This window comes from Cydia amplana, chromosome 25 (assembly GCF_948474715.1).
Source record: "Cydia amplana chromosome 25, ilCydAmpl1.1, whole genome shotgun sequence".
Lineage (NCBI taxonomy): Eukaryota > Metazoa > Arthropoda > Insecta > Lepidoptera > Tortricidae > Cydia > Cydia amplana.
In genome coordinates this window covers 8,749,155-8,806,737 of record NC_086093.1, presented here as the reverse complement: position 1 = coordinate 8,806,737, position 57,583 = coordinate 8,749,155, and the positions used below count along the sequence as shown (strand labels likewise).

General features: G+C 38.3%; 6 protein-coding genes across 6 annotated transcripts in view; 5 read left to right on the top strand and 1 right to left on the bottom strand.

The window, feature by feature from the left end:
• Positions 1–5,622: 5,622 nt before the first annotated feature.
• LOC134659482 (uncharacterized) lies at positions 5,623–15,587 on the top strand. The gene is made up of 7 exons (XM_063515126.1): positions 5,623–5,913; positions 6,755–6,862; positions 7,397–7,777; positions 7,980–8,262; positions 8,931–9,104; positions 9,632–10,222; positions 15,418–15,587. Exons 1-7 carry the CDS (start codon positions 5,632–5,634, stop codon positions 15,585–15,587), a joined length of 1,989 nt encoding a protein of 662 aa, XP_063371196.1. The 5' UTR covers positions 5,623–5,631.
• Positions 15,588–21,453: 5,866 nt separating this feature from the next.
• Positions 21,454–24,063, top strand: LOC134659481 (zinc finger and SCAN domain-containing protein 31-like). Its single transcript, XM_063515125.1, has 3 exons — positions 21,454–21,661; positions 23,074–23,727; positions 24,001–24,063. Exons 1-2 carry the CDS (start codon positions 21,454–21,456, stop codon positions 23,721–23,723), a joined length of 858 nt encoding a protein of 285 aa, XP_063371195.1. The 3' UTR covers positions 23,724–23,727; positions 24,001–24,063.
• Positions 24,064–27,308: 3,245 nt separating this feature from the next.
• Positions 27,309–31,974, top strand: LOC134659480 (zinc finger protein OZF-like). The gene is made up of 3 exons (XM_063515124.1): positions 27,309–27,408; positions 29,357–29,500; positions 31,034–31,974. Exons 1-3 carry the CDS (start codon positions 27,321–27,323, stop codon positions 31,972–31,974), a joined length of 1,173 nt encoding a protein of 390 aa, XP_063371194.1. The 5' UTR covers positions 27,309–27,320.
• Positions 31,975–41,406: 9,432 nt separating this feature from the next.
• On the top strand, positions 41,407–43,756 carry LOC134659810 (zinc finger protein 239-like). Its single transcript, XM_063515515.1, has 2 exons — positions 41,407–41,467; positions 42,705–43,756. The coding sequence occupies exons 1-2, from the start codon at positions 41,422–41,424 to the stop codon at positions 43,700–43,702; spliced, it is 1,044 nt and encodes a 347-aa protein (XP_063371585.1). The 5' UTR covers positions 41,407–41,421; the 3' UTR covers positions 43,703–43,756.
• A 5,755-nt stretch (positions 43,757–49,511) lies between these two features.
• LOC134659479 (zinc finger protein 226-like) lies at positions 49,512–50,755 on the top strand (the record flags this gene model as incomplete). Its single annotated transcript, XM_063515123.1, has 1 exon — positions 49,512–50,755. A coding segment is annotated over one exon (1,221 nt), but the record flags the coding sequence as incomplete, so codon positions are not given.
• A 6,577-nt stretch (positions 50,756–57,332) lies between these two features.
• The window catches only part of LOC134659478 (zinc finger protein 420-like), a 5,632-nt gene continuing 5,381 nt past the window's right edge, over positions 57,333–57,583 (bottom strand). Inside the window, exon 4 of the mRNA XM_063515122.1 lies at positions 57,333–57,583. This exon is cut by the window's right edge and continues 1,599 nt beyond it. Coding sequence (XP_063371192.1) covers positions 57,333–57,583 — 251 coding nt within the window.

Below are 57,583 nucleotides of genomic sequence, written 5' to 3'. Positions count from 1 at the left end.
CGATGTTTTCCTTCACCGAAAACCGACTGGTAAATATCAAATTATATTTCGTAGGTACAATTAAGTTCTGAAAAACTCATTGGTACGAGCCGGGGTTAGAATTAGAACCCGCGACCTCCAAATTGCAAGTCGCACGTTCTTACCGCTAGGCCACCAGCGCTTCTTAAAAAAATCTATTATATCGATACACAAAGAGGAAAATGGGTATTTCGCTTGAATGCATCAGCGGTCGTCCACTCTATCCTCTCGCGTTGCGTTTGGCAAGCGTTTGAAACGATGCCCCAGATCATAACCTACTTACATAATAAATAATAATTAACAATCATGCAGTAATAGACGGCGGCGATACATTACTAATACCAATAAAACATATCATAAAAACCATTGCAAGTTTCATAGTTAACCAAGCCTGACCGTACCGTTTAAGGCCAGTCCAGACGGGAACATATGTTCGCCAATTTGATTATAGTCTTTCGAAGGAGGCCCCGAAGGGCCATAAAGTGGAGTCCAGACGAGACAATTTCTCGCCAATCTGATTAAATTGTCCGATCAAATCAGGACGTGCGGACGCAAACGCCAATTTGGCTCGCCGATTATGACCGATATTACCGATAAAATGGGGTGCGGACGCAAGAATACCAATTTCTGGCGCTAGTATTTTCGTTTTGGAGCCTTTTTTTAACTTAGAAGGCTCAAATATCATATCACCATAAGTCTTAAATTGGAGATTGACGCCAATTTCATTTCTGATCAAATCGGCCGATTTGCCCAGCCCGTCTGGACATAGCTTTACTTTGCCTATTGTTTAGTAAAACCGCACGTGCTACTTACAATAAAAAAAGGTTGTGTCTCTATAACCGGTTATTGAATTACGACTCTATGGTAATTGGAATAAGAATCAAAATGAACCAATGGAAAAATATTTATATAAATAACATTTAAGTATGCGAGGTGAGGCTGTGTGGTCCTGAGGTGTCCTTCTACTGAGTGACGTCAAGTTGTGTCAACCCTGACAATTGCTTGGAGCAATGCTGAGCCGAACGGAGCCGAGAATATCCGAAAGGATCAGTTTCGCCCCCTGCTGACGTCTCTTGAATCACCCTGTATGATTTCCTCATAGGTTAAATGCCGTTTTGTTCACTGATTAAAACCGGAGCCTTTACAAATAGGTACAATGACGACCAGAAAAGGCGATTTAGTAACATCCCTTGTACACGCCACGCCAGCAGATATATCGGAGCGGCCGCGCTGCTCACAAATATCTGCACACGCCTCTATTGTCAAGGCGCTAGTGCGTGTTCAGATACATTTGCGCACCTCGGCCGCTCCGGTATATCTGATGGCGACTGTATAGTATTCTCCACGCTAGACTTATTTTGCTAGTTTATGTGTCTAATTCTGATGCATTATTGATAAAGGTGGTTTTAATGAAGATGTTGCATTAAGGCCTTAAGGGGTTGAACTACAAACAAATAGATGATAAGCTTAGAATAAAAATAAATGGAAAAACTTCGCAGACATTTCTGCTTATTTAAAATTAAATTAGTATGGGTAGCACATCGTAACTGGCAAAGGTAACTGGTGAAATTTCCAATATGACTTGGAACTCCGGTAGCCGTTCAAGAAGTGTAGGTAACGCTCTTACGTCGCTAGGGTCCCCTAGACCCATAATATGGTGGAAAGATTTGCTGGCTATGGGTGAGGTCTTGGTGGCTCAGATGGCAGAGCGCTAGAGTATCGATCCAGAGACCGTGAGTTCAAGTCTCACCCAAGACTGTAATTTTTCCACTTTTAAATTTATAGCGGGTATTTATTCGCCCCCCTCGCTCTTGAGACTTCGGGTTGCTGGTGCGCTGAGGGTAAGACCTTCCTCCATGAGCTGGGTCGTCGCCTGTTTGACAGGGGCCTTGACCCGCGCTCCGGGTTTTTCCTGGTGCAAATGCATCGCTTTCTGCTTGCTATAAATCCAACGCGGCAACGCAGCGAGTGTGATGGGCATTTTCATTTCAATTTATTTATTTAAAACAAAATGCTACTTTTCTACTTTACAGGATTAGCCTAATAAGTCACTACATTTCAGAATCAGAATCAGAATGCTTTAATTATTTGTAAAACATAGGTACATACATGGGTCTTAGGTTACATTTGAGCGCTATGATTGTTTTGCCGGTTGGCATACAAATGTCAAAGAGACAAGTGTTTCGGGGTCCCTTTGTTTCCCATAAAGTTAACTTAAAATTTTAAGTCATAATGTATTGTTTATCATATAGTCCTAAAACTGAAACCGTTAACTTTCAGGATTTTCTTAAGGTTATCCTATAGATAAGTTAAAGGTTAGCAGGTTTGTTTGTTTCATGGCAATCCTGAAAAGTGACGCGTTCTAAACCAAATAAATTATGACCAACGAAAATGCGGGCAAACGATACATTATGACTTTAAAAAAAAATTGGGAAACAATAAACCTTACATTTGTTATACCTAATAAAAATAAATAATAATAATAATAAACGGGTCCCAGCAGGCGTTCTACATGTTGGATCTAAGGGCTTCTACGTGTTGGATCTATATCCCCACGCAAGCCTATCAAAAGACCGGGATTTATAGGCCCGTGATCCCGAAAAAGGAGATACAAATAATAAATAAAAAACGCTGAAACGGACTATCAGTCCCTTAATAAAAATGCACTGTATTATAGAGGCCATCCGCTACAATTCATTACAATAATTAAATTATGTTGCCGGCGCCGTATCATTACCCACGCTCTAAACTTACACATCATCAACCTTAACACATAGATAATAAGGTCTATTGGTCAGATAAGGTTTTATTCTTAGTACAGTCGAGTTCACAAACTTTACAAGCCAAGCCAACGTTAATTCCAAAATAGTTATTTACGATACAAGTGCGGAAAAGAGGAATCGAAACGAGTGGCGATAACATATATAAAACACGACCGAACAGTCAGTTTACAGTACATATGGCACCTTAAACTTTCGACATACGCACGGAAAGTGCTCTTTCCCGCACTAGTTTGGGAACGTAGCACCATGGCCCGTTTCACATATTGTGTCATTTTATGACAGCTTTTGTTACAAAGGGATTTCCACTTGTATTACAAGTTACAAGCTTTTGAGAAACGGGCCCCATATGTACTGTAAATAACTATTTTGGAACGGCGGCGTATTAAATATATGTTTGTGAACTCGACCGTACCGTGCACACTATTAACGTACAACTTGTAAACCTTATCATAAAGGATTAAGGCCATTACTAGTCAATAAGTAACTACCAGCGTAGCGTTCCGTTAGAAATCGAAGCCAAGGTTCCAACGTTTCCCACACTGCTTGAGCGTGAGCACACATCGTACTAATACAATGAAAGTGACTAATAAGCACTTTCATTTTCATGATGAATCAATCGAGACTGATAAGACATATGAGATGATGAAAAACTTTAATGATATAAGTCTTATCATAGAGAAATAAAGTAAAGAAAGAGCGGTAACTCCATACATCAGTTTTCTTACCAAAACTCGAGTTATTTCGTAGTCGAAATCTAACGCCAAGAAGTGTATTACTGTAAATGTATTACTAAAACAATTTACGACTAATATTATAAGCAGGAGTTGAAAATAAGACTTCCGGTTAATCCTGTTATAATATTAGCTAAAAATTGTCGAGCAATAGAGTTTTTTTGCCGCTACATCTAATGTCAACTATCAGAACAGGATAATGTCCGCTACTTGACGTTAAATGTCGACTACGACTAAGAAAACTGATGTATGGAGTTACCACTCTTTCTTTACTTATATTTCTCTATGGTCTTATCCTCTAGCCGAGACGTCAAAACTTGCTAATAAAAATGCAATTCTGATTTCTCAGAACAAAGATTCAAATTAGAATGGAACAAGAGACCCTTTTATAGGGCTAGAGGATATAAAAAGTCGAACGAAACGTTTCCTCAAAAAACCGACCCCTTGCAATTGAAGTTACGCCACAGAATAAATAATAGTACTAGAGTATTATATGATCTGTGGTACTAGGAAGACTCACTCTAACAAAACGCGTCTGTTACGATCGGACAGATATGGCCGCTAGGTGGCGACAGCGCCACGCGCGGCTTATGGCTATTGGCTAGCCACCAAAATTGGTGTGGAACGGATGTACCTACTTGTAAGCGACGAAATCGCGGAGTGAGCCACGCCTGGTTACGCTCTCATTTATAAAACTACATATATCAAAACTACAACTACATCTATGAAAAGGGACCTTATTGTCGATGGCACTTACGCCGTACAGCGTCGCGCGGCATTTAATTTAAACTTACACAACTTAACTGACAACCAAATAAAATCGGCTCACCTGCCTATTGGTATGATAATACTATTACTTATTCTGTGCTATTGGTAGACTGTACGGTTACCATCAGTTTGTCACTGACATAAACGCCGTCGAGAACGTAATTTACTTTCTATACATCCCGTTTGCACTAATATGCGAGTGCGAGCGAGATGTATAGAAAGTAAATTACGTTCTCGACGGCGTTTATGTCAGTGATAAACTGATGGTAACCGTACTGAACTAAGAGTAGGTACTAGGTACTAAAGACTACTATTGTGTAGACTGCAAAAAGGACCGCGAGTGCTAGGTTCAAGACAAGTAGGTAAATAAACATGTAATACCTAATTATGTTTATCTTCGACCCAAGGGCGCCCACATAATATTTAGACAGCCGCGATAGCTCAAATATTGCGTGTGCGCGCGAGGAAACGCCGGCGGACGCCCATCCTCCGGTGTGTCGCCAGTTCAAAACTTTAAAACGCGTGTCAATAACAAAAAATAAAGCGTAAAAAATATATTGTGGTGAACTCGAAAGTTAAGGTGTATAAGTAGCTGGTCAAGCACGCTACGCTTTTTTCTTGAAGGTTTGAAGGTCGTATCGGTCTGGAATTCACTCTAATAGTGTTCACATGTCTCATACGCGTTGCCAATCCTGAGGGGCTACCGCGAAAACTGAAATTCGCAAATTGCGGGGATCTTTCTCTTTTACTCCAAAGAAGGCGTAATTAGAGAGACAGAGAGAGATGGCTGCAATTTGCGAGCTTCGATTTTCGCGGATATGGTTAAGTAAATACGCCGCGACAGTGTATGGCCGCGAGAGCCGCGTCATACGTGCCGGAGCATTCGGCGTGCTACGCCCTAGTATAGTCCGACAAGAAATTGTAGAAAATTATTGAGGGCGCCACTTTCTACGTAACTGTCACATTTTTGACATAAAATGCTTAAACATGGCAACAATTTAGTATCGATTTTTTTTACCTCCATTTTATTTAATTTCTACAATTTAATGTCACACTCCCTACCTAATTCTAGCAAATGACAGAAATACAGATATTTCACAAGGCAGGCAACACTAACGTCAAACAATGAGCGCGGGAAACGCGCAATTACGTAAAAATCGATCATTGTCGGCCAATTTCCCACCAGTTGTCTGCCTTCGTCTGCGAAAATTAACGCGTTTCAAGCTTAAAACACCATTCTTAAAACATAACCTAAATTTTTAAACCACGTTCTAATACTTTTTGAACGCCTTGGAGTGTGCATGAAATTAAAAAAGTTTTTCCCGCTCAAAATGTTGACAGCCGTGAAAGTCGCGTTCGGTTTTTGCACTTTTTTCCTCGCGTTCGAGGAGACTGTGTCATGGACCATAGATTTGCCGCAAGTGAGGAGGTATTTTTTTGAAAAAAATATGCAAGAGCGAGAGAGACAAGACATATGGAAAATGCAGCAGGCACAGCGGCCACAGCAAGTTGTATATGATAATATACATACAAAAAGCTTGCATTTTGATTACGAGAAGTATAAGAACCATTACGCTGATGATTACAAGTACAATGGATATATGGAACACAAGGTAAACATATTTTCACTAAACCTAAACCTAACCTAAATTCACATATAGGTTTTATTTTACCTGTCAATCCTACGAATAAATTCTTTTTTTTCTTTAGGGCCCGGATGGGTAGCCCTTTAAGCCAAATCCCAAGAACAAAACTAGAAACAGGAGATACCTAATTACCTATGCTGGCGCCATCTATAATAACTTTTGACAGTTGACCCCATTGGAAACTTATGCATTAACAATGCACATTTTTAGGGTTCCGTACCCAAGGGGTAAAAACGGGACCCTAATTACTAAGACTCCACTGTCCGTCTGTCTGTCACCACCTAAAGTGTTTAATTGAAAAATTACTTCCCGCTAAATAGCCTTCATTGCGTAATAATCCGCCCTTTAATAAGTAATTTATTTAATGTACCTTCCTATTTTAAGAACCTTTTAACACGCGATTTCATAATTAAGTTTCGGAAATTAGGTTATTTCGTAGTTAGTAATCTTTAAACCTAAACAAAAAACGCTTTAACCTTGTCATCTAATAAAACATTTAAATAACGGAGCCTGTCATAATCAAAACTGGTCAACGAAATAATAGTCATCTCTGTTACACTAATAGTACACAGCTAGGTGTAGATGAAATGCATATAATGTCAATAACTACCAATCAGCGACATTAATTTAATCCGCTAATGTCAACATTCAAAACATTCAACATCGGTCGTAGGGCTAAGATGGCCGGCTGTTTATCATTTGTCACCATAGCTGTCACGTTCTAACAAATATGTAAATGCGAAAGTGACGCATGGCATGACAGGTGTTAAAAATGCGACCATGATAGTTGGTGTGGCAACTTTTGCAGGTGCATGAGGCGGTACAAAACGGCAGCGCGTACCTGGACGGTCTGCGGCGCTCCATCGAGGCGTACCTGCAGCGCCTGGAGTCCTGCCGCGGGCAAAACATGACTGTTGTAAGTAGAATAGCTAAGAGGAAGAGACAGTGAAACACTTAATGTGTGAATGTCACGCCCTCGCCAGACAAAGAATGAAGGACTTTGGAGCAGGATATCTGGAACCAAAGGACTTTAAAACGCTACCCATGAGCTCCATCATCCGACACATGGATATGGTGGGAAAAGCTCTTGAGTAGTTGACGGATCTTAATTCTCTAGGGGGTAATTGCACAAAAGATCCCTATGGGTCGAAGACGAAGTGTATCCGCAAGGGCCCCCGAAAACAATAAGATAAGTAGAATAGCTCTGTCTGTTTGTGTTCCTGAAAAACTTAAAAACTATTGAACGGATTTTCATGCGGTTTTCACATATTCCCGATTCTTGGGGAAGATTTAGGTGTACTCGTATACCAACTATGAGTGATGTTGTACTATTTAACGAAATAAATGCTTTCTGATTTATTCTTTTTTTGACCCACTAGCGACTGGTAAATATACCTATACTTAAAACTTGATACCAGTAACAACTGCCAGCTTTTCACTCTATTTCCAGAACGTTGTCCAACTACGTCGGTACTCCAATCAAAACGAATCAAACAACGCCCTCTACTACTTCCTGACCAACCCCGCGAACCCTCTCACCAACCCAACCAAACCCAGTCTCATCCAAGCAGCTATCCTGAACATCCTCCTCCCGTTCTCCACGTACGGTCTCCCAATACCAACTAACTTAACCACAGTGACCCAAATGAACATGAACTTCACGAACTTCCTGGCAATGGCGCCGAATTACACGATGTTCAATATGAGCGAGGAGTTTAGGAGCTGCGTGAGAGCGGATTTGGCGAGCGAGCATGTGAGGCGGCTCGCTGAGCTCGCAGTGTGGGCCGCTAGCGAGCTACAGGATAAGTTGTACGCGGATAAATATAGCGAGGTAAGAAAACTTTTCAAGATAACAGAAAAAACACCCAACTACACTCATGGACAAAAGAAGAACGCAATAATAAGTTTTCACCACAATAGCTGGTAAAGGCTCTCTTGATTGAACACCTAAAAGAAAAGGATGAGTATAGTTTTCCGGGTTCTTACACCGGGTGACAAATTGGTTTGACCAACTATACTTTATATTATTTCAGCACCACCACGACCACAATCTCGATGCCCACGAAAGCGACGGCCACGAGAACGGTATCCTCGGCCCCGAGCCAAGCTACGGGCACGGGCACGAGAAGGCCCACGATAGTGACCATGGGCATAATATAGCCCACTATAGTGACCATGGGCATGATAAGGCCCACGATAGTGACCATGCGCATGATGATGACACGCTGGTGCTGAGGCTGGCTTGGTTCTTAGACAGGCTGGCGCATCTGACTGGTTATGATCCTACGGGACGGGATTTTGTGGAACCATCGACCGGTAGGTCCATATAAGTGTAAGGCCTGAGTAGACGCTCGAAACGGAGCGTTCGGCGGGGCGTGCAGCGTGGCGTCGGGCTCACGCGTGATGTGAGCAGCGTGCACTAAGGCCGCTATTATACGCTTGCATTTGTTTAACATGCACGCCGCACGCCCCGCCCCGCTGCACGCCCAACTCGAGCGTCCACTCAGGCCTTACACTAAAGATTATAAAGTTACGCTTTTTATTGGCGTTCTTGGGTAGGTATACTCTGGAGAGACAAATCTACCTTTAACGTTTCACCAAAGAGAATTAAGAAGACATAGAGTGCTCACTCCACACATTTGTTTTGTTACCAAAACGACTATTTCGTAGTCTACATCTATCGTCAATGTAGCGGAACTATCAGTACTGCCACTCGACACTAGATGTCACATGTGTCGCGACTGACGAAGAGTGTATTGCCCAACAATAGGGAATATTACGCGAACGTCTGCGTAGGGGGCGCCACTCCCAAAATAAGTCACAATCTAAGGGTCTACCGCAAACGAGAGAGTCGAAATTTGGCGATTTGTCCTCTTCGTTATGTTTTTAAGCCACATTTTTGTCAAGCTTGAGTTCTGGCGATAGTAGTTAGAGAAGTCGGTTATTTTTTTTTAAGATTATTTCTAAGCTTATATTTTCCGCAGCTCGGCCGCCATCGAGTCCGCGCATGATCCCCACGCTCATCTCCAACGCGGACCTGCAGTTCCTCACGACCTGTCTCCGAGGCACCAATGGAACAGCAACGGAGCGGTGTGCCTTCCCCAGCGGGTCTTCCCCGCCTAACCTGGAGACTCTGCGAGCTATGGGGATGACAACAGGTATGCATTTGATTGTGTTGATCATGGAACGCTCATTTTGAAATTAGAACACTATGGTCTGTCAGAAAATGCCCTAAACTTTATTGTCTTCTTATCTTAACAATAGAACACAAACAGTTGTTGTAAGTAAAACCCAGTCTAGCGGAGCTGTAGTCCAATTAGGAGTGCCACAAGGTTCTATTTTGGGTCCATTCCTGTTTATGGTTTATATAAGATGTTTTTTCAAACAAGCACAAACACTAGGGTTATTTAGACCGAACCTCATACTGGGCCGCTTTATTTAAAGTCGTAACACACTATCGCACCGCACCGCGGCCTTGGTGCGCCGCATATTTACTTTACTCTTTGTGCGCCGCACCCATAAGTGAGAGCGAGAAACAGTTATTTCTTTCTCGCTATCACTTATGGGTGCGGCGCACCGTGACCTGGAACGGTGCGGTAATGGGTTATGGCTATTAATGTTCAGTTACTAACCCCATTTGAGCTTTTAATAAAGCAATTTAAATTAAATAAACGTATTTTTACAGTCCAACAAATGCCGGATTTGAAGCCATCCGCATCAGAAACCGAAGAATACACATATTCGGAGCAAGTATTCACAGACGACGATATGCCTCTCTCGCTCCCGCAGCGACCAGCAAAAAAACACAAGAGATCAGTTCAAGGAGACCCTTTAGAAAACTTCATACAATACTTCGCTAAATACAAAGCGTGGACCGGCTCGAACCAAGAAGAAAAACACAGCTCAGAAACGTCACACGCAAATACAGAAAAAGACAACTCTGAAATGTCACATGTGAATACAAACAAAGAAAACGCGCCAAATTCAATAAGAAGGAAGAGGTTTGTTGTTAAAAAGAAAGCGAAACATGTCAAACCAGACCCATTTCCGATTGCCAGTTACGTGAAACATAAAATAGAAATGCACATTAAAAAAGACGAAAAAGAGGCTAAAGGTTTGAAAAAGTTTATAGAGAAATTGCATAAGCCGAAAACAGAGGTAAAACTGTTGAAGTTTAAGAAAACGAAGAGATCTATAAAGTATTCTAGAAAGGAGCAGCCGCGAGTGCCGAATGATCCGCAGATGGATATCAGCTATTACGTGAAGAACAAGGAAGGTAATTATAAATATAAATCATATAAATGGTCAAGCAAATCTTGTCAGTAGAAAAAGGCGCGAAATTCAAATTTTCTATGGGACGATATCCCTTCACGCCTACATTTTTCAAATTTGCCGCCTTTTTCTACTGACAAGATCTGCTTGAGCAGCTGTTAATAAAAATAAAAAAATATTATAGGAAATGTTTACACAAATTGACTAAGCCCCACGGTAAGCTCAAGACGACATGTGTTGTGGGTACTCAGACAACGACATACAGGGTGTCCCAAGAAGTAGTGATATACTGAAGCTGGGAGGTAGAGGACCTAATAGAGGGCTATCTGAATCACCCCCATGTATGTTCCACGATTTTTCGTATTTTCGGAGTTATGATTTTTTTTTTAATTTTTCACCTATCGCCGAGTACGATGAGATTTTTATTTACGGTGACGTGAATTATTGCGGTAGATGCTTGATTTTTTTTTGTGTGCTAAGCTGATAGATAGGCCAATTTAGTATGGTAACATTTACTATCGTTAGATCTTTGAATGGAATTTAAAAAAAATTTAATGCCAAGAAAGATAAAATTACCCAGTATGTTCACAACTTCAAGGGCGCTTAAAAAAATAAAATCGCATAAAAAAAATTACCGTTTGGCTTTTAAAAACTTGCTCTATCTATCAGGTAGCTACCCTGAAAATTTCATTTTATTATTCATAAGGCTTCAATCAAAAAATTTAAATCTAAATGTGGTATGTGGTGGTGCAAAATTTTAATTTACATGATGATTAATGCAAGCAAAGCAAAACCAATTACAAGGTGTTTAATCACAAGAAATTTTCAAAATGGCCCCCCTGTTGCTCAATGCAAGTGCGACATCGCCGGAAAAAATTGTCTTTTAAACGTCTGAATGCAATTCTATTATTTTAATGGTTTCTTCTGCTACTCTCAATTTCCGGGTTAACTCGTCCAAATTGCGGCATTCTCTCGAGTAGACGAGGTCTTTGTAGTATCCCCATACAAAAAAATCAATGGGGTTTAGGTCGGGGGACCGTGGAGGCCAGGCTATAAGGCAGGCGTCACCCCGGCCGCAACGACCAATCCATCTTTCAGGGTATCTTTGATTTAAATAGTTTCTCACGTCCAAGGCAAAATGGCATGGTGCACCATCACACTGCAGTACTATGCTTCTGCGTGTCTCAAAGTCCACATCTTCTAACAGCGGGGGTAGATCGACGCGTAGAAAATTTAAAAAGTGATTGCCGCCCAAGCGGTCTGGCAGCTGAAAGGGCCCGATTAGCTGACCGTTAAGTATGCCAGTCCAAAGGTTAACACTAAAGTGTTCTTGGAATGTCGATTCCCTTTTTGAATTCGGATTTTCAATTGCCCATGAGTGAGAATTGTGCATATTAAAAATCCCATTTCGTCTAAAGTGGGATTCATCCGTCCACAAGATTTGGTTAAAAAAAAATTCGTTTTCAGCTTGTCTCCTCAGCATTTCCTGACAGAATTCAATTCGCCGATTGTAATCTTCCGGTTTCAACTGTTGCACTTTTCTAATGTGAAACGGATGATATCCTACGCTCTGTAGTGTACGGTGTACCTGAGATTTAGAAAGTCCGGTACGACGTTCCATAACTCTCACACTGGTCGACGGGTCTCTTTCTACTTCTTCAACAACTGCATCTACTACATCAGGATCCGGCATAGTGACCATACGGCCTGATCTGGTACCCGGTATGTGACCTTCCAAATACGCATTATGTACTCTTAAGATCATGCGATAGTCAGGAAACGTTTCAGGTTGAGGCCCGCCTCTTCGTTCCACATGTTCCCGGTACAGCCTTGAAGCTTCCGCCGCATTCCCCCTAGCATAACCGTAATAGTAATGCATTTCTGCGTAGTCACGTGAAGTAAACATGATCACTTACACGCAAACTCAAGTCCAGTTAAATAATGCCAAGTCGTCGATTCCAGGTAATAACACTAATCCAAATCGTAATGCAAGTCAAAGTCCATATGAATAGCCAAAATGATTAGGGAAACGAACAATTAGCAGTATTAAAACACAATTTTTAAATTATTGAAAAATAACAACGATGACCAAACAACGTGAAATTCGTGAAAATTTTCTCATGCGTCAACCGTCTTTTGTTTTTTGTTCTTTTTCTATTGATGGCCAGTGCGTGATTTAGAACGAAATTTATTTAGAAAGGTTTTGCTTTGCTTGCATTAATCATCATGTAAATTAAAATTTTGCACTTACCACATTTAGATTTAAATTTTTTGATTGAAGCCTTATGAATAATAAAATGAAATTTTCAGGGTAGCTACCTGATAGATAGAGCAAGTTTTTAAAAGTCAAACGGTAATTTATTTTTATGTGATTTAATTTTTTTAAGCGCTCTTGAAGTTGTGAACATACTGGGTAATTTTATCTTTCTTGGCATTAAATTTTTTTTAAATTCCATTCAAAGATCTAACGATAGTAAATGTTACCATACTAAATTGGCCTATCTATCAGCTTAGCACACAAAAAAAATCAAGCATCTACCGCAATAATTCACGTCACCGTAAATAAAAATCTCATCGTACTCGGCGATAGGTGAAAAAAAAAAAAAAAAATCATAACTCCGAAAATACGAAAAATCGCGGAACATACATGGGGGTGATTCAGATAGCCCTCTAGGTCCTCTACCTCCCAGCTTCAGTATATCACTACTTCTTGGGACACCCTGTATATAATATATATAAATACTTAAAAAATACATAGAAAACAACCATGACTGAGAGACAAATATCGGTGACGTCACACAAATAAATGCCCTTACCGGGATTCGAACCCGGGACCGTCGGCTTCATAGGCAGGGTCACTTGTCAAAATCAAACATTATAGCGATTGGTTCCTTTAGTACAGTTATTTTTCATTTAAGGTCAATGTGGTTAATTCCGTCATAGGGACTATTCCGTCCACGGAGCGTATATTTTCAATCGTAGGAAAAAACCCATTGGCTTTTGATTGCTGAAACTAAAAGCAATCGCTACTTTGTCGATGAATTTATTCATTTTGTTCGTTAAATTCGAGAAAAACGCTAATGGCCGGAATAGTTCCTATGACGGAATTAGCCACATAGACCTTATTAGTGATTTAAGGTATTCATTTAAGTGACCAAGTCTCCCCTTTAAGAACAAGTTTTCCCAGTGTCCCTTAGGGCTGATTTAGACTGCGCGCGAACTCGCATGCTATTTTAGTTACATTGCGGACTGTTGGTTACGTCCATATTAAACCTACCGATCAAAACCCGCAATGTAATGAAACTCGCATGCGAGTTCTCGCATCGCATGTGCCAGACGGCAGACAACCACATTTCTGCAAGATGACCTTGGTAGAAGCGAGGTAGAAGCGCGGCTGTCTACATGGTTTACAACAAGCCCAAAACTTCATGGTTGTCCAGACTTCCAGAGCACGCCTGTCTACCAAGGGCGTTTAAAGGTCATGCAGAATTTGGTTTCAACCACTTGCTACACGGCTTAAAACCCAATGATTTATAACTCAAGATAGGTTATAGGCGTTCCAAAATTGAAGCGCTTACCTTGTGACAAATTGGACAAGTTGCCTTTAGACGCGGCTGGACAAGCGAGAAATGTGCACGTGCTAACGAGCTCCCGCACACCGAAAGAGAAAAAGACGACCTTATGTTTAACAACGAGTGTGACAAAGATGGGTGGAATGAAAAAAATAACAGATTTGTTCGTAGGCACAGAAATAAATATGGAAGTATTTTTTGTGCTCCTCAAGTATGAGTATAACCTATCTATGTTTATATAATATCATTGTTAAAACCACTGTTTTTCTACCAAGGTCATCTTGCAGAAACTGTGGTTGTCTGCCGTCTGGCACATGCTTAAATGAGCCCTATGCTATTTATTTGTAGGCGCGGATTACGATTACAATACAGCCCAGGCGCTCCTGGTGCGCGCGAGCCTCGAGCAAGTATTCCGCAACCCGCCCAGCCTGTTGGTTGTCCAGCGCTACGGCTCCAACTACAACCCGGGCAACCGGGAGGTGGTCCTTAACGGATTCGTCGCGGGCCTGGCTGACGTTTAACCTTTTGACCGCCACAGTCGGCTGTGGCCGTCATCGAAAAGTCTTGCCACGGACGCCACAGCTACAGCTACAGCGGACAACTACGCCAATGTAATAGGGATTTACGCGGGACTCCGTAAAGTTCAATTTCGCTTTAATAATTGCGATCGCCTGGCGTCGGAAGCACGGCATATTCCTTCGCCGTCTGGCGGTTAAAGTTAACCTTTTGGGCGCCAATGACCGATATATCCGCACCGTAGGTTCAACGCCAAAGATTAATCGGTCACAGACCACAGAGCAATATAGACCTACGTGCATATGCATAAAGTTCAATTTCAGTTTTGACACTTCGGTGACGTGGCGTCAGCGTGACAGCTTTTGTGTTTGACACGGCGTCGAAAAGGTTAATCTGGACGTCATATGACGTCCGACCTCAACGACCAGAGGCACACGTCTTACCATATATATATCGTTGTCTACGGTCCCACAACACAGGCCTTATTGAACTTACTGTGAGACTTAGTTTTGCGTAAAAATATTTATTTTCACCACACCAACTGGTAAAGGCTCTCTTGATTGTTCAAAACCGGATAGGAAATTTGCATTTTATTCACATGTGAGGCAAAGTAATCAAATGCGAATTTTGAGTTGTTTTCTTATGTTTGCTGGTAGAATCGACTTTTAAATGATGATTAGGAAAGATAAATATTTAAATTAATAACATAACATTCATTTGGAATTGATTTTGTTTGGTATCTTACAGTTAATATTTTCTTCGGGTTGGTGTGGTGAAAAATTGTGTATATCACTCGGGGGCAAATTTGGTTCAATTTTGTATTTTGTTTTATCCATTTTTCGAACCACTCGCTACGTTCGTGGTTCAATTTTGGAATCTTTCGCGTGCTCGGGTATCAATATTAGCAGGAGCGGTTAAACAACAACTTTGCCCCCTTGTAAAACAAATGTGACGTTATCTATGAAAAGGGACCCTATTGTCGATGGCGCTTACGCCATTATTAACGATGCTCCGATACAAATACAATGCCGCGCGACGCTGTGCGGCGTAAGCGCCAGCGACAATAAGGTCCCTTTTCATAGATAATGCCCCAAATAACTATTATTTCTAGGCCGGACTTATAATTACAATGCGGCGCAGGCGGCGATGGTAAGCGCGGGGCTCGAGCAGGTTTTCCAAACTGGCAACATATTGGTCGTGGAACGTTACGGTTCCAACTATAACCCGGCCAACCGGGAGGTCATACTGGACGGGTACATCGCGGGCTTGGCCGACTTTTAACCTTTTGGACGCCAATGACCGATATATCCGCACCGTAGGTTCAACGCCAAAGACCGATTAATCGGTCACAGACCACAGAGCAACATAGACCTAGGGGCTGTTCATAAATTACGTCATCTATTTTTGACGATTTTTGACCCCCCCCCCCCTAAAATCATCCAAAAATCATGTTTCGAATGACCCCGTTTCCTCCCACGTCATGCTACCATCATCCGATGTCCAGGCCCCCTCCCCCCCCTAATTTGAAATGACGTAATTTATGAATAGCCCCCAACGTGCATATGCATAAAGTTCAATTTCAGTTTTGACACTTCGGTGACGTGCCGTCAGCGTGACAGCTTTTGTGTTTGACACGGCGTCGAAAAGGTTAACCCCTCGAACGCCCTTGTCAAAATTTGCTACTGAATTAATTCAATTCAATTAATAACCTTTCAACTGTTCATTACAGTCCAAATTGTCTGGGACGGATACGGGACAAGGCAGTTGAGGGTTAAGGCCCCGTAGGTGGGTGTTCTTTTCTTGGGACCGCGGATTTAATGTTTTTGAATTTTCATTTGCTGTAAGTTATTACAACAAAAAAACCGGCCATGTGCGAGTCGAACTCGCGCACGAAGGGTTCCGTACCATTACGTAAAAAAATCACGTTTGTTGTATGGGAGTCCCACTTAAATATGTATTATATTCTGTTTTTAGTATTTGTTGTTAAAGCGCCAACAGAGGTACATCATCTGTGAAAATTTCAACTGCCTAGCTATCACGGTTCATGAGATACAGCCTGGTGACAGACAGACGGACGGACAGACGGACAGCGGAGTCTTTTTAATAAGCTCCCGTTTATACCCTAAAAAGTAACCGATGGATTCCCTTCAAAATAAAATAGCGCATTTTTGAAGCAATTTTCATATTTTTAGCTTTTAAAAAAGCGGTACCGATTTTTTATAATCTCCGCTCCGGGTTCGAATCCTAAGGGCATTTATTTGTGTGTTTGCCACAGATATTTGTTTCCGAGTTATGGATGTATATGTATCTATTTATGTGTGGACATCGTCGCCTACGAACCATTGTATAAAGTTTGCTTAATTATGGGCTAGGTCGATAAATGTAATAACAGTTTTGTTTAAAAAAAAAATGTTTCCTTTAAGTAAAATGAGCTAACATAAGGTTTTTAAGGCACTTTTCCTCCAGGGACCATTTTTTTTACCAATTTACAATTGTAATGCTTTATATTATTATGTTTGTCAATAAATAAATACCCCATTTTAATAGGTAAGCTTCACTTTCATCAATATAAATTTTAATTAATGACGATATATTTGTACTTAAGTTTGTGGGTGGCTTATAGTTACTATTTTATTGTATGGATATAAATAGTATTACAAAATAAATTATTTATAGAATTTGATGTTTTATTGAATCAAAATTAAACTTATTTTAGTAACAATAACTTTAATCATGTAACAAAATAAATATTTTTTTATCCACGTTTCCCAATACATACTGCACACTGTTAACCTTTTGGACGCCAATGACCGATATATCCGCACCGTAGGTTCAACGCCAAAGACCGATTAATCGGTCACATATCACAGAGCAACATAGACCTACGTGCATATACATAAAGTTCAACTTCAGTTTTGACACTTCGGTGACAGCTTTTGTGTTTGACACGGCGTCGAAAAGGTTAACTGTCCATTAGTAAACCTTATTACAAAAAGCATAAGGTCCACCGATAGACAGTTAAGAGTGTTGCTGTTGGTACAGCCGACGTCAAAACTATACACATTTGCACCCTACTCCTTTGTAATAAGGCGAAAACTGTAAACATATTTTTGACGTCAACAGTACTTTGGAAAAAGTTGGAGCGGCAAAAAAAATCCTACTGCTATTTAGCATTTAGCATCATAATATTTGAGCTTTTTTCCAAAAAAAATGTACATTTCATTAAAGTCTTCAAAATATTGACTTCTTGGGGTCATTTTACTCAGAATCATTTGTAGGTCACGCCTCATACATGAAAAAATGTGTCTCAACCTTTTGTATGGAAAAATATTTTTCCAGTGCGTCACGTTCATACAAATAAAAAACTATTCATACAAAAATGTGACGATCTGGAAAGGAAATCTTGGGACACATTTTTTCATGTATGAGGCGTGAATGTACAAATGATTCTGAGTAAAATGAGCCCAAGAGTCAATATTTTGAAGACATGAATGAAATGTAAAAATTTTTTGGATAACGCTCATTTATGATACTTCTTCTCATGCAACTTTAAAGTTCTTAATCGTGATAGTTGCCGATTACATATCGTGCAGCGATATTTCTTCCCCGAGTGAATGAGAATATGCTCATTCAAATTACTCAATCGCGTAAATTTCTTGTTACATATTTCGCAAGAGTACGGCATTACACTTGTGTGTGTTAGAACATGTCTTTGAATATTAGTCTTAGAAGTAAATTTTTTATTGCATATTTCACAAGTATATGGTTTTTCACCCGTGTGAATGCGTTTATGTATTTTTAAAACCATTTTTCTAGTGAAATGCTTGTTGCATATTTCGCAAGAATAAGGCTTTTGTCTGTTATGATCACAATTGTGATCCCTTAAATTGTTGTATCGTGTGTACTCTTTCTTACACACATTGCACGCGTATTTCTCTCCTTTGTGTGTTCGAATATGTCGAAACAGATGGCCTATTTGAGTAAACAATTTTCCACATACTTCACACATATGTTGCTTAATCGTTATGTATTTATCAATGCTTTTTTTTTCTTCATTCAGGTGTAACTGAATATGTTTGACTAAGTTACTTTTATGTTTAAACGTCTTACCGCAGGAATCACACATGAAAATAGTCATGTCGATCGCATGTCGGTTACCGGTCGCCCCACTGTCCCTTGTGTGTCGACCACGAGTCGCTCTGGCGTGGCTCGCTGCCCGTGTTTGTTGCGCGGTGGTGGACGTGTTGCTTAGCAACATCTTTTGGTGAGGGATGCGTTCGAGAGACACAAAGCAATCCCTCAGTGCAGGCAATAAGTACGGCTTCTTGGCTAGAGCTTGGTTTAAATCTGAAACGGACCAAATAAAAATTCAAATAGGTACTAAGTTAGAAATCGTCCTAATAATTCACAGGTCGAAATATATTTTACTTAACTTATTGCAATGTATGTCTATCTTTTAATTTTATCAATGAATGCATGTTAGAAATTAAGTAATATCAAAGAGAATTTAGCATAGAGGCGTATTGTCAAAGTAAATTTTGTAGTCACAGTAAATCTACTGCCATCTTTCGACACAAGATTAAACTTAGAACGCTATTTGACTTTGATCCTTGTTCTTTCACTGATATGTATTAAAATTGTTAAATATCAAACGGTGTCGCCATCTACACGAGTATAGGCCAAAGGTAAGGCGCTATCTTTTCGAGCATAATTTTTTTTTTTTTTCATTTTATGAGGCACGTTTTTTTCTTACACTTCATTTATTTTATAGGGAGTTATGTATATCTTTGGTAATATAATGCCAATGGGGTTGGCAACTGTCAAGGTTTGCATAGATGGCGCCATCATAGCTTGCCCTTTTTTCTATGAAATTTGGTTTGAAGGGCTGGCATCCATGGCATAAAAAAAAATTTGATACAATTCTAGGGATTGACAGGGCAAGCTATGACGGCGCCATCTGCTAATACTTTGTCCAACCCCATTAGCACGCAAGGTTTAGCAGTTAGTGCTGATTAAATGGAAAATAAATGAAAATGAAATAAAATACGAATGGATTACTTACTTACTGGTCTTTGACGCCCATCATCGTCGGAATGTACACATTCTGACACCAGCACAAGCTCATCCTTGACCAAGTGGTCGGTATACAGGCTGGACGGAGCTGCCTCGCTAGCTTCCTCCTTCACACGTATTGTGTCATGGCACTCTACTGCTTGTGAACTGCTTGCATCTGGAACAGACTATTCCAGTTTAACATAGTCTACATTAGTATAGTTATAAATTTTAATAGTAAAGGAAAAATGGCAAAAAACATGCGGACCAGTGTTCCAAAAGTTCATAAGTGCCCGTAAAATATGATGGACAAATATTTTTCTACAAATGTGATTTTTAGGGTTCCGTACCCAAAGGGTAAAAAACGGTATTACTAAAACTTCGCTGTCCGTCCGTCCGTCCGTCCGTCTGTCACCAGGCTGTATCTCATGAACCGCGATAGCTAGACAGTTGAAATTTTCACAAATGATGTATCTCTGTTGCCGCTATAACAACAAATACTAAAAATAAAATAAAATAAATATTTAAGGGGGGCTCCCATACAACAAACACAATTTTTTTGCTCTATTTTTTGTTGATGGTGCAGAACCCTCCGTGCGCGAGTCCGACTCGCACTTGGCCGGTTTTTTTTATGTTAAATTTATTTAATGTTTAATATCAACACATCATATCGTACATTTGAATTGTATTCAGTTACCATTTTGGAAAAAATTCAATGAAAAACCGATTCCTATTCATTCCCGGCTCTCAACAACCGACTGAACTAAAGGAACTAAAAGACCGAACTAAAGTCTATTTTTTTATTCCGTAGACTGAAATGACATTTCATAGTATGAACATCATGTGTCATCTCATACTATGAAATGTCATTTCAGTCTACGGAATAAAAAAATAGATTTTAGTTTGTTTGACAGAGAGCGGAGCGCTCTCTGTAGTGACCGAGCAGGCACAAGCCTACCGAGATACCGAAATTGAATTGAAAAATATACAGGTATACAGTCCCTGATTATAATGCATATTCTAATAACCAATACTAACTCACCACAGCGTGTGTGATTGTCCTTCCAAACGTCAGCTGGCGACACCCTCGGATCCTCCAAAGATTCCACTTTCACGCGCACTTCCAACGACATACTGCTCACTTCTAGTTACAATAGCGAGTTACGGCCTCAATGTGTTGTGATGCCTTCTGGCTGGAGAGAAATGCCGCTCTTTGGTCCCTTAGCTACTCGTAAAAATGTTCAACCTAGGAGGCCGCGAGGCCTGCGCGGGGCCAACTACGTGACGGCAGTAGCGTGGATAACACTCGATTGTTTCCTTTGCCCATAAGTTCAAGCTAGTTGATTAGGTCTGCGAGTGGGGTTTGAGTAAATGAAGAATTTGATGATGGCGCAATAATCAAGAAGTAAATAGACTATTTAATACGCTTAGAGAAAATAATTACAAGTATTACAACCACTTGCTAAGTAAAAGAAACGAACAGCTTCATTTCATAAACTTACTTGACATTGACAAGTTACCATAGATTAAGTAAGGGCCTCTAGACATGATGCAATACGTTGGCCGTCACGATTATAGCCATAATAGGCAGATTAGACTCTCGCGCGAGCCACGAGACGAGCCGCGAGCCGCGCCACGAGACGCGAGTGAAAGCGGTGGGCTCGCGGCTCGTCTCGTGGCTCGCAAGCTCGTCGAGCTAATATAATTTAAACACTAACGGCACGGCATAAGGATTATAACCGAATGACAAGCCGAACGCGAGTGTAAGTGGTAGACTCGCGTCTCGTCTCGTGGCTCACGCGAGTCTAAACAACTATTAGATAAAAGATGTTTGCCATGGCCGTACCAGAAATTTAAAAAAAATACAAATCCGATAGCTGTCACTTGTCAGTGTCAAGTTGTCGACGCTATCTTATCTATGGTGTTATGAAGCGAATTCTTGCTTGCATTTTAGATTTTAGAGAAATATCTGAATTTACATATTTCTCCATAATAATTACATTGTTTAACCTACTCAGCCTCATTTATAATAGAACACTAAGTTGTACCACGCGTAAATACTTACTAAATGTAGTTTATACTTGTATATTCCTCAATGGCTCTAATGAAGAAAGAGTTTGAGGCAATGCCTATGAAACCGGAAGCAGTGTTCATAAAAACAGAGCCAGAGTGGGACGAGGCACCGGATATCCGGACAGAGGGAGAAAGAATGGCGCTGGAGCCAGTGGTCCATATCAAAGTGGAGCCTCAGGAGGATGAAGTGAAGGTCGAGTTTTTGCACGATGATCAGGTAAACAGAACAGGTGAGTCAGTTCAATACTGTGTTATTTACTAACAGTCATTGTAGTGGTCCGGCAACGGTCCGTCTCAAATGAGCTACGAGTGGTCGGGTTGAGCTGGAGCGAGGCCAGTAGGGTAGCTGAAGATAGGAAGGCGTGGTGCGAGTTTGTGAAGGCCCTTTGCACCTCTGGGGTTCCATAGGACAACAACTACAACATTGTAGTGGCAGTGACCGACAGGAAACCAGTATTAGGTGCCAGCACACACTGCTCGCCCTTAGAATTGGTCAAAGGTGCCTAGCCTTTCAAAGATAGCATGCACCAGGGAATTTGTGACGGGTACCGCCGTGGTCTAGTGGTCACGACGTTAGCCGCGTAAGCTGAAGTCGCGGGTTCGATTCCCGCCTCGGCCACTGGTGGATTTGGTCACATTTTCTTTAGTGTATGCCATATACTGAGACTATGCACTGTATGGTACTTCAGTTTAGGGAACCGGTAACCCGACACTTCAATTTTTATCCAAGAAAATAATGGTAGGGAACCAATCTTCTAATACACCAACACTGTGGAGCTACTGGGCAGCAATCTTCACTGGCTTGCTGCCACAATATTTATTTATATTTTAAAAACCCCTTTTTGGCTCATTAGAATGTAATCTTACCTGAAAATTAGTTGCTTTTTATGGGAGGCAGTTTTCTGTCAAAAAGGCAAATACATCAAAGTTAAATAAATAGAATACTTATTTTAGCCATTTTAGTATAAGCACAGAATAAATAATAGTACTAAGTACAGAAGACTCACTCTCTAACAAAACGCGTCTGTTACGATCAGCACAGATATGGTAGGTGGCGACAGCGCCACGCGTGGCTTATGGCTTTCCCCAAAGTTGGGACAGAACGGATGTACTTTAGCTACCTGTAGCAAAGCAACGAAATCGCGGAGTGAGCCACGCCTGGTATGAGGTGGCCAGTAATAGATGACCCTAATTAGACCAGAAATCTGTTTTTTATTATGAAAAAACAATGTTGTAATAAATAAGGGTATGTGTAATTGTGTATTAAAAATATTTTTAATAGGAAAAGTTGGTAATGACTGTCAGAAGTAGGTTTTTAAAATATAGGTACAATGGAATACATAATGAGATAACTAACAGATCCTAACATTATATTATATGTTTGTATATTTGTCGACCTGTCTGGCCTAGTAGGTAATAATGACCAATGAAGCCAAGTTTCAGACTTTGCAAAAAGTTGGGAAAGTTCTCGGTAATCTTAGGAAAATTTGACAGCAAACAATAGAAACTTTTAAATATTAATGTTTTTTTTTATTCGTCTAAAAATATTGCCAAGTGGAATATTCGCTATTTCGGAAACTTTCTGACGTCACATCAGTAGCATTTAACTTATTTTGATTAAAAATTTATAATTTATCATCAGGTTGGTCGTCAAGTGTCACGGGCGACCGTGATGAGGCACCTGAACTCAAACGTGCCCTAGGCGAAGATCAGCATGTAATAAATGACCCTCTATCAGAAAACCACACGAAAAACCCAAAGAAACGTAAACCTAGACGCAAAATAATCTCGTGCGACGTTTGCAAAAAACGGTTTCCAAAAACGGCGCATTTGAAACGCCACCAAAGAATACACACTGGTGAGAAACCATACTCGTGTGAAGTATGCAAAAAACAGTTCGCCCATCTCTTCGCGTTTAACAGGCATAGCCGCAACCACACTGGTGAAAAACCACATACCTGTGAAATATGCCATAAACAGTTTACAGAGTTGCATAATTTGCTAACACATAAACGAATACACACCGGTGAGAGGCCGTATGTCTGTAACGTATGCCAAAAACCTTTCATAAAAAGCACCGATTTAAATAAGCATAAAAGAGTCCACACCGGTGAGAAGCCGTTCGCTTGCGAGATATGTAAGAAACAGTTCTCGTCAAGCGGTAATTTGACTAAGCACATAAGAACGCATACAGGAGAGAAGCGACATTGCTGCGTGAAATGCGATAAGCAATTTACGAAGAGAATATATCTGGAAAAGCATATGCTACTACACAATGAGGGAAAGCTATAGCCAGGTAACGACAATGTCTTTTAACATATGCTGAGGTCAAAAATCGATACCCTAGTTCGCACTCGTACTAATTACGGCGAAAATTTCGTAGCAATTAGTACCATAGTGCACGACTGTAATCTTTTTTTTTTTTCTAACATCTCTAATATCTTCATAACAACTCCTTCTGGGCGCGCTCGCTCCATCGTAGGCCGTTTTCGCCTCGGCTAGTCTGTGGCCATGAGTAAGCCCATATACATATAATAGATAAAAAAACAATGTTTCAATCTGATTTCAGGCGCATCTGTTAGAACCTCAGCTCTAGAGAGCTGCTGACTGGATGATTCGGCGTCCAAGTGCGGGCCCACGGTTGAAAACTGCGCTGCTAAGTTAGCCCAGGGAAGACAAAGTAACTAACAAAGGAAAAATATGTGAAGCAAATAAAAGTGCACCACAATGAAGCCAGTTCCTTGTGAATTATGCAGGAGGAAGTAATATATGTAACGTACTATCACCTGTTGCCTGTGATGACGAAATAAATAAAAATGAATTGAAAGTTAGACTTCAATGGGGTTGGCCGTCTAAGTATTTATCAGAGGAGCTATCATAGCTTGCCCGGTCAATCCCTAGAATTGTGTCAAATTTTTGTTTTTTTAATGTCTTGGATAACAGCCCTTTAGCTAAATCTCATAGAAAAAGGGGCAAGCTATGATGGCGCCATCTATAAAAACCTTTGACAGTTGCCAAACCCGTTACAGAGTTACAGTGGTGAGAAATCATACAGTTGTGATGTATGTGACGTGAGATTGAGTTCCATTGTAAAAGCAAGGAACTCAATATCACGCACATTAAAGGACTCATAATCATATGAGGCTCGGAGATAATGGGTGTCGAAATTAATTACCTTTACTATTATTGGGGTTCAAATAATTAACTTAATGCTAAAACTGAAGCCATAAAATCTGTTTTTACCATCACATTATTTGGCCCTAATTTGAACCCAGTCGAATTATCATTTAATATTACAATTTCTCTATATAGTTTATAGTAAATTTGTATTCCATTCCAAGGCACCTGTGTATTAAATACCAACATACCGATTAACATGTATTGAAAACTTTTTTCATGATGTGTTGTTATACGGTTTTACAGAATTCTTCGGTGTAATTTGTAATCTAGTCAATTTTGTTTCATTGTTTACATTTTATATATTTCTCTAACTAGTGGTCAAATTTATTTTATTTTAACGTCCATAGTAACGACACGATCTTATCTTGCAGCTGGGGACCATAATGTATGAAATTATATGGTGTGTTCCTATTTGTCCCCGCCCCGCGTGAATGGGGCGCCAACCAACGGAAGGGATTCCTTCCCATTCGTCCCCGCGAACAAATTATCTTCGGCGGGGACAAATGGGAATGCACCTAGTTCCACTTGTGCCCATCAGGGCAAATGGGAATGATCCGTTCCTATCTGTGACCACCTCAGTTTCATCATATCTATTTTATTATACAAAATGTTGATTTTGATCGTTGTTATATTCAAATTCGTGATAGTGATGTATTGTATCAGCGATGGTTCGTAGATACGTTTAATAGTTTTAACTAATTTAAAATTTATTGTTTTTTTTATTTTTTATTTGTATTTTTATTAACTTGATAGATCATGTTTGTTTGCATTCTCATTATGTTAAATCGAAGCAAAACTGACACATTATTTTTTTACTGATAAATAAAACTCGTACAATTAATGTTTTTTCTTTTATGCATCCACCAATCTGAGAGAATCATTACATAATCACTACACATTTAAAACATAGTCCCCCGCTGAGTCTGTGTGTTTGTGTGTATATATGTATGTTCGTGTTAAACTTAAAAAGTACTGAACGGATTTTCGTGCGGTTTTCACCAATCAATAGAGTGATTCTTGAGGAAGGTTTAGGTGTGTAATTTGTTAAGGCTATGTGTAACCCGTGCGATGCCGGGGCGGGTCGCTAATAATTGTAAAGAATAAAAACGTGTTTTTGTATAAAATAAATAAAAATTAGTTTATTAAAAAAAGATAACATAACTAGCTCAGTGGTCCCATACTAGGCTAAGCCTGTGTCGTGGTGACCGCTCTACAGAATTACTAAAAACATTAAATTTTGGGATATCCTCTAAAACTAGACTTTTCTTTTACATAAAAAACTATGCTAAACGAAATACATGCAAAACTAAGACATGCTATCTAATACAATTTTTATTTTTATTATTATAAAATAACAACTTCGCATATTTTGGGGATGGTATGCATCCCCACGATATGTAAGTTGGGTGACAATGCAATATTACGGTACCGTCAAGCTAATCTAATCTGATGATGGAGACAGGAGGTGGCCACAGGAACTCTGTTATAAAACCGCAACATAATTTTGTTTGGGGTTGTTAGAATTGTCTCGATTAGTATTAGTTGCCTCGGGAAAAAAAATACAGTCAGCGATAAAATGATTGCCGGTAAGTATCAAATAGTAGTTTATGCAACAGTGATATAATAAGGGTTCTTAAAATTCAAGGGTCGAAGTTACAAAACGAGACGTAGTCGAGTTTTGTAAAAAAAGACCCGAGAATTTTAAGAACCAATTATGAGCTGTTGCATACATTACTTTTTCTATGACAGCTGCAGCAAAAAAAGAAAAAAAATATTATTATATATATTATTATTAAAAAAAAAGAGTTATTATTAAAAAAAAAAGAGTTATTATTTAAAAAAAATTGAGATATTATTTAAAAAAAAAAAGAGTTATTATTTAAAAAAAAAAAGAGTTATTATTGTAAATGAAAACATACCTCTTTCAATCAAGATGATCGGAACTTGTATCTTTAAAAAAAATAAAGCAGTTGTATTATACTCATAAGATGACTGCTAGCAGTCATCTTATGAGCCTATAGACAAAGCATTCAAATGACATTGCTTTAGATATCACTGTCAGTCATTTAATTGACACATTTAAGTGCTGGAGTAGAAAAAATCGTTTTTTGTTGCAAGGTCTGTCGAACACCTTTGCGAATCGGCACAAATAAGTGAGAAAAAGCAATTGTTAGCATGAGACAACGCATCGAGAAATCGAACAAAAAATCGCAATACGAATTGTATAATGTATAGAGGACCTTATTTGATGAATTTGTAAAAAAAGCTAGTTAGCCGACTCTATGGTCAAGAATTTCGACGCCATTTTGTTTACGTGCTGTCAATGTCAACTTTGAGGTTAGGTTAGTTTCATGAATCTAGTAGTAATCTAGTTTAAAGTTTTTGATTTAATAAAATTATTATTCTTTTGGTATAATACATTAGTGAATTACTGTGTCTTAAATTGCACAATATTGTTATTTATATATTAGTCGAGAAACAAGTAAAATCACCTGAATTCATCGAAATTTGAATTACATTTTTGTTCTGTTTGGTACTACCTATTTTTTAGTTTCTGTGCCATAGAAAAGTGTGTAGCTATGTACATATAAACATGGCAACATGTTTACGCTCTAGTAGGGCCATGACTGTACTTATAAAATTTAAAGAAAATCTGTAATATCGGTTAGATTGAGTTAATTTCGACGTCACCGTCACCGCTATAAAAACATGTCGTTTGAGACCGTAGTCGTGAAGCCGGAACCTAATTATGAGGCCCTGGACGCGGACGAGGCGAATGACGGATTTACAGATGATGGTAAGCATAAAAAAATAATTGACGTATATCTCAGGACTGGCCTTACGGGCAATAAGAATGGAGCATGAATGAGGCCAGTACAGCGGTGTGACACCGCTACATCGCGATTGGTTGATGTGTTCGCATCACGCACGCGATTGGTCGCAACTAGTTGCGTAAGGCTGCTTACAGACGAGCGACAGTACGCGACACACTGTCGGCGACGGTCGCCGACGGTCGCTGACGACCGCCTGCGACGGCTATCGGCGACGGTCGGTGATAGCTGTCGCGGCGTCGCTCTTGTGTCACAGCACGCAGTTGTCGATGTGTAGTTCAAGAGATAGCACGTATTTTCTTTAAACAATAATGCATCAGCATCAAAATCGTCATTACTCATTTTGAAAAAGAAAATACGTGCTCTTTCTTGAACTACACATCGAAGACTGCGTGCTGTGACACAAGAGCGACGCCGCGACAGCTATCACCGACCGTCGCCGACAGTCACCGACCGTCGCCGATAGCCGTCGCAGGCGGTCGTCAGCGACCGTCGCCGACAGTGTGTCGCGTACTGTCGCTCGTCTGTAAGCAGCCTTAGACTGCACGATTGGCTCGAATTCGTGAGTGACACCGCTCAACTAGTACCATTTTTATTGCCCATAAGGCCCATCCTGTAAAAATGATTTATTTTATTGACTGTTGGCTTAGCCATAAGGCGTGTGGCTTCTAAATGGGGAGTCTTGAATTCGTACCCTGATGGCAACTATGAAAACAAACAAATGCTTGAATAGACTTCCTTAGAAGGTTCTCAGAGCTCCTAAAGATTTACTGTATTATATTATTATACTAGCGTCGCGCCGTTAACAAATTATACATAAACCTTCCTCTTGAATCACTCTTATCTATTAAAAAACCGCATCAAAATCTGTTGCGTAGTTTTAAAGATCTAAGCATACATAGGGACAGATAGCGGGAAGCAACTTTATTTTATACTTGTACTATGTAGTGATGTCTTATATTGTTTGATACACTAAGAACTAGAGATGCCCAGAATAGTGGTTTTGGCCGAATACCGAATATTCGGCTCCTCTCTCGGCCTAAGCGCCGAATATTTGTAGCTATACTTCGTTTTTTTTAGCATTAGAAATTTGGTAAACAATCTTGATGTGTCTTTTAATTGAAAAACACATTTTAAAAATAAGTTACGGTAAATATGTAACAATTATGAATCTAATACGATCTTTTATAGTCTTCTGCTTTCATAAGTAATATTAATTTTTAACAAGCAGAAACGTCTGCGAACGATGCTATTAAGCTTAGAATAAATTTAAAAGTGGAAAAATTACTGTCTTGGGTGAGACTTGAACTCACGGCCTCTGGATCGATACTCCAGCGCTCTGCCATCTGAGCCACCAAGACCTCATCCATAGTCAGCAAATCTTTCCACCATATTATGGGTCAAGGGGACCGTAGCGACATCTACCGTAAGAGTGTTACACTTCTTAAACGGCTACAGGAGTTCCAAGTCATATTGGAAATTCACCAGTTACGATGTGCTACCCATACTAATTTTAATTTTTAACAAGCAGAAACGTCTGCGAACGATGCTATTAAGCTTAGAATAAATTTAAAAGTGGAAAAATTACTGTCTTGGGTGAGACTTGAACTCACGGCCTCTGGATCGATACTCCAGCACTCTGCCATCTGAGCCACCAAGACCTCATCCATAGTCAGCAAATCACCCAAACACCCAAGACAGTAATTTTTTCACTTTTAAATTTATTCTAAGCTTCATAAGTAATAGTTATTGATTTTTAAAAAGTGTTTTTCAATTAAAAGACATGTCAAAATCGCTTACCTTCTTTCAAGTTCTTTCTAATGCTAAAAAAACGAACTGTAGCGCATATAAAAGGGATTATTTTATCCTTTTTGAAGTCAGACTTTTTTTTAAAGGTTTTATTTTATTTACCAGTGTGTGTGAAGGTGGAACCGTTGGCTCAGCTGCCTGACTGTGACAGCTCTAATGAGGATGCGGAGGCCGAAGGAGGGTACTCCTACCATGAGGTCAAAGACGAACTAGAGTTGGGACCAGAGGTGGTTCAGGAACCTCGCCACAGTGAGTATCTCTCTCTCTCTCTCTCTCTTTAGCCCTTTTCTACCCTTTGGGTGTAGGCCTCCTTCATTTTACGCCATTCGTCACGGTTCTGTGCAACCTGGAGACACTTGATTCCCGCATTCCTTTTGATGTCATTGTCCCAACGCATATTGGGTCTACTTTGAGAACGTTCTTCCCCCCATGGTCGCCACTCGAGTATTCGTGAGAGTGAGTATATCTATGTTTATAATTTGTGCACAAATATCCGAAAATTGTGATCATTGTGGAAACAATAAAAAACTGTGATTTACATGCCATGGATTCTCACTCATTGACATTTAGATAATGAAATAGTAACCGGCCAAGTGCGAGTCGGACTCGCCCGCCGAGGGTTCCGTACTTTTTAGTATTTGTTGTTATAGCGGCAACAGAAATACATCATCTGTGAAAATTTCAACTGCCTAGTTGAAAAATAGATACTATCACGGTTCATGAGATACAGCCTGGTGACAGACATACTGACATACCATACGTTTTTACCCTTTGGATACAGAACCCTAAGAGGCAAGGCAATAAAAAAGTGTGTCTGTCTGTTACCTCTTCACGCTTAAACGCTGAACCAATTTAGTTGTAATTTGGTATGGAGATAGTTTGAGTTCCGGGGAAGGACATAGGGTAGTTTTTATCCCAGAAATCACCGTTTAAGGGGGTGAAAAGGGGGGTGGAAATTTGTATGGGAAAACGATAAAAAGCAGATTGGGTAAAAACAAGCTATCCAAATTACTAACTCCACGCAGACGAAGTCGCGGGCAAAAGCTAGTATTTTCTATAATGTTAATATACAGGGAGGAAAACGGGGACTACGTTTGTATGGAAAAGCCTTCGTCCCTTTTCCTCTTTAAAGTTCTTTACGCTACGTCTTACGTAGGCGAACAACGCGCGAACGCCGCGCGGCCGCCGCGCCGCTTCGCGTCTAAATCGCTCACGTACGAGTAGGACATACCTATACGTATCAACGGTTTGTTTCATCCTCGCCGCGCCGCGCCGCGTTCGCGCGTTGGTCGCCTACGTAAGCCGTAGCGTTACGGGCAGTCTACCTTCAGTTGTGTGTAAAGTGGAGTTGGTGTCGTCCGTTTGTCTCGATGGCAACTATGCAAACCTGCTTGTACAGTCGAAAGTTATAATTTATTACCCATTTTGTATATTGTCACTGTGACCATAGTATTAGGTCTCTGGCGATTTTCATATTGACAGTCACTGTGACAAGGTACGAAATGCTTTCGACCGTACAGTTATTAATTTAGTGTCATTGTCATTATATTTTGTTACTTTTAAGCACTTAAGTTTATGTTAGTTGTTAATAAAGATATGTGACGTTATCAATGAAAAGGGACCTTATTGTCGATGGCGCTTACGCCATTATTAACGATGCTCCGATATAAATGCAATGCCGCGCGACGCTATGCGGCGTAAGCGCCATCGAGAATAAGGTCCCTTTTTATAGATAATGCCCCATATTATCTTCTTATCTTAGATTTTCATTATATTTTTCAGCTACGTCCAGTCACACAGCGACTATCAAAGACGAAGATCTGCTTGTACGTCGCGCCACCGCTTACACTAAAAAAGAAATCAAATCACAAGAGAAAAAAAGAAGCATTATCCTTCAAGAATCCGCAGAAACTAACATATATGTCTGCGACAGTTGCGGTAAAACTTTTAAACGGAAAAATAAACTAATTCAACACATCTATACACATTTGCGGAGAATTTCAAAACAAATTCCAAAGCAGCTCAGAAAAAGGAAAAAATTACCTGCCTGCGAAACTTGCGGGAAGGAATTTGCGACAAGGGATTATTTAAAACGTCATAGAAAAATACATACACGGGAAAAAGTGTACACGTGTGAAATATGCAGCAAAGAGTTCTTTAGTGCAGGCAATTTGAATAAACACAAAATAACTCACACAAAAACGAAGGCGTACGCATGCGATATATGCAAAAAGACGTTCAGTTACATAGACTCTTTAAAAACACATAAACGTATTCACGACGGAGAGAAACCTTATAGTTGTGTTACGTGCGGGGCGCGATTCACGCAATTATGTCATTTGAATGTTCATAAAAGGACCCATACGGGTGTAAAACCGTTCTCCTGCGAAATATGCAAGAAGCAGTTTACTACAAAACCTACTTTAAAGGAGCATGTGCGAGTCCACACCAATGAGAAACCCTATTCATGCGATATATGTAACAAAATGTTCAGTTACAAGACTAGTTTTAAACATCATAAAATAACACATATGGAAGTCAAACCTTACTGCTGCGAAATGTGTCAAGCGCAGTTTTCACAGTTGTTTAACTTAAAGAGACATTTGCTGAAACACCACTCACCTATCCCGCTGCCACCTTCGAAACCACACGCTTGCCACATATGCACAAAGCGGTACAATGACAAGCGTGACTTGACTAGGCATTTATTGACTCACGCGTAGTTGCCCTGTATCACAGAATAAATAGTACCACCGTACAGAAAGGACACTTCCTACAAAACCGAAGTTTGACAGCGATTCAGGGACGAATCGTGCTATCCCTTTCGGCTGTTTAGGGTTGTCAAAATTCAAGTCTACCTTACCTGTGGTAGTGCACGCAATTTAAAAAAAAAGCATAAGGATGTCAAGTGGTGCCACCCTAATAATTTCTTGAAGCAATACTGAGCCGAACGGAGCCGAGTTTGCCCGAAAGTGCCCCCACTGTGTGTATGAGTGCAGGGATGCATTAACCACGTTATATAAATTCTTGTTATATCTATCTCTAAAGCTTATTTTGTATGTAATTATTAATTTATTACTCTGTATGAAACGGGACTTAAGAGCCCGCAGTAAGCTCGGCCGACTTTCACCTTCCCATACAAACGGAGTTTCGTTCTCATTTTAAAATTACGTGTTGGATTGTAATGAAACTTTCCACATACAATAACATGAGGTATCTATCCCTGTAATTAGTTTATATAGCTTTAGCTTTTTTTACTAGGTACCATAGCTTCAGATACCATATCTGAAGCTACATTTTAAATTAATAACAGGCATAGACCTTATCCTGTTGTAAGTACAAAGTTTCAGAGCAATCTAGCTAGTCGTTTTAAAATGAGAGCGTAATCGCTTGCACTAGTTGCACTTTTTTTAATTTGGCCTGACGCCTGACGTTTCGAACGAGACATTAAGCTCGTGGTAGAAGACAAGACTGGCGAGTAGGTAATTTCTTTTAACATCTTTTTGGTTTTGTAAACTACCCGCACTTGTTTCAGTTTATATCATGGCTAAAAATCGTGACAGTTTAAATCAATTCAAGTGTCGCCATCTTTTACTTACTTGAGAATAGGCCAAAAGTATGGCGACATTGCTCGAAAAGATGGCACCATACCTTTGGCCAAAACTTACTCAAATACCAACCAGCAAAGCCTCCAAATTTTGCAAATTACTCGCAATTTTTTAATAAGTATATATGTGTTTTTCAATAGATATTATTTTTATATGTTATAGTGTGCATGATATGTACAAAACTTTCCTCCTTATACAATAAAGTAAGTTTATATTATAAGTGAGTTACCTAAATATAAAAAGTTAGTAACTATAAAATATACTATAGTAACTTTCATTTCGCCTCGAGAGAAACATAAGTGGTGAATTTAACCTTATGAGTTATAAAGCCCCTCCACACTCGTGCGCGAACCCGAGTGTGGAGGGGGCTTAAGAACTTAGCCGCAGACGTACAGTCGCCATACGCCCTCATTTTAAAACGACATACTGAAAATACTAAAATAACATGTAAAACTATGAAAATTACTGCAATGTTTAATTCCAAGGTTCACGTTATTTCAGCAAGTCATTGTGTTTCATTTCCTTCCTTATAAGCTAAGTACCTAGAAAAAACAAAAACCCGGACAAGTGCGAGACGGACTCGCCCACCGAGGGTTCCGTACTTTTTAGTATTTGTTATAGCGGTTACAGAAATACATCATCTGTGAAAATTTCAACTGTCTAGCTCTCACGGTTCATGAGATACAGCCTGGCGACAGACAGACGGACAGTTGAGTCTTACTAATAGGGTTTCGTTTTTATCCTTTGGGTAGGGAACCCTATAAATCACAAAACCGCCGGAGCAATATTCGTGCAAATACCTACCAAAGGTGCTATCAAAAATTTGCGGCTGTGCAAACGGGATATCGCTATTATAATGTTCATAGCGCTGTCTCGCTCGTACAGCGGATCCGCGACCGAAGCTTAAGATTCCTTATTAGCATTCGTGGAGAAAATATTGCACAGTTTTTTCAAAAGTACAATTTAAACTGTTGGTTCGAGATAGGATTTCGTGAAAATTAAAAAAGGTTAGATTGAAAAACTTTTATTCTGAAATTCTGGCATTTATTTATAGTCTGTGGCGACAATCTGTCAATGTCAAAAAAATAAATTGTTGGGAGCTCTCGTCTCGCTTGGTGAGTTTTATTCATAATTTAGAAAAATCCGTACCTTTATTTATTTCATGTGTAAAACTAGCATACGTGCGCTTTCGAGGACGCGGATCCAAGCAACCCTCAATTTTAACCGAAGATAAAATAATTGATTATAAAGCAAACCTGTGACCCACGCACATGTTATATGCCTTTTTTTATGTGCCTACTTTTGTTTGTAAGTGTTAAATGGATTGAAAACAACATCAAAAACTGATTCTTAATTTTCGTCATTACTAAAATAAGCTACTTTGCTACTTTTATAAATTGCAAAAAAATAACTTTAAAATCTGACTTGTCTGTGGCAATCTCGCACCTGTCATGTCACCCGTAGTATGGCGTGGCGTGGTTAAATTCGTCCCACATTCAATCCGTACTTATGTGAAGGTTATACGAACACTAATTAAATTTATCATTTCTATTTCACTATAAAGTTTAATCGTGCATCATTATTGTTTGGGGTGTACCTAAATTTGTAATTTTTTTCGATATAGTGCCTTAGAAAACACGGGTGGCGGCTTTAGTCATGATGATGTCCAGAATTGGTCGAATCAGCATGCTGCTGGAGGCAGCTCGGGTGATGGAGGAGGCCGAACGATTGCTCCATGGTAAGATTACGAGATTAACTTAATCACAACGTATAATATGTATTCCTCTTAAATCACCGCGATTTTTTTCGTGGTTCATTTTGGTGCGTAGTAGCGTTCAAAGATGCGTAACCTTTTTAAATTAGCTGTGATCGTGAGCGGGATGATGCGTAAATATGATTAAAAGTCAAGTTTTTGATTGAATTGTATAAAATGGTTACATTATTTGATCAAATGGATGTATCTCACAATGTGACAATTATTATTATCACTGACAGTTTCCAGACGTTTCCATCACTAAAGTCTATTTTTTTATTCGGTTGAAATGTCATTTTATTTCATAGTATGAAATGACACATGATGTTCATACTATACTTCGTTTTTTTTAGCATTAGAAATTTGGTAAACAATCTTAATGAGTCTTTTAATTGAAAAACACATTTTAAAAATAAGTCATGGTAAATATGTAACAATTATGAATCTAAACGATCTTTTATATTCTTTTGCTTTCATAAGTAATAGTTATTGATTTTTAAAAAGTGTTTTTCAATTAAAAGACATGTCAAAATCGCTTACCTTCTTTCAAGTTCTTTCTAATGCTAAAAAAACGAACTATATGAAATGTCATTTTAGTCTACCGAATAAAAAAATAGACTTTACAAATATATCTGTAGTATATATATTTGCTTATAATTAATTTAGTCACAAAATAAATAGCCTTGAAATGAAATTAAATGAAAATTCTTTATTCACATAAAATATGGTATAACAAGGTGTTATTGGAAAGATATTCCTGTACAGAAACATATTTTGCTGGTTAAGCATGCAAATATTATCTTGAAGCTATTCATAGTTGTATTAGCCTTCATCTATTTGGTAGGTACATTGTTAACTTAAAATTAATATTTCTACAAGGGATGTACCGACTAGTTGGGAAAGCCGGCTATTCGTCCTCATTTATAGTCGGCGACTAGTCGGCAAAAATGGCCGATTGGTCAGCACTTCATAAGTGACAGAAAAACAGAGCAAAAAGAAATAAAGAGCACATATTTTCATAAGCTTTTTACCTATTACCCAAATTTTTATTTAGGGTGCTAACGAAAAACTTTTGTTCGAAATTATTGACCGTGTGGTCGCTTTTTTATGTCCGATTGTGCGGTCGCCGTATAAAATATAACCTTAGGATTTTTTTGTTAAATTTTTTATTGTTACTATATGATAAATAGCGCGACGAAAGGGTAAAAGGATTGTTTTTTAGTGCATTTGAACCGAACTTAGACCAAACTAATGATCTGGCCGACTAGCCGACTAGTCGGCTGACTAATCGGCCATCCGAGCGCCGATTAGTCGGCTAGTCGGCCAAATCAATAGTCGGTACATCACTAATTTCTACTTAATACTAGGTATTACATATCGAACAACTCACTTACAGAGTAAAACACCTGTTTTTTAAGCCAACGATATAGTTGTGCTTTGAACGGGTTTATAGGCAGGGGTTTGATGGTTTCCGGAAGGGCATTAAATATTTTCATACATAAATAATAACTATTTTTCATAAAAAGGGAACTGTTCGGAATAAAATCTAATACAAGTTTATTGGGATATCTCGTGTTTCTATTGTATACATCTTTGGCCTTTTTGAATAGATCTGGATATTTTTTTACAAAAACTGCTGCCTCGAAAATGTAGTTAGTTTGAAACAATAGAATTACTTGTCAAAGCATAGCGGATACACAAAACATGTCTGGATTCTAATTTTTGGGTATGGGATTAAGTAGACTACCATTCATAATCAATAATATGATGTTTCATAAATATATGAAAACACAATAAAATTGATATTTTGGCCATGAAGTGCCCAATTAATTAATGCAAAAAAAAAATAGTGCTAAATCAATAGATTGGGCAGGAACTTTATTTAACTTGCAATATACCTATGTAAATGTAAAGTGTCATTCAATAGAACTTGCCAACTATGTAAACAAAAGTTACTAGTAAATTGACATTCAGTGTCAATTTTAGTACGGCGGTTTGTTTACATAGTTAGCAAGTTCTATTTAATGACAGTTTAGTTATGTTTGTTAAGGTCATATCTTGTAAGTTAAATTTGATGATGGAGACAGGAGATGGCCGTAGTAACTGTGATAAAACAACACAACCTAATTGTGTTTAGGGTGTTTAGAAATGTCTCAATGAGTATTAGTTGTCTGTGGAAAGAAAGGTACAGTCAGCGATAAAAGCTTGTGCAAAAAATTTTTTTTTTTTCATTATACTTATCATCATCTTTATTGTGGGTGTCTTCACACTACCCTGAGGTTGTCTGGAAGAGATCGCTCTTTAGCTATAAGACCGGCTGTTGACTACCATAGTTTAAGTTATGCTTAATTTGTATATCATGTTCTTTGTCATATCGGTGAGCAAATTTGTATTGTATTGTATTATTAGTATTTTACTCTTGTTACAGTTCATGTTAAAGAGGAAGCAGTCGAGATAGAAGAAGTAGTAGAAGAAGAAGACGACACATCATCATCAAAAGGGGAGACATGGGAGAACACCGCTGCCCTCGAGGTGACAACAACCGAGGTGACAACAGCTGGGGTGACAACAGCCGAGGTGACAACAGCCGGGGTGACAACAGCCGAGGTGACAACAGCCGGGGTGACAACACCGCAGGATGACGAGAACGCTGATGATGAGGTCAAGGATGACCTAGAGTTGGGTCCGGTGCGGCTGGTGCGGCCTGTCGTAGCATACGCTATTAGCGGTGAGTTGCATTATATTTAATATCTGGGAGACCGAGCTTTGCTTTGCATTTAAAAACTCAAAAATGCGCTTTTTTCCAGTGTTAAGACCTAGCTAGATCGATTTTTTGCCCCCCAAAACCCCCGTGTAGCAAATTTCATCGAGATCCCCGAAATATATTATCTATCTATCTATTAAGCCCTTTTGTTCCGAGTTAGAGTATGTCTCTAAGCTCAGTGTGCCGCTTGGCAAAGGCCTCCTCTAGCTCTTTCCATTGGGGTCTGTCGTGGGCCACTCTTCTCCAGTTCGAACCAGCTTTTTCTAACTGAAATATATTATAATATATTATAAATAACATATCTGGGTGACCGAGATAAATAAACAAGAATTGCTCGTTTAAAGGTATTAGATATACAAGAATTGCTTATTTAAAGGTAAAGTAAGTAAATACACTTTATTGCACCACAAAGAAAAATACAATAACAGATTTACAGTGTAAATAAAGATAGCAACAGGCGGTCTTATCGCTTATCTCTTCCAGACAACCTTGGGGTAGCAGGATATAAAGAACAGAAAACTTTTAAAACAGGTAGAGCACGAAATAAATTACAGGAAGAAGAAGTTTACACATTCGATCATATACTATTATATAAATATGTACCAATAGGTACAACCAAATAGGTTAATAAATATCACATACATATACAAATATATATATATATATATAAATATATACACAGCGGCACATTAAGGAAGAGATAAGTAATAAAGGTATTAGATGTAAGCTTCGGCAGTGGGGAGACACGCCTGACTTCGGGCAAACTCGATTCCGTTCGGCTCAGCATTGCTCCAAGCAATTATTAGAGTTGACACAACTTGACGTCCCTTTGCGTGCACAACCACAGACAAGATAGTGACTGAATTTTGACAACCCTAAATAGTCGAAAGGATAAGTAAGTTAGAAAAGTCTCTGTCAATTTTCGGTTTTGTAGGAAGTGTCCTTTCTGTACTGTAGTACTATTACTTATTCTGCGGTTTCGGTTACCTAGTTTCTTACTGTTGCACAGGGTTAGTCAACAGTTGGTCCACAAAATAACTGCGGTGTGGATCCACCTTGAGGTTTTAGTTGGAACTTGTAGAGAGATTTAAATGAGTCAGCCAACTTGTTGTTTTACCATGTGCTATTATGACAAGCGTTTTTCATTTATAGATTTAGACCAAGATAACTCTGCAGGGATTTTGATGGCACAGATTGTACAAGTGTTATTTTAAACGTCAAACTTCTATGAAATAATGACGTATAAATAACAATTGCACAGTCTATGCCATCCAAATTGCTGCAGTTATCTTGGTCTAACTTGGGCTTTTAGAAGGCACATTATACTTTACAATACACTATTTCTAATGAACTGTGTTACTGTTGTCTTCTACCTAATCAAACATAATAAAACAAGAAATAATGGAGTACCTTGCATTATTTTTAACTGTCATTAAAGCATGTGCCAGACGGCAAACAACCACAGTTTCTGCAAGATAACCTTGGTAGAAAAACAGTGGTTTTAAGCCATGTAGCAAGTGGTTGAAACCAAATTCTGCATGACCTTTAAACGCCCTTGGTAGACAGGCGTGCTCTGCCAACCATGAAGTTTTGGGCTTGTTGTAAACCATGTAGACATCCGCGCTTCTACCAAGGTCGTCTTGCAGAAACTGTGGTTGTCTGCCGTCTGGCACATGCTTAATAGTTATTTGTTTTACAAGGGCGCAAAGTTGTTTTTAACATCTCCAATACTTCGTAATAATAATAATATTTACCCTTAAGAGGTTTTTTTTATTTATTAAAAATTGTACAAATGGCGGACTTAATGCCCGCCCTTAATGATCAAGGGATTTATAATATTTATATACTATGAATGATATTTTGTTACTTAGCGCGACTTGCACCATTCTACTAACCCAGGGTTAACCGGTTAAACCTGGAGTTACCATGGTTACCAGTACAATTTGACACTAAGTTAACGCTTTAACCGCTTAACCCCGGGTTAGTGGGTTGGGTGGGGTGGGTGTGGGGGCAAGTGGGCCTTAAACTGTATCACTCTAAAGTACTTTATGTATACAAGGTGAACTTATCGTAATCAGGCATTTAGTTCGTTTTTACCAGACAACCTTAGGGCAAAGCAAATATGCATATCTATGACAGCATGTACTTAAAATCACATTTTGTTTCAGCTGCAATAGAAGAAGCGCGAGCGGTCGCAGCCGGACAACAACCAGCTGAACAACAACCAGTTGAACAACAACCAGCACGCGTACAACAACCAGCCCCCATACAACAACCAGCACGCGTACACCAACCAGTACCCTTACAACAACCAGCCCCCGTACAACAACCAGCACTACAACAACCAGCACGCATACAACAACCAGCACCCGTACAACAACCAGCACCCGTAAAACAACCAGCACGCGTACAACAACCCGTACCCTTACAACAACCAGCCCCAGTACAACAACCAGCCCACATACAACAACCAGCACGCGTAAAACAACCAGCCCCCATACAACAACCAGCACGCGTACAACAACCCTCCGAACAACAACCTCCCGAACAACCATCTGAACAACAAGGTTCAGAGCAAGCTAGCGACAAACTAATTGAACTTAGAGACTTCCCCGTCAGGCCTGAACCCATTGCTGTCCCCGAAGCACCTTCCACTAGCAATGAGTGTCAGGAAACCAACCATGCGGAGACTCCCACAACTCATAAAGAAGCTAACATAGAAAAAGAAGTAAATAGTGTCCCTGAAGCCAATGTGATTGAATACACCATTGAAGTTAACATAGAAAATCAAACAGAAGACGAAAAACTGTCTGACGATGAAGAAAAACTCATATACGAGGATGATATTCTTGAAGATCCTCAACAGAAACTCCCAGAAATAGACGGCGAAGAAAAGGAAAACCCATATAGTTGTGAGATATGTAAGGAAAAGTTTGAGTCGAAGATGGATTTGATAGAACATGTTATGGTACATATACACATGGAGGAAGAAGACAAACATGATGTCGACAACGTGTCAAGCACGGAAGACAAGGATGGTGTGAATGAAATTAGGATAAGTATGGAAATTGAAGAAGAGAAGATTGATATTGTAGAGAACATGCCAAACACAGAGACAGAAGACAAAGACAATGTTGGAGTCTTGCCAAGCATCGAGCATGATGTCGCTGTAATCATGCGAAGCATGGAACAAGAGGACAAGAATGATGTTGAAATCATGCCAACAGAAGACAAAGACGATGTTGAAATCATACCAAGAACAGATCATAATGTTGAAATCCTGCCAAGCATAGACCATGATGTTGCTGTAATCATGCAAAGCATGGAACAAGATGAGGACAAGAATGATGTTGAAATCATGCCAACAGAAAAGGAAGATAAAGAGGATGTTGAAATCATACCAAGTACGGAGCATGCTGTTGAAGTCCTGCCAAGTATAGACCATGATGTTGATGTAAACATGCAAAGCATGGAACAAGATGAGGACAAGAATGATGTTGAAATCATGCCAACAGAAAAGGAAGATAAAGAGGATGTTGAAATCATACCAAGTATGGAGCATGCTGTTGAAGTCCTGCCAAGTATAGACCATGATGTTCCTGTAATAATGCAAAGCATGGAACAAGATGAGGACAATACGGAACATGAAGTTGAAATACTGCCAAGTACGGAGCATAATGTTGAAATCCTGCCAAGCATAGACCACGATGTTGATGTAAACATGCAAAGCATCGAACAAGAGGACAAGCATGATGTTGAAATCGTGCCTAACATGGAGCACGATGTTGAAATTATGCCAAGGCCAACACAGGATGACAAAGATGATGTTATCGAAATCATGCCAAGTACAGAAAAGGAAGACAAAGATGTTGAAATTGTGCCAAGTACAGAAGATGAGCGTGACGTTGAAATCGTTCCAACAACAGACCAAAGGGTAGGAAATTCAATCGAAATGTTGCCAAGTAAGGACCCGGAGGATAAACATGAAATTATAGATCCTGATGATCCTGAAATTATTGATCTCGATGATGGAGACGTAGAGAATATGCCAAGTGTGGAGATTGAAGTGGATAAGCCGGTTGAGAAGAAAGGTGAGTTATTATACTTATTATACAGGGTGCCCAGTAATTAATGGATAACCTTCTAACCACCGACAGGGCACCTTAGGCTGGTCCAGAAAATGCACTTATAGGTCTAGTAAAAGTTTCGTGGTTTACGAGATAATCGCACTTTTCTAAATTTGAAGTATGGTGCTAGCTATTAAAAAAGACAAAAGTTCGATTATCTCGAATACCACGAAACTTTTACTAGACCTATAAGTGCATTTTCTGCACCAGCCTAAGGTGGCTGTTGGTGGTTAGATGGTTATCCATTAATTACTGGGCACCCTGTATATGTTTCTCTTAACCTCTCGTGTGCCGTCTGTTTGTGTGTTTGTTAATTCGCGATAAACTCAAAAACTACTGAACGGATTTTCATGCGGTATTCACCTATCGATAGAGTGATTCTTGAGGAAGGTTTATGTATAATTTGTTAACCCGTGCGAAGCCGCGGTTGCTAGTAAATACCTAAATAAAAATAAAAATCATTTATTTCAAGTTACAAGGCTCATAGTCAGTAGTAAAATTATTTTATTGCTAAATTTGCTACATCACAAGGTATATATATATAATATAATACATTAGTTTTGTCACCAAAACGCTTATTATTTTCATAGTCGACATCTAGCGTCAAGTAGCGGATTTACCAGTACCGCAACTTTCATAAGGAAACACCCTGAAACAGGAAGCTCATTCTCGCAAAGCCCTTGTACGTCTATTTTGGGTCCCCAAAGCAATTAGACTGATAAGTAAAACAACACCGTTATTTATTAATTCATTGTATTTTTTAACCACTTGGTGTCATAATCATCTTCCTCGCGTTGTCCCGGTTTGCCACGGCTCATGGGAGCCTGGGGTCCGCTTGGCAACTAATCCCAAGAATTGGCATAGGCACTCATTTTTACGAAAGCGACTGCCATCTGACCTCTCAACCCGGCGGTAAACTAGGCGTTATTGGGATTAGTCCGGTTTCCTCACGATGTTTTCCTTCACCGAAAAGCGACTGGTAAATATCGAATGATCCACCACCACCCACTTTTCTGTGTATCCTATGTATCTTAACCACTTGTCAATAAGGGTCCTGACCGAATTTTCAGTATTTTTTCTGCAATTTTTTTGAGATTTTTTTCTGCTCTATACAACAGTGCGACTCTTGAACTCACCATTTTAGTCACCACACACATATGGAAAGGTTAGTAGTATGTATAACTACCATGTTTTGTTTCAGAACAACCTAGCCCGCTGCAAAAGTTCGTGCCGCGTGACTGCTTCGTGAGGCTCGACCGCTGCGACATCTCGAGCTACATTATAACACACCACAAGCCCGCCAAAACCTCCAACACACCTCCAGAAACTAACCACAAAGACAACGACAAACACCAACATAATTTAGCCACAAACACATACGACTGCGACACATGCGGCAGATCGTACAGACAGAAGCGTCATCTCAAACGACATGTCAAAATGCATCTGCGGACACAATTTAAAAAGCCAAAAAAGCGAAAAGATTTTATCGAACCACTGTTCCCTTGTGTAGTATGCGACAAAAAGTTCACGCGACCATATTCATTAAAGATGCATGAAAGAATTCACACAGGGTTAAAACCATACTCATGTGAGTACTGTGATAAACAATTCGCCGTTTTAGGATGCTATGAAATACACAAACGCGTCCATACAGGTGTAAGACCGTACTCATGTAAGTTGTGTAAAAAAACCTTCACGCAGTACGGCCATTTGAGGACGCATCAACGTAGCCACACCGGAGAGAAGCCTTATTCCTGCGAAATATGCAAGAAGAGTTTTACGCGCTCCACCCAATTAAAAACACATATGCGGATACACACCGGTGAGAAGCCGTTCTCTTGTGAGACATGCCAGAGGCAGTTTAAGGATCAGAGCATTTTAAAAATGCATATAAGAATACATACTGGGGAAAAGCCATACTCTTGTGAAGTATGTAAAAAAAGTTTCTCGCAATCGAGCGCTTTAAAAGTGCATAAACGAATACACACCGGTGAGAGGCCTTACGGTTGTGAAACATGTCAAAAGCGGTTCGCAGATTTGAGTACTTTAAAGGCACATAAGCGTATACACACAGGGGAAAAACCGTACTCCTGTAAGATGTGCAATAAGGCGTTTACGCAATTGGCTAATTTAAGGATGCATGAGTGGCGAAACTCGTGTACAAAAAAAGATGAGGCTGTTAAGGCTTTCCCCTGATAGGCTGAACTGTGTTCTTGTTGTTGTTAGTGCAGTATTTTTTACTATTTTTATTGTCTGGACAAACTTATCCATTAACCTGACCAACTTGTAAAAATAGTTAATTGTTTTACAAGGGGCAAAGTTGTTGTTTAACCGCTCCGCTAATATTGATACCCGAGCAAGCGAAAAATTCCAAAATCTAAAAAAATAAATAAATTATATTTTTTTAGATTTTTATATAAGTAGTTGTTTTCAAATTATTTGTAAATGTGATTTATAAGTTATTAAGTAAAAAATATATTTATTTATATTTTTCATAATTATTCAAGTTTCTTTTATTTCACCTGAAAAATTCTTAAAAAAATAAATATATGTTTTTACTTAATAACTTATAAATCACATTTACAAATAATGTGAAAACAACTACTTATATAAAAATCTAAAAAAATATAATTTATTTATTTTTGGATTTCATACAACGTTGAAAATTTTCAAAGTGGTTGAGCACCCCCTTGTAGTTGTGATAAAGTTACAAAACTTGGTGTACATTATCTTTATAATAAGTGTGACCAAATAAGGGGGTGCCGCTTCTTCTAGCTAGAGTTTGAATTTTCCCATACAAACGTGAACCACCCTAAAGTACGTAAGAAGGACGGCCTGTATGCATTAGTAAGACACTTTTACCTTGTTGCTCCAAATGGATTTTTTTACAAAAAGTATATTTTATGCAATAGTATATTCTGCATTCAATAACAAAAAATTGAGATTGTCGCTATCTCACAAGTATTAAAAAAAAAAAAGTTTAAAAAAGTAAAAATATTTTTATAGCCGTTATAAACAAGTTACAACCTTGATTTTTTTTAATGAACTAATATTAGGTGCAATTAACATCCAAATTTCACAACAATCGAACCACTAGTTTACCTAAAAAAACGATTAAAAAAAAATGTTTTTTAGCCAAACCAAGGGGATTCTAGCATTGAAATTTGGTAAAACGATATCTTATATTAAGACAAATAAATGCACCTAAGAAAGGTATACACTTCAGCCAGGGGCAGTTTCACTATGGGATTGCGGCTAGACCCTTTGCATTTGATTACTTTGCCTCACATGCGAATTACTGATAGCAAAGTTCAACTTTGCTATCCGTTTTTGAAGTGCAAAGTAAGCCTTTCCGAGCTGGTGTGGTGAAAAAAAACTTGCTTTTGTTGTATTAGTTTATAATTTGTTTTATTCTTGTTACATATGAATATTGAACATTAAAAAAATGTACTATTGCAGCTTTGCATCTCACTATCAATGAATTGTATTAAACGACTTTTTTCACTGCCCATAAAATTGTATTAGAACATCATTAAAATACAGTAAATATTACAGACATTGTTTTATTAGTCACGAATCCTTATCTTTCGAACAAAGAGTATTTATAGACGCATTTTAAATTATGAGAAGTAAATATAACACAACATATTCTATCCGACTGATTAAATAGATATTCGAATTTAAACTGTTGTGAGACATACTAACATTAAATAATTTTACGATTTAGACTCGCTTGTTTTAAGTACGCGATACACGGCCGTCGTGAACGCTGCTCGTACCGTTAGTGCTTGAGAAAGGAGACCTAGGCTCTCCGAAACATGTCGCGCGAGTGACTTAAAACAAGCGAGTCTAAACCGTTAAATTATTTAAATAGATATTGTGTTTAAAAATAACTGCTGTTTTTCTAATAATTATTTGATGCTTTATTTCGTGCTTGGTGTGAAATAATTTATTTTAAATACAGTCAAATATTATATTGCTCCCCCGCTCACCCTATCAATCCTTGAGGAAGGTTTAGGTTTCACTCGTGAGTTATAGCTTTTTTTTCAGAATCCATAACTCCCGCGGGAACAATATAGGCCTTTGTCCTTCAGAACACCTGCCTGAAATAAGACCTTTTTCGAGCAAGTGTGATGAAAACTTAGTAACCATTCGCACGAGCGCTTGTTCAACGTGTGTTAAAAAAGCGCTTGAATCTGCCCACTGCACGCTAAATTCGATTTAAAGACCTAGGCTTAAAGTTGAAAATGCAACAACGCTTGATAAAAAGCGCTAACGCCATCGTGTGAATAAATCAAAGAACGAATAAATACACATGTTTCCATTTGTGTCATTCAACGCTTTTTTAAGCGTATTGAAAAAGCGCTCGTGAGAATGAGGCCGTAAAGTACTTAAACGCTTCACACACGTTCCTTAAAGCCATAATAGACTACCGCACCGCGACATTGGTGCACACCCATAAGTGAGAGCGAGAAAGAGATATTTCAAAATATACGCGGCGGTGGTGCGGTAGTCTGTTACGGCTTTTAATTCAGTGGCTGACGACAGGGACGCAGCTATACGATCATCATATGCTGCGTCTATTTCGTCACTCAACCATGACATATGCTCCGTGTGCAAGCTCTTTAAATTCGGCCAGTGGTATAATGTACTCGTACTCTGTGGTAGTTTATTTATGTCAAGTGTCAACTTGACAATCTGTTCATTCTGTTCTGTTGTTTTCTTTTAGTTCTTTGGTTAAAACAAGAGTATTTTTGCTTATTGTCTTGTTAACTTGTAGGTAAACAAATTCCACTCTTGAAGTGTCATTTTACTATTTCAACATCTGTATAGTTAATAAACTGCTGCTAATTGTTGGTAATGTTAATGTCAACGTATAGCTGTTGTCGAGAACATGTCTTTGGAGGCGGCGCGCGTAAAGCAGGAACCAGGGTGGGATGGCGCAGGCTCGTGCGGCGCGCGGGACTTAACAAATCTAGAGAATGAGCAGGGTAAGTCTGTTTACGATAAGTATGCCACCATAGATGGTAGCATCCTATAGAAGTGGTCTACGCGTGCCTCCGTGAGGGACAAAACATACGCAATGCGCCGCTATGATTGGTCAAATTTATTTGTTATGGTGGGCAACAAATGAATTCGACCAATCACGGTGGTTAATTTACGGTGGGGAATAAAACAAGATATGAGACTGTGACAAGGACAAACAATAATAGCGCTTTCGCTGCTACTCCTACTGAAAGATACATAAGACTATCCCGTTCTGTCAGTTATCCCCACCACTCATGCCCAATCCAGTTATACTAGATTCATGTATGCCACACTTGGCACTGACACTGTATGGACCATACAAAAATATAAGTAAAGAAAAAGAAAGAGTGGTAATTCCATACATCAGTTTTTTACCAAACCGCGAGTTATTTCGTAGGCGACGTCTAACGTCAAGAAGTGGACATTATCAGTACTGTTACTAGACACCATGTCACAAGTTTCGCTACTGACGAAAAATGTACTACTAAAACAATTTACAACTAATATTATAAGCAGAAGGAGTTGAAAGTAGAGTTCCGGTGCATTCGGTTATAATATTAGCTTAGCATTACAGTTCTTGTTTGCCGCAACATCTATTGTCAACTAGCAGAACTGATAATGTCCGCTACTTGACACTAGACTTCTTTACTTATTTCTCTATTGTTATGGAACTTTTTATATACGTATTATTCTTACTTAACAGTCAACATTAAGAAGGAAACAGAGTATGTCAATGATGCAGAATGTACAAAGCAGGCGCAAGTGGAGGAGCTCTGGCGCCACTTGTACGCCAACCATGTGGTTAAAGAGGAGGTTGTGCTGGGGCCGGAATGCATGCAGCGGCAGCACACTGACATAGCGGTTCACAGTGAGTCACTTTAGTACTGGACTGGCAAAGATGGTATATAGCTCCGTATAAGATAAGTAAATTCTAAGAAAATAAGCGGTACACTAAAAATGAATCTCGGAAAATCAAGAAAAATTTATGCTTAAATTGATGGCGCCATACCTTTGGTCTATAGATGTTGTGTTGATGGCGATACCGTTTGATATTTAACAATTATAACACACAGTGAATCAGTGAAAAATAATTTATCCATATTTATATATTTTTTGAAATTTTTAATCATTTTCATTTTTAGTTTTCATCCTGTATCGAAAGATGGCAGTAAATTTACTGTGACTACAAAATTTATTATGACCACAAGCCTACACTATATTCTCTTTGGTACTGGTAATAGGCTGGTAGTGATGGTATAATTTCCTTAAAATATAAAACTTTCAGGTAGCTCAGTTAGTTGAATGTTCTTAAATGATTGTTAATTGTCCCAATTTATTCAACGGCAGGATTCGATAGGATAATTATCAATGATACTTATCTTGATTAAATTATCATGATTTTTATGCCTGATAATTATCGATTTGATAATAACCTAAAATATAAAAAACACCCCAATATTTTTTTTTTACTATAAAAGAATTCAAAGAAAGTTATTATAGCACCATCCATACTTGAGATAATTATCCGATATTTATGAGATAATTGTAGGATAAATATCGCGATAATTATCAAAGACTATAATTATCTGGATAATTTCGAACCCGGTTCAACAATCCGTAATTTTTACGCAAAATTTGTACAAAAGCAGTAAATTGATGAATAAAACTGTTATTTCAGTTACAGTTAAACTCGAAGTTTTGTTTTCTGCCTCTCTATCGCTCTTGCACATTCGTTTAACACATTCATTGCCACCCAGCCAAACAAGACATCCGCGCCAGGCCACAATAAAATCGTCATATACCTAACGCTGTAGTACCACGATCCCGAGTATCGGGTCGTCCGGCCTGGGAACGAAAAGTTAAAATACCCGATAGTCTGGTTTTCGGCACTGAATGTGTAAATAATGTGTGTGTTACTGCAGGCACACGGTCGGGGTCGTCAGCGCCGGAGCGCCCCGCGCTGAGAGACTGCTTCGTACGCCTCGACCGTCTTCCACAAGAGGGTCTACTTCAGCGGACCACCGCATGCAAACCTCGAACATATACTGAAAGAAAGTCAGATATATATGACGTATGTTCTGATAATGACAAAAAACTTGTATGTGATGTTTGCAGTAAAGCGTTCACTCTAAAGAGTGATTTAATGAAACACCTCATGGTCCATATTCTAAGCCTGGATGAGGAAAGACAGCAGGGGACTCTTAACAAAGGTGGGTGTAATGTTTCTTTTTACTTCTCATGCTCGTAAAGTTGGTCTTTCAGTCGAGTGTGCATAAAGTAAAACCATCTATAATCCTTATTGAATTAGCAATCAAGTTTTAGCTTAGCAAAAAAAAAGTGTCATAAGATTTTCTTCCATTCCGTTACCATTTTTCATAGACTTTGTATGACGGTGACGGAATGGACCTATGCACAATTTGGGCCACTTTTTTCTTTTACTAGGATCAAAAGAGCTAAAAAAATCTAATCAGAAAAAAGTGTAGTGTATAACTACCATGACTCATTACCAATCACTACATAGTATAAAACAAAGTCGCTTCCCGCTGTCTGTCTGTCCCTATGTATGCTTAGATCTTTAAAACTACGCAACGGATTTTCATGCGGTTTTTTTAATAGATATAGTGATTCAAGAGGAAGGTTTATGTATAATTTGTTAACCCGTGCGAAGCCGGAGCGGGTCGCTAGTATGACTGCCTTATCTTTCTCATCAAATTGACGTCACAGTGGTCACTAAGTTTGGTTAGACGCACTTTAGCTTAGATTAACACAGACATCCTTCGACCACGCTCAGTGCTCAAGCGTATTATTTTATTATAGCCTTGTCAAAGTTAACACTTATTTTGTATTTTTAGATGAATCGAACTTCGCGAAATACAAGAGCAACGTCATCGTTATCAAAAACCTTGCATGTCCCGTCTCAACACACCGTGTGGCCCAGACTGAGACATCCCGAGCTAAACACAGAACTACACACACACAACAGAACATTACCATCGACACATTTCCACACACTTCTACGACAAACTCTTATGTTTGCAACACTTGTGGAAAAATATTTCTACAAAAACATTGTTTGATTGACCATTTCAAAGTGCATTTGCGTGGAAAGCAACTGTCATATTACAAACACAAACTGCCGCCCCAGAGGTCTAAGCCATCGAGGACTTTGAAGCTCAAAGGAACAAAACCAGAAACATGCGAAACGTGTAAAAAAGTGTTTAGCAAACCGAATAAATTGAAACGACATCAACTTATTCACACTGGTGAAAAACCATATTGTTGCGAAATATGTCAAAAAAGGTTTACGACTAAAAATAATTTAGATATACATAAGCGGACCCATACTCGAGAACAGCCTTATTCTTGCGATGTATGTCAAAAGAAATTTTCACAATCCAGCGCTTTAAGGACGCATAGACGAGTACACACTGGTGAAAAACCATACTTTTGCAAGTTATGTAACAAAGCTTTCACGCAATCGGGGCATTTAAAGGCACATGAAAGAATTCACACAGGGTTCAAACCGCACTCCTGTCCAATTTGTATGAAACAGTTTGCCGAAAACAGCAAGTTAGAGTTGCATAAACTAATACACACAGGAGCCAAACCGCGTTCATGCGAAATATGCGGGAAAAAATTCAGGCAAATAGCTCATTTAAATCGACATCAACTCTCACACACGGGCGAGAGACCATATTTCTGTGAAATATGCGAAAAGAGATTTGGCGACAGTAGTCAGTTGAGACAACATAAACTAATACACAAGGGAAATGAAATATGTAAGAAGCAGTTCAGTGGATCCGATAATTTAAAGAAACACATAAGAATTCACACAGGCGAAAAGCCTTATTCCTGTGAAATATGTAAAAAACGCTGTTCGGAAAAGGGTTCCTTAAAGATACACATGCGAACCCACACTGGAGAGAAACCTTTCTTTTGTGAAATATGTCCAGAGCGGTTTGCCTACACCAGTAGTTTACAGGCACATATGCGATATCATACGCAGGAAATGTTTTCTTGTGGAACCTGTTCGAAGCAATTTTCTACATCGAGGGATTTGAAAAGACATGAAAAAATACACACAGGAGAGAAACGATACTCATGTGATGTATGTACACGAATATTTCATGACAGACATTCTTTAGTGAGACATATCCGCGCCCATGAGCATTCCTTCGGGAAGAAAAAACGATCATAAAGTACAATTATTCTTTTCATAACATAACACTATATGAAAAAAATGCTCGTAATTTGAACATTTAACATCACATCGTATGAATTACAATAGTAAATACGTAGAAATCAAAAAATCTAAATTGACGACAAATGTGATGGTTTGCAATAGATGCCCATTACCAATACATATTATTATAACTGAGAATAAAGTTTTATTTTTCGCCTTTATTATTCTCACTAAACTGATGCAAGTACCTAATAATATTATTTCAGGATTTTTCTTTGATATTTTGTCATGTATATATAGACAGGTGGAAATCGGCCTGTTTCGAGAAGAGTCGTCGACATCTCTTCTAAATACCTAAAACTGGTATGGATGTGTTCCTCGTGATCTCTAGAATACGAAATGACCGGTTTTAGTTTATGGAGTGGGGGACGGGTCGAAAAAAAGGGGGGCAAAGATGGCGGCCGACCATTATTGATATTTGTTCACATCTTGAGTCCTATGGGACCGATCGGTTCGTGTGAGGTGTCGTTTGGAAGAGTATTAAACGTGCTATTATTGTTTCATAATAACCGTAGTCATAACTGTAGTCGTTTACAAAATATTTTAAAATATTTGATTTTATACCGTGCATGGATGGCATAAGTACTGATTAAATATGCGCCTAACTCAATAAATTACAACAATACCGCAATTATTTTATTACAAAATATACGAGACATTTCATTAGCTTACCAAAAACATAAGTTTTATTGGCGTATGATATTATATAACCAATTAATAACGAATTTTGTTCAGCATGGGTCACTACGCACCGTCACGTAAATGGCGGGCGACCGACGTAAACTTTTCATTATTTCTCGGGTTCTATTTTATTGATCAATTGCTGATAGGTACCATTTGAAAGGTTATTAAACGTACAATAAATGGTTTCTAATAGCCGTAGTCATAACTTTAGTAATTTACAAAATATTTTAAAATATTTGATTTTTTTACCGTGCATGGATGGCATAAGTACTGATAAAATATGCGTCTAACTCAATAAATTATAACTTTACTCCAATAATATTCTTACAAAATGTACGTGAAATTTCATTAGCTTTCCAAAAATATAAGTTTTATTGGTGTATGATATTATATAACCAAGTAATTACGAATTTTGTTCAACATGGGTCACTAAGCGCCGTCACGTAAATGGCAGGAGATCGGCGTCAACTTTTCATTATTTCTCGGGTTTTATTTTATTGATCAGTTCGTGATAGATACCATTTGAAAGAATATTAAACGTACTATAATTGGTTTTCAATAACTGTAGTCATAACTTTAGTCATTTTCAAAATAATTGAAAACATGATTTTTTACCGTGCATGCACATAAGTACTGCTAAAACATGGTTCTAACTTAATAAATTATAACTTTATCGCAATTAATGTATTTACAAAATATACGAGACATTTCATTATCTTTCCAAAAACATAAGATTTATTGGTGTAAGATATTATATAACCAAGTAATAATGAATTTTGTTCAGCATGGGTCACTGCGCACCGTCATATAAATCCCAACAAACAATTAGGCGACACTTAGCACCTATTTTCTTACCTAAAGACAGCCTGGCTCTAGAATAGCTACATCTATAGTCTTAGTTTACAGTTTACAGGCTCTGGTGAGATAAAAGTGTTTAAAAGGTTCATCTAAAGATTTAAGATCTACAGTAGCTGTTTTGGGCGCTATATTGCATGTTAAGCTGCTAGTATTATAGCTTATAGCTCAAAGTGAATTGAACAACCTTAACATCTATATGAGTAATAATCTGCAATTTGCACTTAAGGTTCTAAACGTGTGATAAAGCCTTCTACTTATAGCTTTTTATATCGCAATCGCTACTTAACTCTCTTGTATGACTTACAGTCGAACAGAGAAGTTATGAGTCGCTATTATAGATCTAAGATCATGTAGTTACAGACGAGCGTTATTTAAATACCGTAGTACATCTTATAACTGTCAATAGAGTCATACTTACAAGCTAAAACTACAATGCCAAACGCCAATGAATCAATAGGTAAGCAAAAACTATAAATTAGACCGTAAAATAAAATAGTAAATAAATATAATATAGATAGTTTACTCAATATTGACCTTATCTTACTATTACTATACTTAAAACCGGACTTCACGGATAGTTATTATGTGGACATACGCTGCTACTCAAATAGTAGTCACTTATTTTGCATCCTGGAACGTGCGGCGACAAATATCTCTTTAACGCCACAAGCCTCAGATCTCACTAAAAAGGTGATTTTAAATTATTAACTACGGAGTGGGTTTGAAAACGTTTTACGTGTAGACGCGTGAGTCAAATAACAACACAGATATTAAGTACTTCATATGCAGTGGTTTTGCAATCATGAAAGCTACGAACTTAACGATGTTATGAACCTAGAACTGGGCTTTTGTCAAAAGAGTCAAACTATACTTAAGTTTCCTGTGATAAAAAAACAAAACAAACAAACCATCATTTATATCGATATTTTATCATTTTGGATACCTACATTATAAAATGTACTGTCAAACAATAATAGAATGCTGCTGGTCTACCAGGCGCTCGCCGCGCCGTGTGTTTGCTTGCTTGGCGAAATTGGTCCTGGCATACCTACATATATGTTTATAGTTGTACGGTAACTAAACAATATTTTTGGAAAGTTAATAAATAGTTTGCTGATTTTACTCTAAAAATTTCACGCTATATTTACTACATTATCTCTTTCTCAAATTATTTCAGTCACTAAGCAAACCTCTAAGGTAAAAATTAAACATTTTCTTTAATATTTTTAAAATGGTTATTTTGGGCCTCAGATTTCAAACAATCGAGTATTCACAGAAAATTTAATATGCTTGCAAATGGTATCCACCATATGAAAAATAGAACCTGAAATATAATGCAAACTCAACGATGGCCGGGCTCCATTTACGTGACGGTGCACAGTACCCATGCTGAACAAAATTCATGATTACTTAGTTATATAACATTATAAAGCAATAAAACTTATATTTTTGGATAGCTCATAAAATTTCCCGTATATTTTGAAAATATTTATTGCGGTAATGTTATAATCTATTGAGTTAGAAGCATGTTTTACCAGTACTTATGTCCATGCACGGTAAAAATCATATATTTTCAATTATTTTGTAAATGACTACAGTTATGACTACGGTTATTAGAAACCAATTATTGTACATTTAACATTCTTTCTAATGGTATCCATCACCAATTGATCAGTAAAATAGAACCCGAGAAACAATGAACAGTTGAGGTCGGTCGCCCGCCATTTACGTGACGGTGCGTAGTGACCCATGCTGAACAAAATTCATCATTACATGGTTATATAATACCATACACCAATAAACCTTATGTTTTTAGAAAGCTAATGAAATTTCTCGTATATTTTGTAATAACATTAATTGCGGTAAAGTTATAATTTATTGAGTTAGACGCATGTTTTGTCAGTACTTATGCCATCCATGCACGGTAAAAAATCATATATTTTAAAATATTTTCTAAACGACTACAGTTATGACTACAGTTATTATGAAGCAATAATAGCACGTTTAATACTCTTTCAAACGACACCTGAAACGAACCGATCGGTCCCATAGGACTCAAGATGTGAACAAATATCAATGCTGGTCGGCCGCCCACATTCCCCCCCTTTTTATCGACACGTCCCCCTCTCCATAAACTAAAACCGGTCAATTCGTATTCTAGAGACCACGAGGAACACATCCATACCAGTTTTAGGTATTTAGAAGAGATGTCTACGAAAATCGTGAAGGAGACGACTTGTGTTTAATTTAACGCCAGACTAATATAAAATAGAGTGTATAATTTTTTTAATTAAGTTTGTTTTTAAGCATAATAAGATTAATGATTTTGTTTTAGTTAAAATTAATTAATGAATGTATAATTTTGAAAGTGCATATGAATACACTTTTTTGTTGGAAATGTTGAATTCACAAATTTATATGATGAAATAAATTTATAAATGTTGTTACTTATTTATTTAGATAGATAGATAGATTTATTTATTTCTTATTGGAAATTACATGGTATTTAACAATGTCACAATGTTTCCAAATAACATGAATTCACAAAAAGATCGTCAGATTGTAAACAATAATACATTAAAATAATTAAGAAATAAGTAAAAAATAAAAAACAATCAAATAATCATAATAAAAATTAAAAGTAAAAGTTAAATACAGTAAAATGAAATGTTAGATAATGTCAGAGCATAATAAACATACTAAATACAATGTCAAAAAATTTACCTATGTATGTCAAAATATAAACTACCTATGTCAAAAAATTATCTCTTGCAGAGTATAAAGCGGTCAAAATGTATATAATGCTAGGGCACCCTAGTTAATATAATGTCAGAATAAATAATAATATTGCAAAGTCAAATCAAAATTCCCAATTAACAGCTAAAAACAATAAGAGATAAAAAACAATAAACAATAAAACATAAAAAATAACAATGTCAGATTAAATTATAATAGAAAAATATTTACATTTTAATCGCGTTTCATGTCAGTGTATTCTTTAACGGAATACAGCGATTTTTTGAGTAACATTTCTTTGAGTCGGCGTCCAAAAATATTTATTTTACCGCAAATAAATTTCCCTGCCTCTAACCGGTCCAGCCGGCCTAGCCAAGGTGACAATCGCTATCGCTACGACAACGAACCGCTTTGTGTCTTTCTATCACTCTTCCATATTAGTGCGACAGTGACAGTTGAGTTTCGATCGCTACGGGATCATCCATTAATTACGTCACACCAATATCTAGGTGCTTTCATTATGCAAGGAGTTAAGTTTAGTTTGTATAGTTATGTGTAAGCTAGTTATAAGAAAAATTGCTACACCCCACCGGGGTCCATGTGCAACTTAACATAATTTGTAACATCTATGTAATACCATGGTTTGCAATAAAGATTTACTTTACTTTTACTTTAGGTTTTTTTACCCCTCCCCCCTCCTTGTCACATTTTGCAAACCCCTCCCCCCCCCTGGTGTGACGTCACATTTTAGGCAATTTTGTTTTCAACGAAATCGACAATATTAACTCGGCATTATTTTTTTAATAAAAAAATATTTTTGATATATAAATATTAGTAATTTTATAACACAACGAAAGTTACATCCAAAATCTCATTATTTAACTATACAGCGAATAAAAAAATATAAATTAATTTTCGGTTACTGATGAAGTTAAAGTGACATCACAATGTTTGTGACTCCCCCCTGCCCCATGTCACAACATGTCACATTTTCTTGACCCCCTCCCACCCCCTAAACGTGTGACGTAATTAATGGATGACACCTACGGAGCGTAAGCGATTTGCATGTTGGTTACGCGGCCTGGGGTTCCCAAACTGTGCGTTGCGGCGCCCTGTAGAGTGCTAACTCCATACATCAGTTTTCTTACGAAAACGCTAGTTATTTCGTAGTCGACATCTAACGTCAAGTAGTGGAACTATAAGTACTGCTACTTGACACCAGATGTCACAAGTGCCGCTACTGACGAAAAATGTACTACTAAAACAATTTACAACTAATATTATAAGCAGAAGGAGTTGAAAATAGACTTCCTTGAGCATTAGTTTTCAAATATAAATAAAAAGAATATAAATATTCGTCGCAACATCTATTGTCAACTAGCAGTACTGATAAATTCCGCTATTTGACGCTAGATGTCGACTACGAAATAACTCGCGTTTTGGTAAGAAAACCTATGTTATGGAGTTACCACTCTTTCCACCCACGCTATGTTTGCACCAAGTTAGCAATGGCATTGTACAGGCACAGTAACAAAAATCGACACAGACAACGTGACAAAAATATGTTCACATCACACTACCTTAATATTCATTAAGGAGTGTGATGAGCAATAGGATCGTGTTGATATATTTTATACGTTGTCGAACGGTCGTAAAATCTGTCAGATCATGATATCCCTAGGCATATTATAATACGGCAGATAAATAATCATAGGAGCAATATACTTTAAAGTGTCATTCAATAGAACTTGCTAACTATGTAAACAAAAGTTAGTAGTAAGTCATTCAGTGTCAATTTTAGTATCGCGGTTTGTTTACATAGTTAGCAAGTTCTATTTAATGACACTTTACGTAGTACTTGACATGAAAACTTCGAACGGACAGAGAAGGAAAAAAAAACACTTGCATTTTTAAACATTTTTATTTAAGTGATTATGACATTAATAGGAAAAAATAACGTGTATGTCGCTTGTTTCTATACTACATTGGACTTATAGTAAAAAATCAACCTCTAAATTAAAAAAATAATTAATGTATTCCAATACGTAATTCTTGAATATGCTTAATTCATAATTATGTTGCTCCTTTCGCTGTTTTTTGATTACATGCGATTTATAGATACCTACATATTTAATGACAGTATCGTGTAGGCGAGAAGAAATAAAATTTCCCCACAAAAAACTAAGTATTTAAGACACTTTTTCATTGTGTTTTCTTTCATGCATTTTTAATGAATCTGAATGTCTAAACTGCATGTCGCACTACGAGCAGTGCTTCTCACCTGTGTGATAGTTTATGTTTTTTCAAACCGTCTGATCGGATGAACTGTTTTTTACATATTTTACAGGAAAAAGGCTTCGTTTCTAAATGGATTAGTTGGTGTCTTTTAAGATGTTCCGATCGCAAAAACGTATATTTACATATTTCACAAGAGTATTGTTTATCTTCGGCGTGAAAACGCCCTTTATGGTGCTCTAAACCATGCATTTCTTTAAATTTTTTATCACACATTTCGCATGAGAACGGTT

Bases quoted from the DNA above. Each gene is read 5' to 3' on its own strand.
- LOC134659482 (XM_063515126.1), top strand. From the start codon at position 5,632: ATGTTGACAGCCGTGAAAGTCGCGTTCGGTTTTTGCACTTTTTTCCTC. The intron at 7,778-7,979 runs GTAAGAAAACTT...ATATTATTTCAG, and splicing joins ACGCGGATAAATATAGCGAG to CACCACCACGACCACAATCT. The intron at 9,105-9,631 runs GTATGCATTTGA...GTATTTTTACAG, and splicing joins AGCTATGGGGATGACAACAG to TCCAACAAATGCCGGATTTG.
- LOC134659481 (XM_063515125.1), top strand. From the start codon at position 21,454: ATGGCTCTAATGAAGAAAGAGTTTGAGGCAATGCCTATGAAACCGGAA. The intron at 21,662-23,073 runs GTGAGTCAGTTC...ATTTATCATCAG, and splicing joins TGATCAGGTAAACAGAACAG to GTTGGTCGTCAAGTGTCACG.
- LOC134659480 (XM_063515124.1), top strand. From the start codon at position 27,321: ATGTCGTTTGAGACCGTAGTCGTGAAGCCGGAACCTAATTATGAGGCC. The intron at 27,409-29,356 runs GTAAGCATAAAA...TTTATTTACCAG, and splicing joins TGACGGATTTACAGATGATG to TGTGTGTGAAGGTGGAACCG. The intron at 29,501-31,033 runs GTGAGTATCTCT...TATATTTTTCAG, and splicing joins GGTTCAGGAACCTCGCCACA to CTACGTCCAGTCACACAGCG.
- LOC134659810 (XM_063515515.1), top strand. From the start codon at position 41,422: ATGCCAAGTGTGGAGATTGAAGTGGATAAGCCGGTTGAGAAGAAAG. The intron at 41,468-42,704 runs GTGAGTTATTAT...GTTTTGTTTCAG, and splicing joins TAAGCCGGTTGAGAAGAAAG to AACAACCTAGCCCGCTGCAA.